Here is a 59,836-nt window from a genome sequence, read left to right on the forward strand (position 1 = left end):
ATGCCAAATCTTTTCAGCCTCCTGAGGGGGAAGAGGTGTTGTCGTGCCCTTTTCATGACTGTGTTGGTGTGTTTGGACCATGATAGATCCTTAGTGTTGTGGACACCGAGGAACTTGTAGCTCTTGACCCGCTCCACTACAGCCCCGTCGATGTGAACGGGGGCGTGCTCGGCCCTCCGTTTCCTGTAGTCCACGATCAGCTGCTTTGTTTTGCTGACATTGAGGGAGAGGTTGTTGTCCTGGTCCTGAGCAAAAAAAATGACATGACTAGACATGGGACTTTTATTTTGAAATTTCTGTGTTGCCATTATTACTGCTCTTCTCGTTTGTATCATTACAGGAATTAGCAACACGGAGGCTAGCTAGCTGTCTACAACTGTTTAAACAGCTGAAATGGTGAGTTCAAAATGAAAGAAGTAGCACGTAACTATTTATACATAAATAGATATGTACTAAAGCCAAGGTATTGTCATCCTTTGGCCCTTTAGTTATTATATGTCTTGGCTAACAGCTAGCCTAGTATAACGTCATATGCACAGGTCGGAGGCCCTGGCTGGAACACCACTGTTCTTCCTAGCTTGGTAGATAGTTTTGATTCGTGGCAATTGGCTAGATTAGCGGTTATCTCGTTTCCCACTGTGATTATTATCCCCGCAAGCTGAACATTTAGTTACACATAAAGCATTAACTAGATGGCTAATGTTAACTAGTTACTGCCTCATCGTCTTGTCTGAACGTCACGAGAAATGTTGACTGCTAAACGTTAGCTGTCAAGCGTGCGATTTGCCTTTAGCCCATGGCACCTCTTAACGGAATTAGTCTTCACTGTAGCATGTTTCATTATGTAATTTAGCTAACTAGCCAAAACACCCATCTGTTAACTAGCTAGGTAATTATCAAAGTCCCATAAATTAACGTAGCCCCATGGGAAATATATCTGATCCGGTACCTACTGGGGCAGTTGTTGCAGAAACTATAAAAAAATAGCTCCGCCATTTCCTGGTTGCAAAAACATTCTAATAGTTCGCCTAATTTCAGTTTGTGACAAAACAAGCCAAGTATAGTGTAGAGAGTCATTGTACCATATAAAACGCTCTGAAATATATTTTCCATATCCAAAAATATTGTATTTTCAGCTGTTTGACGCTGGTGTACAAACCCGAAAGTAAAATACGCAAAAACAAAATTTAACGGGAAGCGTAGAAATAGATCTACAGCTTCTTAAACTTGCTTTCAATGCGAATGACAGATCTATTACAGACGTTTGCTATGTGAATTTGGTTGGGTCGCCCCAAAAGTTACATGGTGCAGTTAACACATCACTTGTGGTATGGTTTTGGAAGCATAAGGACCTTATCTTGCGGTACCAGAGCACCAAGTCTGGGACCAAAAGGCTCCATAAGACTGCTGATCAGTAAATCAAATGGCTACGCAGACTTATTTTTTTTTGCACTGACTCTCTTGCACAGGCTCAATGTACACACTGGACTCTAACCGCACACTCACACATACTACAATGACACACCAACACACACACGCAAAACGCACACATATGCATGCATATTTACGCCATATACATTAACATTCCTTCACTCTTCACATACGCTGATGCTACTCTCAAAGCAAATTTTATTGGTCACATACACGTGTTTAGAAGATGTTATTGCGCATGTAGTGAAATGCTTGTGTTTCTAGCTCCAACAGTGCAGTAATATCTAACAATTTCTCAACAATACACACACTACAACTAATCTAATGTAAGGAATGGAATTAAGAATATAAATATTTGGATGAGAAATGTCAGTGGCATAGACTAAGATACAGTAGAATAGAATACAGTATATACAGTTGAAGTCGGAAGTTTACATACACTTAGGTTGGAGTCATTAAAACTCATTTTTCAACCACTCCACAAATTTCTTGTTAACAAATTATAGTTTTGGCAAGTCTGTTAGGACATCTACTTTGTGCATGACACAAGTAATTTTTCCAACAATTGTCTACAGTGGGTCAGAAGTTTACATACACTAAGTTGACTGTGCTTTTAAACAGCTTGGAAAATTCCAGAAAATTATGTATGTCATGGCTTTAGAAGCTTCTGATAGGCTAATTGACAGAATTTGATTCAATTGGAGGTGTACCTGTTGATGTATTTCAAGGCCTACCTTCAAACTCAGTGCCTCTTTGCTTGACATCATGGGAAAATCAAAAGAAATCAGCCAAGACCTCATAAAAAAATTGTAGACCTCCACAAGTCTGGTTCATCCTTGGGAGCAATTTCCAAATGCCTGAAGGTACCACATTCATTTGTACAAACAATACTACGCAAGTATAAACACCATGGGACCACGCAGCCGTCATACTGCTCAGGAAGGAGACGTGTTCTGTCTCCTAGAGATGAACGTACTTTGTTGCGAAAAGTGCAAATCAATCCCAGAACAACAGCAAAGGACTTTGTGAAGATGCTGGAGGAAACAAGTACAAAATTATCTATATCCACAGTAAAACGAGTCTTATATCGACATAACCTGAAAGACCACTCAGCAAGGAAAAAGCCACTGCTCCAAAACTGCCATAAAAGAAGCCAGACTACGGTTTGCAACTGCACATGGGGACAAATATCATACTTTTTGGAGAAATGTCCTCTGGTCTGATGAAACAAAAATGGAACTGTTTGGCCATAATGACCATCGTTATGTTTGGAGGAAAAAGGGGGAGGCTTGCAAGCCGAAGAACACCATCCCAACCGTGAAGCACAGGGGTGGCAGCATCATGTTGTGGGGGTGCTTTGCTGCAGGAGGGACTGGTGCACTTCACAAAATAGATGGCATCATGAGGGAGGAAAATGATGTGGATATATTGGAGCAACATCTCAAGACATCAGTCAGGAAGTTAAAGCTTGGTCGCAAATGGGTTTTCCAAATGGACAATGACCCCAAGCATACTTCCAAAGTTGTATCAAAATGGCTTAAGGACAACAAAGTCGAGGTATTGGAGTGGCCATCACAAAGCCCTGACCTCAACCCTATAGCAAATTTGTGGGCGGAACTGAAAAAGCGTGTGCAAGCAAGGAGGCCTACAAACCTGACTCAGTTACACCAGCTCTGTCAGGAGGAATGGGCCAAAATTCACCCAACTTATTGTGGGAAGCTTGTGGAAGGCTTCCTGAAACGTTTGACCCAAGTTGAACAATTTAAAGGCTATGCTACCAAATACTAATTGAGTGAATGTAAACTTCCGACATCGACTGTACATATGAGATGAGTAATGCAAAATATTTAATCATTATTAAAGTGACTAGTGTTCCATTATTAAAGTGGCCAGTGATTGCTAGTCTGTGTATATAGGGCAGCAGCTTCTAATATGCTAGTGATGGCTATTTGGCCTTGAGATGGAAGCTGTTTTTCAGTCTCTAGGTCCCAGCTTTGATGCACCTGTACTGAACTCGCCTTCTGGATGATAGCGGGGTGAACAGGCAGTGGCTCGGGTGGTTGTTGTCCTTGATGGTCTTTTTGGCCTTCCTGTGACATCGGGTGCTGTAGGTGTCCAGGAGGGAAGGTAGTTTGCCCCCGGTGATGCGTTTGGCAGACCGCACCACCCACTGGAGAGCCCTGCGTTTTGAGGGCGTTGCAGTTGCCATACCAGTTGGTGATACAGCTCAACAGGATGCTCTCAATTGTGCATCTGTAAAAGTTTGAGGGTTTTGGGTGCCAAGCGGTTTATTATCTATGTATAGCCACTTTACCCCTACCTTCATGTACATATTACCTCAATTACCTTGACAAACCGGTACCCATGCACATGGACTCTACCAGGACTGTGTTTAAACGGGTTTAAACAGTGTACAGTTATTTTGCATTTGTGAAATTATTTTCATGTAGTATGAAAATAGAGGGATTTATATGACTGCAACTCGCTGTTGGCTGGGCTCCCTGCCTGTGCCATTAAACCCCTACAACTCATCCAGAACGCTGCAGCCCGTCTGGTGTTCAACCTTCCCAAGTTCTCTCACGTCACCCCGCTCCTCCGCTCTCTCCACTGGCTTCCAGTTGAAGCTCGCATCCGCTACAAGACCATGGTGCTTGCCTACGGAGCCGTGAGGGGAACGGCACCTCCGTACCTTCAGGCTCTGATCAGTCCCTACACCCAAACGAGGGCACTGCGCTCATCCACCTCTGGCCTGCTGGCCCCCCTACCTCTGAGGAAGCACAGTTCCCGCTCAGCCCAGTGAAAACTGTTCACTGCTCTGGCACCCCTATGGTGGAACAAGCTCCCTCACGACGCCAGGACAGCGGAGTCAATCACCACCTTCCGGAGACACCTGAAACCCCACCTCTTTAAGGAATACCTGGGATAGGATAAAGTAATCCTTCTAACCCCCCCCCCCCTAAAAGATTTAGATGCACTATTGTGAAGTGGTTGTTCCACTGGATATCATAAGGTGTAAGTCGCTCTGGATAAGAGCGTCTGCTAAATGACTTAAATGTAAATGTATATTTCTAGAACCGTACTGCAATTGAGATTTGATTCTCATTTAGTTGGAGTATTTGGCTGTTTTGGCTTCCAGAGTCAATTCAACCTTTAAGCAGAACATGTAAGGTCCTTGGACTAAGGAGTAACGTTAAGTTCCTTTAGTCCATTATTGAGAGTTATTTCTGATTGTATGTGCCTTTAAGTTGATTGTAAAGTCTTCCTGTTTTTCAGAGTTTCCTGGGTGGTTTATTTGGTCCTGTGTGTGAAATTGATGTCCTACTCAATGATGCAGAGACTAGGAAGACAGCAGAACTCAAGACAGAGGATGGGAAAGTGGAGAAGAACTATTTGTTTTATGATGGAGAATCGGTCTCTGGGAAGGTGAGCATTGCACACACACATTAGGGTTTCCGTTAGGACATTTTCAAACATTTGCCAAAATATGGAAATCTAGGAAATATATAGATGGCTACGAATAATATGGATGAGAACTCTCTTGGTAGATAGTGTGGTCAACAGCTTATCATAAGGTACTCTACCTCAGGTAAGCAATACCTCAAGACTTCTTTAATATTAGACATCGCGCACCAGCTATTATTGACAAATAGACACACACCCCCACCCCTCATCTTACTAGACGTAGCTTCTCTGTCCTGCCGATGCATGGAAAATACCGCCAGCTCTATATTAACCGTGTCGTCGTTCAGCCACGACTCGGTGACTAACATAAGATATTACAGTTTTTAATGTCCCTTTGGTAGGATAATCTTGATCGTAGGTCATCCATTTTGTTTTCCAATGATTGCACGTTGGCCAATAGAACGAATGGCAGTGGAGGTTTACTCACTCGCCTACAAATTCTCAAAGGCAGCCTGACCTCCGTCCCCTTTTTCTCCATCTTTTCTTCATGCCAATGACGGGGATTTGGGCTCGTTCCCGAGAAAGTAGTATATCCTTCGCGTTGGATTCGTTAAAGAAAAAAATCTTTGTCCAGTTCGAGGTGAGTAATTGCTGTTCTGATATCCAGAAGTTATTTTCGGTCATAAGAGAAGGTAGCAGCAACATTATGTGCAAAATAAGTAAAAAAAAAAAAAAAGTTACAAACAACACGAAAAAACTAACAAAATAGCAAAGTTGGTTAGGAGCACATAAAGCGGGAGCCATCCCCTCCGGCACCAGTTCGTAGCCGTCTATTTACCACCACAAACCGATGATGGCACTAAGACTGCACTCAACAAGCTGTATAAGGCCATAAGCGAACAAGAAAATGCTTATCCAGAAGCGGCGCTCCTAGTGGCCAGGTACTTTTAATGCCGGCAAACTTAAGGAAGACATCCTCTTCTGCAAGCCACTGGAAACTAGGAGAGGATATTTTTTAAGTACAGGACAGCTTTGTGACATCAAATGGACTTTGGTGGTCAAGATGTGTTGGTATCTGTACTGATGGCGCAAAAGCCGTGACAAAGAGACAGTGGAGTGGTAACGCACGTGCAAGCAGTTGCTCACGACGCCACTTGGGTACACTGCAGCATTAACCGAGAGGCTCTTGCTGCCAAAGGAATGCCTGACAGCTTGAAAGACGTTTTGGACACTACAGTGAAAATGCTTAACTTTGTTAAAGCAAGGCCCTTGAACTCTCATGTATTTTCTGCACTATGCAATTATATGGGCAGCGACCATGTATCACCTTTACAACATACAGAAGTGCGCTGGTTATCAAGGGGAAAAGTATTGACACGTTTTTTTGAATTGAGAGACAAGCTTAAAGTTTTCTTTACTGACCATTATTTTCACTTGTCTGACCGCTTGCATGATGACGAGTTTCTCACACGACTGGCCTATCTGCATGATGTTTTTTCTCACCTGAATGATCTGAATCTAGGATTACAGGGACTCTGTGCAACTATATTCAATGTGCGGAACAAAATTGAGGCTATGATTAAGAAGTTGTAGCTCTTTTCTGTCTGCATTAACAAGGACAACACACAGGTCTTTCCATCATTGTATGATTTTTTTTGTGTGTGCAAATTAACTAAAGCTTAGGGACAATGTCAAATGTGATATAGCGAAGCACCTGAGTGAGTTGGGTGCGCAATTACGCAGGTACTTTCCTGAAACGGACGACACAAACAACTAGATTCGTTATCCCTTTCATGCCCTGCCTCCTGTCCACTTACAGATATCTGAACAAGAGAGCCTCATCGAAATTGCAGCAAGCGGTTCTGTGAAAATTGAATTGAATCAGAAGACACTGACATATTTCTGGATTGGGCTGCACTCCGAGTACCCTGCCTTGGCAAATCGCGCTGTAAAGACACTGATGCCCTTTGCAACCACGTACCTATGTGAGAGTGGATTCTCAGCCCTCACTAGCATTAAAACTAAATACAGGCACAGACTGTGTGTGGAAAATGATTTAAGACTGAGACTCTCTCCAATACAACCTAACATTGCAGAGTTACATGCATTCTTTCAAGCACACCCTTCTCATTAACCTGTGGTGAGTTATTCACCATTTTTGATGAACAAATAAGGTTTTATATGTAAGAGGGCAAAATAAAAGACCAAATTATTGATTATTATTATTTGTGCCCAGGTCCTATAAGAGCTCTTTGTCACTTCCCATGAGCTGGGTTGTGACAAAAACTCTCACTCATTCTTATGTTTAATAAACATATCGTATAGTGTGTTTGTGGCAGGCTTACAATGATGGCAAAAAAACAACATTTGAGAGTGCGCTGACCCTGGTGTTAGAGGGGTACGCAGCTGGAGGTTGAATGTTTGAAGGGGTACGGGACTATAAAAAGTTTGGGAACCACTGCCCTAGACCCACTCCAATTCGCATACCGCCCAAACAGATTCACAGAGGACTCAATCTCACTCCACATTGCCCTTTTCCACCTGGACAAAAGGAACACCTATGTGAGAATGCTGTTCATTGACTACAGCTCAGCATTCAACACCATAGTGCCCACAAATCTCATCACTAAGCTAAAGACCCTGGGACAAACACCTCCCTCTGCAACTGGATCCTGGACTTCCTGACGGGCCTCCCCCAGGTGGTTAGGGTAGGCAACAACACGTCTGACACGCTGATCCTCAACACTGGGGCCCGTCAGGGGTGCGTGCTTAGTCTCCTCCTGTACTCGTCCGTGTGGCCAAACACGACTTCAACACCATCATTAAGTTTGCTGATGACACAATATAGGGAGGAGGTTAGAGAGAACAACAACCTCTCCCTCAATGTGAGCGCGACAACAGAGCTGATTGTGGACTACAGGAGAAGGCGGGCTGAACAGGCCCCCATTAACATCGACGAGGTTGGAGCGGGTTGGGAGTTTCAAGTTCCTTGGTGTCCACATCGCCAACGAACTATCAGGGTCCAAACACACCATTTTTTTAAAATGTTACCTTTATTTAACTAGGCAAGTTGGTTAAGAACAAATTCTTATTTTCAATGATGGCCTAGGAACAGTGGGTTAACTGCCTTGTTCAGGGGAAGAACGACAGATTTTTTGCCTTGTCAGCTCGGGGATTCGATCTTGCAGACTTTCGGTTACTAGTCCAACGCTCTAAACACTAGGCTACCTGCCGCCCCACCAAGACCGTCGTGAAGAGGGCATGACAACACCTTTCCCCCTCAGGAGACTGTTTGGACAATGATAGATTGTTGGTGATGTGGACACCAAGGAACTTGAAACTCTCGACCCGCACCACTACAGCCCCGTTGATGTTAATGGTGGCCTGTTTGGCCTGCCTTTTCCTGTAGGATCGTCGTCTTTGTCTTGCTCATATTGAGGGAGAGGTTGTTGTCCTGGCACCACACTGCCATCTCCCCCTTAATAATCACCAAGCCTCGGTGTGAAAGAGCAAAATATCATCACCTGATGATCCCATATATCCAGTGGAAACATCATAAAATACCTTTCCCTTGCGCAAAAAAAGCTGTCTGCCCCGAGCTCACTGTCGTGGGAAACTCTGAGGGCCCAGAATAGGCTGGTTGATGCAAGTTTGCTAGAGCCCACTTCTGGCCTGACCCAGTTCATTGATTTGATATGTTGCACTTCACTAGCGACAGCTCAAGTGAAAACAGATAGTAATGGAGGTAGACAGGCTGAGTAGAAAGATGAATGTGATTGAAAGAACCAGAATTTATCAGTATATTTTCTGTTTTTATTTGTCGTCTTTTTGTATTTTTACTTAATTGACAATGGAAGTTATAGTCCAAAGGCTGAATTGGCCATCTCTGAGCTCCATGCGCTCATTTAGGCTATTTAGCCGCCAGTGATCACGGTGTAGCCTATCAATGTGTCCATATGGTAGAGGCTGGTGCTCTCGCAGTAGTTAACTTTTAAATGGTATATTTCATTATTTATTTTTTATTTTACCCCCTTTTTTCTCCCCAATTTCGATCGTGTCTCATTGCTACAGCTCCCCAACTGGCTCGAGAGGCGAAGGTTGAGTCATGCGTCTTCCGAAACATGACCCGCCTAACCACGCCAAACCCTCCCCTAACCTGGACGCGTGGCCAATTGTGCGCCGCCCTATGGGACTCCCGATCACAGCCGTTTGTGATACAGCCCGGGATCGAACCCGGGTCTGTAGTGACTCCTCTAGCACTGCAATGCGTTGCCTTAGACTGCTGTGCCACTCTGGAGGCCCATATTTTAATCATTTTAATTACGATTTGACTAACCACGTGACAATGATTTTGAGAAACAAAAATGTTCATATTGAAATGAAACTGTTTCACGAAAATGCATATATGAAAATCATAACTGACAAGCAGATCGGTAGAAATGGTTGGATAAATTGTATGCTTCCTCAATCTTGAAACTCACACGCCGCCTAAGAAGTCTTTAAAAAATAAATGCCTCCAACTTTTTATGGTCGGTTATTCAAGCAAGGTAACACATGCCTCATAATATGAAGTTAAACATTCAGGTTTCAAACAATTAAGTATGTTTTCAAAATGCATACTGCCTCCAGCTCACGTTTGAAAGTGGTGGGTGACGCGCTGTTAGTCTGCCTACCTTTTTTAGTTTTTTCTCCCGGTTAATTTAGCGGCAACAATTTGAATGTATCAGTTTTTCTTTTTTTTTGTCAAAAGTTGGCAATTACCGGCTAACTGAAACCGTGACACACACACATGGTATGACATTATGATGGCGATCAATGCTGTGCATCGGACTGCTTCCTATGTCAATGTGTGCTATGCCAATTAATGATGTGCAGTTCGCAAATAATTCGTTATTTTTCAACAACTCTTTTTACTGACTTGAGTCATGATACGTTTTTCTGAGTGACTTGTTTAATCTGCTGGCCGCAATGAGTCCTACAGCAGAATTGATAAACTCAGCAAAAAAAGAAACGTCCTCACTGTCAACTGCGTTTATTTTCAGCAAACTTAACATGTGTAAATATTTGTATGAACATCTATGGCAGAACACTGACATTCCTGTCTTGCAGGAAATCACGCACAGAACGAGCAGTATGGCTGGTGGCATTGTCATGCTGGAGGGTCATGTCAGGATGAGCCTGCAGGATGAGCCTGCTGTGACACACCGCCCCAGACCATGACGGACCCTCCACCTCCAAATCGATCAAGCTCCAGAGTACAGGCCTCGGTGTAACGCTCATTCCTTCGACGATAAACTCGAATCCAACCATCGCCCCTGGTGAGACAAAACCGCGACTCGTCAGTGAAGAGCACTTTTTGCCAGTCCTGTCTGGTCCAGCGACGGTGGGTTTGGGCCCATAGGCGACGTTATTGCTGGTGATGTCTGGTCAACAGGCCTACAAGCCCTCAGTCCAGCCTCTCTCAGCCTATTTGCGGACAGTCTGAGCACTGATGGAGGGATTGTGTGTTCCTGGTGTAACTCGTGCAGTTGTTGGCATCCTGTACCTGTCCTGCAGGTGTGATGTTCGGATGTACCAATCCTGTGCAGGTGTTGTTACATGTGGTCTGCCACTGCGAGGACAATCAGCTGTCCGTCCTGTCTCCCTGTAGCGCTGTCTTAGGCGTCTCACAGTACGCACATTGCAATTTATTGCCCTGGCCACATCTGCAGTCTTCATGCCTCCTTGCAGCATGCTTAAAGCACGTTCACGCAGATGAGCAGGGACCCTGGGCATCTTTCTTTTGGTGTTTTTCAGAGTCAGTAGAAAGGCCTCTTTATTGTCCTCAGTTTTCATAACTGTGACCTTAATTGCCTACTGTCTGTAAGCTGTTAGTATCTTAACGACCGTTCCACAGGTGTTCATTAATTGTTTATGGTTCATTGAACAAGCATGGGAAACAGTTTTTAAACCCTTTACAATGAAGATCTGTGAAGTTATTTGGATTTTTACGAATTCTCTTTGAAAGACAGGGTCCTGAATAAGGGATGTTTCTTTTTTTGCTGAGTTTACATGCTTTTACATGTTTAGAACCGATAATTTATCGTATGGTGCAAGAATTAATTCAATTTATTTTTTAATACTATGATTAACACAGCTTTATAGAACCAAAACATACACAGCCTCTGCTCAACAAACTCAAACTCCAGAACAAATCGTTTTGGGGGCTGCAGTTTGCAAACGATATTGTGCTTATCACCCTCACACCAGTCAAGCAATGCATTCCGCCAAGAGTCGTTCACAATCTTGCCCGGTTGCGGCCACAACTAGACCTCGTTTCAAATGTGTCAAGAAATAGTCTTATTTGTGTGCCTAGCAATCAACAAATGTATGCTGAATAAATATGTAAACGCAACATGTAAAGTGTTGGTCCCATGTTTCATGAGCTGAAATAAAAATCCCTGAGATTTTCCATATGCACAAAAGCTTATTTCTCTCAAATTTTGTGCACAAATGTGTTTACATCCCTGTTAGTGAGCATTTCTCCTTTGTCAAGATAATCCATCCACCTGACAGGTGTGGCATATCAAGAAGCTGATTAAATGGCATGATCATTACACAGGTGCACCTTGTGCTGGGTAAAATAAAAAGCCACTCTGTTGCAAGAGAATTTGTTAATTTCTCTACCATATGCCACCTCCAATGTTGTTTTAGAGAATTTGCCAGTGTCTCTAATCGGCCTCAAAACCGCAGACCACGTGTAACCACGCCAGCCCAGGACCTCCGCATTGGTCTTCATCACCTGCGGGATCGTTTGAGACCAGCCACCCAGACAGCTGATGAAACTGAGGAATATTTCTGTCTGTAATAAAGCCCTTTTGTGGGTAAAAAGTAATTCTGATTGGCTGGGCCTGGCTCCCAAGTTGGTGGGCCTGTGCCCACCCATGGCTACACTCCTGCCCAGTCATGTGAAATCTATAGATCATTAGGGCCTAATACATTTCATTTAAATTGACTGATTTACTTTTATGAACTGTAAACCAGTAAAATCATTAAATGTTGCATGTTGCGTTTTTATATTTTTGTTCAGTATACATTGTTTAAAGCACGCTTTTACAAGCCTCAGTCACAAATTATATCTCCAATAAACCCTCTATCGTGAACGACGTGAAGGAGAGGCTTGTAGAAGCATGACTCAAGTTTTCAGTTCATTGTTAGCCAGTGTGGGGTCCTGCATGCTCTGACTCAAATGAACATAAATGAGTCGAAAGATTTGTTCTTTTGACTGAACGAGTCGAAAAGATCAGAGACAGTAAAAAGAGCCAAACTTCCCATCACTAATGCCAATATCCGACAACTTGTTTGTTTTCTTTTAAGGTGAATCTCAATGTGAGGCAGACAGGCAAGAGACTAGAACACCAAGGGATTCGAATTGAGTTTGTTGGGCAGATTGGTGAGTTTATGTTAATTTATATTTTGATATTATAACCTTGCAGCAGCGCACCACCTCAAACACCAGCCATGCATTGTTTATTGGTTCACAAACCAAGTGCACTGTCGGTCTCATTTAAGCTAAACGGCTTAGCAAACCATGTGCTTGTCATGTGAAAACTACAGTGGACTACACTCCACACCACACACCCTGGCCTGGTGGCAAAGTGTTTCTGTGAAGACTCCTTGACCATTACTGAGGGTTCAATGTTGTCAAACCGACTGAGGAAGTTTTAGGGAAGCCTTCAAATAACACACTATTTTCTCTGAACGTCTGATCATAGGCCAAAAGTTTAAATCTAAATACAGGACAGTCTAGGTTATTAGATTCAGGCCTACTTCCTTATTTATGCGTTTGTTCAAATTAATGCGTCCCGGATTTGCCTATTGGAAATATTAGGTTCCTGTGTGTGATGAACCTAACATAAGTGTTTAAACTTGTGCTCTATGTCTTTCAGAGCTATTCAGTGATAAAAGCAACACGCATGAATTTGTGAACCTGGTAAAAGAGCTTGCCCTGCCAGGGGAGTTGACTCAGAATCGAAGCTACGACTTTGAGTTCATGCAGGTGGAGAAGCCATATGAGTCTTACGTTGGAGCCAATGTCCGACTGAGGTTAGCTCACAATATTCTCTCATACAAAGCCAGATATTCTCTGCATTTTCCCTGAAGCCAACCATTCTATTCTACACAGCTTGAGATGATCAGTGAAACTGCATTAGATGGCTTCTTGTCATTGTTATTGCCACCTTGTTATGAATATATGCACTGTGTCATTTGAAGTTAATTTGCATTGTAAGCCAGCCATAACTCCTTTTGTTATTTCCTACAGATATTTCCTCAAAGTGACAATAGTGAGGAGACTGTCTGATCTGGTGAAAGAGTATGACCTCATTGTCCATCAGCTGGCCACTTACCCTGATGTGAACAATTCCATCAAGATGGAAGTTGGCATTGAAGACTGTCTACATATAGAGTTCGAATACAACAAGTCCAAGTAAGATGTATACCATAATGAGAAATGAATGCATTCATACACCTTTTAAAAAGCATAGCATAGTAGCACATTCGCATGTCAAAATCTCTTATCAAATTCAGAATTATAAAAATGTAACTTAATTTCGACCTGACCCTAATCTGTCTTCTCAGATACCACTTGAAAGATGTAATTGTGGGTAAAATCTACTTCCTTCTTGTGAGAATCAAAATCCAACACATGGAACTTCAGTTGATCAAGAAGGAGATGACTGGAATAGGTGAGATGAGGCTTACTTGGGGAGAGAGTTCACTTAAACGGCATAAGGTGTTGCTTTTTTTTTAGATACTTTTTTATTTGAAATGATTGAATTCCATATTTTTAAAATTTTGTAAACCTAAAACTGTCCCTGTAATCTTGGCTTTTGTTTTAAGAACAGTGTGAAGTAGATGTATTTAGTCATGTGAAAATCCTTTCCCAGGTCCTAGCACAACTACTGAGACAGAGACTGTTGCCAAGTATGAGATTATGGACGGAGCCCCTGTGAAAGGTAGGCACAATATGGTGTTGGTGTGAATGTCCCAATATTATGATTTTATCTATTTTATTTTATGTTATTCGACCCCACGAAAGCAGCATAATGTTTTCAGGACTTGTAGTGTACATGGAAATCTATCTCTTCTTGCCATTTACCTTGTTTCAAAATCCTCTTTATGCCTGTCCTTTCCCTCTTAGGAGAGTCTATTCCCATCCGTCTGTTTTTGGCTGGCTACGACCTTACAGCCACCATGAGGGACGTCAACAAGAAGTTCTCTGTGCGGTACTTCCTCAACCTGGTGCTGGTGGATGAGGAGGACAGGAGATACTTCAAACAACAGGTACAGAACCTGAAAGCCAACCTCCGTTTACCTACCTGTCTGTCGTACATTCACCTACCTGTCTGAGTGTACAAAACACAGTGTAAGAACACCTTCCGAATATTGAGTTGCACTCCTCCCTTTTCCCCTTAGAGCAGCCTCAATTCGTCAGGGCATGGATTCTACAAGATGTCAAAAGCGTTCCACAGGGATGCTAGCCCATGTTGACTACAATGCTTCCCACAGTTGTGTCAAGTTGGCTGGATGTCTTTTGGGTGGTGGACCATTTTTGATACACATGGGAAACTGTTGAGTGTGAAAAACCCAGCAGAGTTGCAGTTCTTGACAAAAACTGGTGCGCCTGGCACCTAATACCATACCCCACACTTAAATCTTTTGTCTTTCTCATTCACCCTCTAAATGGCACACATACACAATCCATGTCTCAATTGTCTCTAGGTTAAAGAAGGATTTTTAAGCCTGTCTCCTCCCCTTCATCTAGGCTGATTTTAAGTGGATTTAAAAAGTGACATCAATAAGGGATCATAGCTTTCACCTGGTCAGTTTGTCATGGAAAGAGCAGGTGTTCTTAATGTTTTGTACACTCAGTGTATGTCTGGCAGAAACATTACAGTAGTTTGAATTAGGCCAATATTATTATTATTATTATGTTATTATTATTATTATTGAAAGCAATTATCTTCTCTCAATATGAACATTTTATAATAACTTGAGAGGATCAATCTGACTCTTGTTGACTGTCTCTATTACCAGGAGATTGTTCTGTGGAGGAAAGCTCCTGAGAAAATAAGGAAACGGAACTTCCACCAACGCTACGAGTCTCCTGAGCCACAGCCGACCCTTACTGCTGAGCAACCCGAAATGTGAAGACCACTGGAAACAGAAAATGCTGAGAATGATTCTGATTATGCTTATTAAAGCAAACAAGGAGAGGGGGGCGCAACTCGACACATGCAAGGTGAAAATAAAGCGTCAGACAGCCATTTAATACAACTACCTTCTGCAAGGTTACAGTCTCTTGCTGCTACACCTGAATGGGCTGGGTCTACTCTGCTGGCCGCAGCAAGCACTCTTGTTAGCTTACTGTATGGACTCGTCTGTTTGACACACAATGGAAAGCACTGGAATGGGAGCTACCATTTCTTTTATATTGGAAAAAGGTTTGACCTACCCTTCCTGTAAAATATGCACTTGGTTAGGCTCAACACTGGGGACATGACGTACAATCATACACTACTAGATATTGCAAAGGATGTTCCAGTGCATGTAGGCAGGTCAAATTGAATATGATGGGTTAATGTTGTATTCAGCGTTGGCTGTAAGGTCAAGCTGTAAGACAATAGGCGTGCTTTGAGCTCAAAGGGTGCCATATTCATAATTCACTGAAATACAGTGAGCTTCAAAAGTATTGGGACAGTGACATTTTTGTTGTTTTGGCTCTGTACTCCAGCACTTAGGGATTGAAATGATAGTGACTGTGAGGTTAGTGCAGGCTGTCAGTTTTAATTTGAGGGTATTTTCATCCATAGCAGGGGAACCGTTTAGAAATTACAACACTTTTTGTACATACATATGTGTATTAAAGTAGTCAAGTTTAGTATTTGGTCCCTTATTCTTAGCAGATTATTTTGTGCCCAATAGAAATTAATGGTAAATAATGTTTTGTATCATTTTGGAGTCACTTTTATTGTAAATAAGAACATAGTGTTTCTAAACACTTCTACATTAAATGTGGATGCTACCATGATTACGGATAGTCCTGAATGAATCGTGAATAATGATGAATGAGAAAGTTTGAGACACATCTTACCCCCCCACAAAAATGCTAAGAGTTTAGCATGTCTTGGGGCTATGATTTGTGCGTCTAACTTTCTCATTCATAATTTTTCAATTTTTCCATTCATTCAAGACTATCCGTAAACATGGTAGCATCCAAATTCATGTAGAAGTGTTCAGAAACATTCTATCCTTATTTACAATAAGAGTGACTCCAAAATGACACAATACATGATTTACCATTCATTTCTATTGGGTACAAAATCTGAAACTCAACCAAAACAAACAGCAAATGCATCCAGCAAGTTTGTAGAGTCACAAGCTTAATGTAATCATTGCGTGCTAGGAATATGGGACCAAAAACTAAACTTTTGACTACTTTAATATATAAGTGAATTTGGCCCAATACTTTGTCCCCCAATTTTATGGGACCATGTACAAAAAGTGCTGTACTTTCTAAACTGTTCACCCGATATGGATAACAATACCCTCAAATTAAAACACTTTAACCTCATAGTCATTGTATAATTTCAGATCCAAAGTGATGGAGTACAGAGCCAAAACAACAGTGTGTCACTGTCCCAATACTTTTGGAGCTCACTGTATGTAAAATATTTCTATCTCCTAAGTTATTTAGTGTAGAACCTGTAGTTTTGTTGTTTCTTTTTTTTTCACTTAACTTTTTCTTGTATTTTGTGCTTTTCTTTTTCGAAATGCAAATATACTGTATATTAATAAATGCTTTTGCTAGTGGCATTGGATTGAGGCACTACAAAATGCTGTTTTAAATAAAATGATTTTGATCAACGGTTAGGTCCTACATGTATATCTGTATGTCATGTTCGATGATGGTTGAATGGGTACTTACATTTATTTTGGTTTTGTCTATATTTAGAGAAGTGTCACTTTACATAATTTCCATAAGGATACATATTTAAGCTCAGATGGGGCTGTGCTACAATCACGTAACAATGTTGTTATGTCTTAATTTCTGAATACTATACAGGCAATATTGTTTTTTTTTTTTTAGTTAAGTGCCTGTAAGGTCATGAAGAAACCTTTGCCAAATACTGGCCTGACTCACCATTGCATGTTCACCACATTTTATACTGTGTTCAATATGTATCTGACTTGTGTGGACGTTGAACATTTGTATATATCTAGCCTCAGTCTATATCCATCATCAATTAAAAAAATGCAAATGTATACTTATGTATTGGAGTGAGGTCTTAAATACTTTCTCTGATGACTTATTTCAAAGATGATATCATGCTGTTTACCATTGAAATAAATGGTCACAGTTCCAGTCTAGTTAAGGGGTGGCTCTCCCATAGACACCAATGCAATAGCAGCTGGGTCTGGTCTACTTACATTGACTGTATATCACGTGTCAAACTTCATTCCATGGAGGGCTGAGTGTCTGCGGGTTTTCACTCGGACCTTGTAATTGATTGATGAATTAAGGTCTCTAATTAGTAAGGAACTCCCCTCACCTGGTTGTCTAGGTCTTAATTGAAAGGAAAAACAAAAAAACCTGCAGATATTCGGCCCTCCGTGCTATGAGTTTGACTCCCCTGCTTGTATATGAACTCGGGAAAAAAAGAGGAAGTGGGATGTCTTGCTTCATGTTCTGTCTCTGCTTTTATTAGTGTTTCCAATTGGTCCGTGCTATCCAGGATCATTAGGACATCCCTCCTCCATTGACGTTTGAATGTAAAATGGTTGAGATTAGATAAGGGTTATGGTAATCGCGTGTGGCCATACCTCCAGAATCAAGTCAGGTGAACCAGTATATGTGCGTTAGTAGTGATAGGCATTCCGATTCTTTTGGGTGAGACGGCTCATTTGGCTCCGTTCATGTTAAAGAGCCGGCTCATTTGGCTCCGTTCATGTTAAAGAGCCGGCTCATTTGGCTCCGTTCATGTTAAAGAGCCGGCTCATTTGTCCCCGTAACGGCTCTTCATTCAAAATCGATATACAACTATGATAAAATGGCAAATCTCCAATGTAAAGCCCAAAAGAAAGGCTACCATTTTCAGATGGTAAAATGCCAGTTCAAATAAATGTTTACCTGGCCAAGTTATTATATATTTTTTCTTACACACTGAAAAAAAATCAGCATGGATCAGATTGACACACTCCCCACTATTCATTGTTTCTGCAGTGAGGATTCACACTCTTTAGATAATAATTTATGCATACTGCTACTACTATAGCTGTGGGAAGTAGGGGTGCTGGAAAGTATTTTTCTCCCTCATACAGGAGCACTAAAGGCCTAGTTTCATATTTTGTTTACTTATCAGTGGGTGTTGCATCACCCCTACTTTCCGCGGCTATGGTAACAGCAGTATGCAAATCAGGGAGCCAAATTAAAGGCTCTTTCACCGATGTGATTCAGTTCGCGATGTTCACCAAACATATCTGTTCAAAAAGAGACTAGTTCGCGAACGACGCATCACTATGCTAGGTTAATGTATATGGTTAGAGATCTCTAACGCCCAGAAAGCTCCGATTCCAAATCATATTCACCAGCTACGCAAGAGTTATAATACCAAAATACGTTCGTTCCTCACCAAATAGGGGTTCGCTAAGCAGCAATCTTAATTTACTCCCTTTACAATCGGTATGTACTTCCAAAAAAGGTCTAAATAAAAATGTACAAGCAACCTAAAAAATGCCTATTCGGCACCTCCAAGGTATAATGTTGGTAAATGGGAGTTTGCACCGGACCTTTATGGGCGTTAGAGGTTTCTAATGCACGGGTTAAAAGGGTAGGGATCCCAAGGATTCTGGATAGCACTTACATTTTCAATCCTGGTCTTACCTACAAACTGGTTATATGGATTCAAATAAAAAATGTTTCACAATATTGTGTGCCACTGATCGCACTCAAATGCTGAGTCATAGTAGGCATTCTATTTTCGTGATTGAAATGTCAATATGCTGCTTCAGAGAGTTTCTAAACCCAGAGGCAGAACATCACATGACATCGCCTACAAGTGTTATCGGGGATTTCTTTGGGAGAAGCAGTTTCTGCCTATCTTTATACTGTACTGTCTTCGATTTGTTTTCATTTTCCTTTTCTTTTTTCGCACTTTGACGTTTTTGGGGTCCGTTTGGTTTGTGGAATTTATGCACTACAGACTTACCAGAAGTATTATCAGTAGACTTGTGCTGCCATAATACATGTATTATTTGATGTATCATCAAGTCATTTCTATAGAAACAGTTTGTATATTTTCTAACTAAAGCACTGCATTTTGTGAATTAATATAATAAACAAATCTAAGAAATCGCTACAGGCATATTTCTGGACTGCAATCCAAACAAGGGTCCTCCTGCACGTTGTATCACAGAATGAAGCCGATGTCGACCGTCCTCTGCCTCAATACTGTGCAAAGTGTTACCAGGGAAAAGATTGATAAACTGCAAAATGGGACATTGAAAAGTGTTTATTGACACAAACCAGACAAGGCAACATAATCGCGGACTATATCTAGCAACTAAGAATGTCAATAAACCGCTGTATGCTTCTGTTCTCACGAGTACAACACAGAATATGCGCCATATCTGTACGAAACACAAATGCTCTGGTGGACAGTCGTTGTGTACACTTTGGATCTATAACGTTATTGAAAGGGTCCTTGTCTGGTTCTGTGTCCACCCGACAAGGTGTTTCTTCAAACAGTTCGTCACGACCACCAGACACCTCACTATTTGTGCCTCTCAGTATTAAGAGTGATGTCGGCAGTGATGGGGCTGTGGGAGCTGAGCTCACGCAACCTTTGGACAAAAGTACTGTACATCCATATTGTAGTGCTAACTGTTAATGTTGATTGCCGTCTACACAGATTAGCTGTCAATTGAAAACTGTCAGTATATCTGTAGCTGACTGCTACTAAACTGTTGATGATATCCTCCACTTAGCTGTCATCAACAGGCTAACGTTAGCCGTTGGCCCTGAGACGTGGCTGTATTCTAACTGTATACTATGGAGTCTACAGCCATGTCTCAGTCGTAGCTAGATAAAAGCTAGCTATGAATCTGAGACTTTTCAAGATCTTATGAACTGCTGGACAAATGCCCTGTCAAAAGATATTTTGTAAACGTGTTCGCTGTGACTTGCTTTCTATAATGTTTAGCCTATAGCTTTAAGAATAGGTCTACTGTATGGCAATATTACCAGACCCATGTGGTTTCTCCTAACAGATGAACTTCTCAAAATGTTGAACAAGTTCTACAAAAGGAAAGAGATGCAAAAAATTGCAGCGGATCAAGGTCTCGATGGTGAGAACAACATAATCATTTCAACTGGCTGGCATAACGGTCTGGTACTCTCATCAAATATATTTGTTGTGATGATACTTCTCCAACTTGCCTTATGGTCATACTAAAACATTGATCTCTCCGTGTCAGCTCGCCTCTTTCACCAAGCCTTCATCAGTTTTCGGAAGTATGTGCTAGAAATCTCTATGCTCAGTGCAGACCTTCATATCATCTTCAATGACATATGCTGTGGAGCAGGTGAGTTCAACACTGTGCTTATCATTTAAGGAATCAAGTGATTTAAAGCAACTGCAAGTTGGAACTTAATTCCAACCCCTCACACCCTGTCACCTGATGAGTGTTTTTGCTTGTGCTCGTCAGGCCACATAGATGACCTTTATCCTTACTTCATGAGACATGCCAAGCAGATTTTCCCCATGCTGGACTGCATGGAGGATCTACGCAAAATCAGTGATCTGCGTGTACCAGCTAATTGGTAAGTATCACACGTCATCTTTAGGTGACCTCAACTATCTACACATTTTTCATTTTGAAAATGCCCTTCCATTCATTGTATCCATTTGTGTGTGTATATATGTATGTATGTATGTGTGTGTGTGTGTGTGTATATATATATATATATATATACAGTGCCATGTTCACACAATACTCCACACAACTGTCTTTCAGCCATCCACTTGAATGTTTCCCAGGTACCCTGAGGCTAGAGCCATCCAGAGGAAGGTGATATTCCATGCTGGCCCCACCAACAGTGGAAAGACCCATCATGCAATTCAGAGATACCTGGCTGCCAAGTCTGGAGTCTACTGTGGACCGTTGAAGCTGTTAGCACATGAGATCTTTGAAAAGAGCAACAAGGCTGTTAGTATAACCCCTCTTTCACTAGTATACCCTTCCATAGAGAGAATACGTCATTTAGAAGGCTTTTTGCATACTGTGGCAAATGGCCAATTCCATGCTAATGGAATTATGTTGAGACTCAGATTTTTTTTAACTTTAAATGCCAAACAGAAACCATTGATTTCAAGGTTTACCAAACCATACAACTCAATGCACAATGACTACTTTACACTACTTTGGCCAGCAGCATACCACCCTGCATACCACTGCTGGCTTGCTTCTGAAACTAAGCAGGGTTGGTCCTGGTCAGTCCCTGGATGGGAGACCAGATGCTGCTGGAAGTGGTGTTGGAGGGCCAGTAGGAGGCACCCTTTCCTCTGGTCTAAAAAATATCCCAATGCCCCAGGGCAGTGATTGGGGACATTGCCCTGTGGAGGGTGCCGTCTTTCGGATGGGACGTTAAAACGGGTGTCCTGACTCTCTGAGGTCATTAAAGTACCCATGGCACTTATTGTAAGAGTAGGGGTGTTAACCCTGGTGTCCTGGCTAAATTCCCAATCTGGCCCTCAAACTATCACGGTCACCTAATAATCCCCAGTTTACAATTGGCTCATTCATCCCCCTCCTCTCACCTGTAACTATTCCCCAGGTCGTTGCTGTAAATGAGAACGTGTTCTCAGTCAACTTACCTGGTAAAATAACAGATAAATAAAAAAAACTATTTACACAATACATAAAAAAAATTTAAAAATGCAGATGCAAAGTTTTATGGTAAAATGTATTTTATTCTCCTGTTTTGTAACATTTTCAGTGGAAATTGTTGAAATTGGGCCTTGTGAATAGAGTTCCATGGTTTGTTCAACTTTTAAATCAATGTTTGGTATACATTTTAAAGTGAAAAATATGAGTCTCAACATAATTCCATTAGCATGGAAATGCCCATTTACCTTGAAAAAATTGAAGTAAAATTTGTTTATCTAAGCGTTTCTTACCAATAATTTCCAAAATGTTTAAGTTAATTCTCAGAGCACTATGTCAAAGGAAGACGTTAAATGTACTTTTTGTTTCTCCCAGGGTGTGCCATGTGATTTGGTGACAGGAGAGGAGAGAACATTTGTGGATGAGGAGGGGAGACAAGCTGAGCATGTGGCCTGTACTATCGAGATGTGCAGTGTCACAACACCATGTCAGTATCTTACCTTATCGCTCAACTTGTTAAACATATTTAATGTACATTAGGGCTGCATTCAGTCTTCAACGAGGTCCAGAGGGCCGCACTGAAAATCGGTTATATTTCCTCGCTGTCAAAATTTGCCAAAAATAGTCCTCTATCTATTGTTTTGGGGATTTCCGATGCTCCCTGACTATCCAGCTTTCATTCAGGTGATTTTTAGCAAGCTGGACACAGTCAAGAAGCTGTAGGAGTGTAGGTCCAGTATAATTTCAAAACAATTTCAATTTGGTTTTAGTCATTTTAAAGTATACCATCTGTTTGACACCTTTGATTTAAGTATTAGATTCATGTTCTGATAGAGCTCGATTGCATTTGACGTTTCTTACTACCATCTGAGTGTTGACTAACATGTGAAACGTGTCTTGTGTGTTTTTTCCAGATGAAGTTGCGGTCATTGATGAGATCCAGATGATCAGAGATATATCGAGGGGATGGGCCTGGACTAGGGCTCTTCTCGGTCGGTAACTTCACAGTAACTTCACAGTAACTTCACAGTAACTTCACAGTGACAGTTAGGACAAACTACAGGCCATTGTTAGATCACAAAATCTGAATATTTGGTTGCACTTAGTTATGGTACATAAATGACAAGCTATTTATTAAGTCAATAATGATAAGGTAAAATTATGATTTCACAGTAATAACTAATGGATTGTTCTTTTTCCGCTTTCCCTCTTATGCCTTTACTCTGTGTCCCGGGAATAGGTTTGTGTGCTGAGGAGATCCATGTGTGCGGAGAGCCTGCAGCTATTAACTTTGTCACAGAGCTCATGTACACGACAGGGGAGGAGGTGGAAGTGAGTCTGGCCAATCTAGTGAACATTAGTGTGTTTGGCTTCTAATGAGACTGTTCCAGTCATTATGTCATTAACATGATTATACTGAATATCAACGGTCTTATCCTATGAGAATAAAAACTCGGGATTCTAGACCGGCTCCCCAAAAATACTTGTGATGTCAAGTGTCTTACAGTTGACCCAATCCACTGGTAGGTTCGTAACTACAAGAGGCTCACTCCTTTCTCAATCCTGGACCATGCTGTGGAGTCTCTGGATAACCTGCGACCAGGCGACTGCATCGTATGCTTCAGCAAAAACGATATTTACTCCATCAGTAGGCAGATCGAGATCAGAGGCCTGGAGTGTGCGGTCATCTACGGCAGCCTTCCACCTGGTAAGGTTGTTTTTAGATGTCAGTGATTGAGGTGACGGAGAGTTAGAATGGTGTGAAAAATGTAAAATACGGACATTCAACTTGTTCAGGTGCTGGACGGAAAAACAAATAACTGATATACTCCCGCTGTGACATTACTCATCCTTAAATGTATAATAGTGTGTATCATTAAAGCACTGTAAATTATATGGTCAACAGGCACCAAACTATCTCAAGCAAAGAAGTTCAATGACCCAGAGGACCCGTGTAAGATCCTGGTTGCAACAGATGCCATAGGGATGGGACTAAACCTGTGAGTTGACCATTGAAACTGATTTTGTTAGCATATTGTTGAAGCCTTCTTTCATTTTAATTTATCGCTGACAATACATATTATGTTTGAAGTACATTGTTCTACAGATTGTCATAAAAATACTAAACAGAAAAAATATACACATTTCTTCCATAATTAGATGATTTTTGGTTTGCTGTAAAGTTGTAGTTGTTGCCTCTATAAGCGCGCTAGCATGTCCCTCCCATACTAGGAGTATCAAGAGAATCATCTTTAACTCACTGGTGAAACCCAACATCAATGAGAAGGGTGAGAAGGAGCTGGACACCATCTCCACATCTCAGGCTCTCCAGATCGCCGGGCGGGCCGGACGCTTCAGCTCCATCTTCAAAGAGGGCGAGGTCACCACCATGCACCGCGACGACCTGCCAATCCTCAAGGAGATACTAAGCAGGACCGTCGACGCCATAGAGGTGAGGAACAGCACATGGGCCATTTCTGAATTTTGTCCTTCTGTTCGGACTATTCAATATCCTTTATTTTATTTCATGACAATCAAATATGACATGGTGTTAATTTCCTAATCCTAGACAGCTGGGCTGCACCCCACAGCAGAGCAGATTGAAATGTTTGCCTACCACTTACCTGATGCCACCTTGTCCAATCTGATAGTACGTTTCTTTACTTCATTGCAAAAAAATAATATTGAATTATTTGTGTTCATTTAAAAGTAACCCATTTTCTTTCTACCCCCAGGATATATTTGTGAGCCTCTCCCAAGTTGATGGTATGTACTTTGTGTGCAACATTGACGACTTCAAGTTCCTGGCTGACATGATCCAGCACATTCCCCTCAACCTGCGCTCTCGATATGTGTTCTGCACTGCGCCCATCAACAAGAAGCAGCCCTTTGTGTGCACCTCCTTCCTGAAGGTAGGAGCAGAGACATGTTTACAGAAGAATCCCTTTCCCATTAGCAACACTTGTTTAAACATCTGGGCCCGCATTCAGAAAGTATGCGTAGGAGTGCTGATATAGGATCAGCATTGCCTTTAAGATCATAATGAATAAGATTGTATGGACAGGGGGGACCTGATCCCAGATCAGCACTACTACTCTGAGACACTTTGTGAATACAGACTTTGACCTCTGACTGAATTAGACTGGTTAACACCCTAATTTCATGTTATTCCACGATAGGTCCACCATTTGGAATATATAATTTGTCATAGGAAGCACATGTCCTTGCTTGAGTCACGCCATTGATTAATATTCTGGCATGACGTTGCCAGTTTGCCTCTGATATGAACCGTCTCACTGGAACTATAACAGCATTGATAAGGTTTTATTGTTGGTTGTTGGGCTTTAAGGGACGTGACATGAGTGGTGTTCAGGCAACAGTATTGATAAGATCTGTTGTGGATTGGATGAATGACATATTACTGTGACTATGGTCTAAGTGTAATCCTATTGATAAGGTTTATAGCACTATAGTGTTTGGGGCTGGATGATGAGACTGATTGGGAGACCGTCACATCACACACAATCTCCCCGTGTCCAGTTTGCCAGACAGTTCAGCAGAGATGAGCCCCTGACCTTTGACTGGGTGTGTCGGCACGTCAGCTGGCCGCTGGTCCCACCCAAGAACATCAAGGACCTGGTGCACCTGGAGGCTGTCCATGACGTGCTAGACCTCTACCTCTGGCTCAGGTGATTTCATCTCTACCTTACCTATACCAAACCATTCACCAAGCCAAATTACCAATTGCTCTTGTGCTAATAGTCATCACAGAATTGAGTAACACAATGTGTATAATGAGGTCATTGATTGTCATTATTGCAAATAATCTCAATTAGATAGTAATAATCCTCTCCACATGTCGCCAGCTACCGCTTCATGGACATGTTCCCGGACGCCAATCGTATCCGAGAGATTCAGCAGGAGCTGGACAGCATCATCCAGGTGGGTGTGCGCAATATCACACGACTCATCCGAGCCACGGAGACCAACGCCCCCCCGGGGACAAACCCGCTGTCCAACCAGAGGAGGCTGGGGCCCAGCCCAGTATCCCCAAGGAGGGTCCGAGGAGCCCCCAAGGCCCAGGACAGTGGAGTAGAGGGTTCGCAGCTGGACAAGTCCCTAGGCTCCCGCCTGGTACAGGAGGGCTTACTGACTCCTGACCTCCTAAGGCAACTTCAGAAGGAGTGGTCTAAAGTGCACCGCCAAGAGGAAGGAGTCAAACTGGTTGCGGGGAATAATAAAACGAAAGGGAATAAGAAGAAGAAGAAGTGACCGTCCCAGTTTCTGCCTGAGGTCCTAACTAAAACGGAGCAGGTTTTGTCTCATTTTGACTGGACTTCATACCAGGCGGTGTCATGCATTTTCAGTGGCTAAAGATGTGATTAATTGTATGTGTAGGTCCCAGCTCCTTTGTATACCTGCTCAAAAACAGATAGTCATTTTATGGGGAAAAAAGGTGATGTAAAAATCCAAAGTAGTATCTTATCTTATTACACAGTCATTTTGCGGTAATCTTTTCATTACTTGAAAAGTAAAGTGGTTGACTGCATCTTCGTGTAGACGGATAGTCTGTCTCACGCAGCAAGTAATGACAATGTTACACTATGTGCCCATCACATGCTTGGGCTAGCCTAGTGTAACTGCCGGAAACTCAAATGTTACCACCAATGATTTATATGCCCCTATGTATGATTTAAGGAATTGAAATACCATAAATGATAAGGTGATTGATTAAAAAAAGTGTAAAAATATTTTTGTTTTGATGAGGCCTTTTGTATTTATTTGATGTGAGACATAAGGTGGAGAATGTCTCTGTAATAATTTGACACTTTACTCGGTAATGACAATGTTGTAGACCTGTCATACAGCTTCTTAACCTATCAACAATTGTTAAATGGTTATAAGATGTGTCATGACAATGATTTTCTTGCCTTTTGACACGGCTTATAACACCTTAATTGTGTCATGACCATTTCATAGACCATGTGACAAAGGTCATGAGACACTTTCAGCCCATGTGCTGCATTCAAAGCATTCTCTGCAATGGGATCAGTTTTAGCCACTTTCAAAACACAACAGCCATTGGGAGTTAGTCTGGTTGACACGACCCACTTGATTCAGTGCATGGAGAGTTGTGGCTACACTCGTCTGGAAGTGAGGCAGTTTGTTAATGCAATATTCTCTCAGAAATTGTACGACGGGTTTGATTGATTCACTCATGTATTTTGTGCCTTGGGGGTTGAGACCTCTTGTTGTTAGGATTTGAAAATCCAACTGTGTAATGGAAGGGGGTGGCACTTGGGGGCTGTGTGTGGCTTTGGGTGTTTGAGTGAAAAAGACGGAGAGCCAGTCAGCCCCCTTCATTATCAACACATTGTGCAGAGTCCGACAACATCAAAAAGACATTCCAGACTTTGAGGACTTTGAGAGTTAGGTGTTTGCCAGACTAACTGGGAGTGGGAACAGGGACAGAATTTCATTATTTACTAATTTGTTACAAAAGAATCCCAATATTTGTGAACTGATTGAAGCTGTTGTTTAGAAGTTTGGATATGATGATGACGTTTCAACCTTCTGAATTGTTAGAAATGGAACCAGTGAGCACCCTTATACTGGGCCTAAAATAACCCTGGATCTTCCAACCAAGGTACCCATTATAAAAACATGGCCTTGATATATTGATCTATGTTTCCATTTCTATTGTTGAACCCATCCTTGTCTTTTGAATTAGAAACGGTAAAAGACCCCATGGTTCCAAAGGAAAGTGATCTTTGGAACTGAGCCAAGGCATTGCTAGGAGAGATCCAAGAAGTAGACCAGTAAGAGAGAGAGCTAGGGGCTAGGCTATTAATTATTGAGCCAATGGAAGGGCTGGTTATGGCTTAACTCGCAAAGTCAGGGAGAGGTGGAAAACAATCCACTGAGAGAGAAAAAAACACTCATACCACACTCACATTGGAGCTGAGGGGACAGAGAGCAACAAGCTCAAGGACTGAAACTGGACAGCTTCAAGAGAGGAAAACTGTTAATATCTATGAGATTATTCTGATTCAGGTTGTATTGCTTTGAGCAGAGACATTAGTTGCAGGATATAACTTACAGGTAACAGAAGTGAAGATGTTTGCGGTGCACTTGCTCTCTTTCTATTTCTCGAAGCTGCAGGAGGACCAAATCAAGAAGGTGAGACATTTCTGAGATGTCAAGTGTCGTATTTGATCAGAAGTTTGTTTGTTATGGTTATGTATACATACTGTAAGTAGCCTAGTTACTATAGAAATACAGATTTTGGTGATACTGTAATCATGTCAGTTGCATGTAATGCATGGGCAGGATTACTTTTTTTGTATTTTCTCCAACAACTTGTTTGTGAATTACAGCGCAAAGGATGGTTTAGAGTTTCTAGAGAGAGAAACATTTGCCTAAATGTTAGTTTGTAGAAATTAAATGATATTTGCTGGAGTTTCCAAATAGTTCATAGCAGTATTTACTGCAGTCTACAGGATTACTGTAAATGTATTTCATTTATGCCTGAATGTGAAATGTCTGTTTGAGTCAGTTGAAGCCTTTTGATGAGGAGGCCCTTCATTCAGGTAGGAAATCCTGACTGGTGTGGTGGCTTAATGGGGCTACATTTATTTCACAATGTTGCTTAAGGAATGATTAACCTTCTTGTTGCATTACTCATTTCCATGGATAGATAGTAGGGATTGCAAGACAAGAGGGGACCTTGTCCTCTGAAACCATGTTCATTGGAAAGGGATTTGTCATCACAGTTTGACAGCTTTACTGATATGCAGTGCATGCGTAGAGTATTCAGACCCCTTCAGTTTTTCCACATTTTGTTACGTTACAGCCTTATTCTAAAATTGATTAAATGCATTTTTTTTCATCATAATTCCACACACAATACCCCCTAATGACAAAGCGAAAACAGGTTTTTAGAAATGTTTGCAAATGTATAAAAATTTGAAATACCTTATTTACATAAGTATTCAGACCCTTTGCTATGAGACTTGAAATTGAGCTCAGGTGCATCCTGTTTACATTGATCATCCTTGAGATGTTTCTACAACTTGATTGGAGTACACCTGTGGAAAATTCAATTGATTGAACATGATTTGGAAAGGCACACATCTGTCTATGTAAGGTTCCACAGTTGACAGTGCATGTCAGAGCAAAAACAAAGCCATGAGGTCAAAGGAATTGTCCGTAGAACTCTGAGACAGGATTGTGTCAAGGCACAGATCTGGAGGAAACCAGGCACCGCTCATCACCTGGCCAATACCATCCCTACGGTAAACCATGGGGGTGGCAGCATCATGCTGAGGGGATGTTTTTCAGCAACAGGGACTGGGAGACTAGTCAGGATTGAGGGGAAGATGAACGGAGCAAAGTATAGAGAGATCCTTGATGAAAACCTGCTCCAAAGCGCTTAGGACCTCAGACTGGGGTGACGGTTCACCTTCCAACAGGACATCGACCCTAAGCACACAGCCCAGACAACGCAGGAGTGGCTTCGGGACAAGTCTCAATGTCCTTGAGTGGCCCGGACTTGAACCCGATCGAACATCTCAGGAGAGACCTTAAAATAGCTGTGCAGCGATATTCCCCATCCAACCTGACAGAGCTTGAGACGATCTGCAGAAAATAATGGGAGAAACTCTACAAAAACAAGTGTGCCAAGCTTGTAGCGTCATACCCAAGAAGACTCAAGGCAGTAATCACTGCCCAAGGTGCTTCAAGAAAGTACAGAGTAAAGGGTCTGAATACTTATGTAAATGTCATATTTTATACATTTGCAAAAATTTCTAAACCTGTTTTTGCTTTGTCATTATGGGGTATTGTGGGTAGATTGGGGGAAAAAACTATTTAATCCATTTTAGAATAAGGCTGTAACGAAACAAAATGTGTAAAAAATGAAGGGATCTGAATACTTTCTAGCTCTATATTCCATGTTTTACTTTCAAGTAGTCAGCTGTGTGGTTGTCAGCTGTGTGGTTGTCATCAGGGGTTGAATCCGTATTCGGGATGAAAACTATCCCATAATTGATGACTTTGGCATGATCATTTAAAACCAAAATACTGCATTCAATTCCTTTTCCACCGCATTAGTAACAGTTAAATCCCATGTGTCTTAGCCTCTTTAAACTCTTTCTTCTCATGCTCTGTATTCAACAGTTTGTTTGGTTTTGTTTGAAGTGTGGATACAGGAAACTAGAAGACAACTTTTATTTTTTTCCACAGATAGGCCTCTGAGAAAGCATGGGACAGATTTGATTTTGGATTATAGGAGTAGTTTCAGTCATTATTCTGAATCATTCACACTTGCAAGGCTAACTTTACAATATTTATGTTTGGTCCTTTACTTGGATATAGTCAAGTCATTCTATAGCTCTGTAGGTTCTTTGTCAGTTACAGTGGGGGAAAAAACTATTTGATCCCCTGCTGATTTTGTACGTTTGCCCACTTACAAAGAAATGATCAGTCTATAATTTTAACAGTAGGTTCATTTAAACAGTGAGATACAGAATAACAACAAAAAAATCCAGAAAAACGCATGTCATAAAATGATTAGCATTTTAATGGGGGAAATAAGTATTTGACCCCTCTGCAAAACATGACTTAGTACTTGGTGGCAAAACCCTTGTTGGCAATCACAGAGGTCAGACATTTCTTGTAGTTGGCCACCAGGTTTGCACACATCTCAGGAGGGATTTTGTCCCACTCCTCTTTGCAGATCTTCTCCAAGTAATTAAAGTTTCGAGGCTGACGTTTGGCAACTCAAACCTTCAGCTCCCTCCACAGATTTTCTATGGGATTAAGGTCTGGAGACTGGCTAGGCCACTCCAGGACCTTAATGTGCTTCTTCTTGAGCCACTCCTTTGTTGCCTTGGCCGTGTGTTTTGGGTCATTGTCATGCTGGAATACCCATCCACGACCCATTTTCAATGCCCTGGCTGAGGGAAGGATGTTCTCACCCAAGATTAGACGGCACATGGCCCCGTCCATCGTCCCTTTGATGCGGTGAAGTTTTCCTGTCCCCTTAGCAGAAAAACACCCCCAAAGCATAATGTTTCCACCTCCATATTTGACGGTGGAGATGGTGTTCTTGGGGTCATAGGCAGCATTCCTCCTCCTCCAAACACGGCGAGTTGAGTTGATGCCAAAGAGCTCCATTTTGGTCTCATCTGACCACAACACTTTCACCAGTTGTCCTCTGAATCATTCAGATGTTCATTGGCAAACTTCAGACGGGCATGTATATGTATTCTTGAGCAGGGGGACCTTGCGGGCACTGCAGGATTTCAGTCCTTACCAATTGTTTTCTTGGTAACGCTGGTCCCAGCTGCCTTGAGATCATTGACAAGATCCCCCTGTGTAGTTCTGGGCTGATTCCTCACCATTCTCAGGATCATTGCAACCCCACGAGGTGAGATCTTGCATGGAGCCCCAGGCCGAGGGATATTGACAGTTCTTTTGTGTTTCTTCCATTTGCGAATAATCGCACCAAATGTTGTCACCTTCTCACCAAGCTGCTTGGCGATGGTCTTGTAGCCCATTCTAGCCTTGTGTAGGTCTACAATCTTGTCCCTGACATCCTTGGAGAGCTCTTTGGTCTTGGCCATGGTGGAGAGTTTGGAATCTGTTTGATTGATTGCTTCTGTGGACAGGTGTCTTTTTTTTACAGGTAACAAGCTGCGGTTAGGAGCACTCCCTTTAAGAGTGTGCTCCTAATCTCAGCTCGTTACCTGTATAAAAGACACCTGCGAGCCAGAAATCTTTCTGATTGAGAGGGGGTCAAATACTTATATCCCTCATTAAAATGCAAATCAATTTCTAACATTTTTGACATGCGTTTTTCTGGATATTTTTGTTGTTATTCTGTTCAAATAAACCTACTATTAAAATTATAGGCTGATCCTTTCTTTATCAGTGGGCAAACGTACAAAATTGGCAGGGGATCAAATACTTTTTCCCCCCACTGTATTTGGCTGAAGATCAGTTGCACAGTGACTCTCCTACTCTTTGCCCCCCCCCCCCCCCCCCCCACCAGGTGGACAGGTTCCTGTATGCCATGCGTCTCTCCGATGACCAGTTAGTTGACATTTCAGCTCGCTTTCGTGCAGGCATGGAAAAAGGACTGTCCAGTGAAAGCAACGCTACAGCCGCGGTCAAGATGCTGCCCACACATGTCCTCTCAACCCCTGATGGATCAGGTGCTGACATGTCACTGATGACATTAATTAGTGAAACTACTGCTTTTGTCTGTCTGACACCATATACAGTGCATTCGGAAAGTATTCAGACCCCTTTACTTGTTCCACATTTACAGCCTTATTCTAAAATTGAATAAATCATTTTTTTCCCCTCCTCAATCTACCCACAATACCCCATAATGACAAAGCAAAACAGGTTTTTAGAAATATTTACAAATGTATTAACAAATTAAAAACGGAAATCACTTTTGCATAAGTATTCACACCCTTTACTCAGTACTTTTTTGAAGCACCTTTGGCAGCGATTACAGCCTCAAGTTTTCTTGGGTATGATGCTACAAGCTTGGCACACCTGTATTTGGTGTGCCAATTCTTCTCTGCAGATCCTCTCAAGCTCTGTCAGGTTGGATGGGGAGCGTGTCTGGACAGCTATTTTCAGGTCTCTCCAGAGATGTTCGATCGGGTTCAAGTCTGGGCTCTGGCTGGGCCACTCAAGGACATTCAGAGGCTTGTCCCGAAGCCACTCCTGTGTTGTCTTGGCTGTGTGCTGAGGGTTGTTGTCCTGTTGGAAGGTGAACCTTTGTCCCAGTTTGAGGTCCTGAGCATTCTGGACAAGGTTTTCATCAAGGATCTCGCTGTACTCTGCTCCGTTCATCTTTCCCTCGATCCTGACTAGTCTCCCAGTTCCTGCTGCTGACAAACATCCCCAGAGCATGACGCTGCCACCACCATGCTTCACCGTAGGGATGGTGCCAAGTTTCCTCCAGACGTGCCGCTTGGCATTCAGGCTAAAGACTTCATTTTTGGTTTCATCAGACCAGAGAATCTTGTTTCTCATGGTCTGAGAGTCCTTTAGATGCCTGTTAGGAAACTCCTGCCATGTGCCTTTTACTGAGGACTAGCTTCCATCTGTCCACTCTACTATAAAGGCCTGATTTGGTGGAATGCTGCAGAGATGGTTGTCCTTCTGGAAGATTCACCGATCTCCACAGAGGAACTCTTGAGCTCTGTCAAAGTGACCATCGGGTTCTCGGTCACCTCCCTGACCAAGGCCCTTCTCCACCGATTGCTCAGTTTAGCCTCTACACAATCCTGCCTCGGAGCTCTACGGACAATTCCCTAGACAAATGCACTGTCAACCTTGGGACCTAATATAGACAGGTGTGTGCCCTTCCAAATCATGTCCAATCAATGGAATTTACCACAGGTGGACTCCAATCAAGTTGTAGAAACATGATGGAGCATCAAGGATGATCAATGGAAACAGGATGCACCTGAGCACTATTTTGAGTCTCATAGCAGAGAGTCTGTATACATGTAAATAAGGTATTTCAGTTTATGTATAATTTGCACAAAAAAAATGTCAGCATGGGGTATTGTGTGTTGATTGATGAGGATTTTTTAATTTATTTAATCCAATAATGCTGTAACGTAACAAAATGTGGAAAAGTCAAGGGGCCTGAATACTTTCCAAATGCACTGTATACAAAAGTATGTACTCTAGACACCCCTTCAAATGAGTAGATTTGGCTATTTCAGCCGCACCCGTTGTTGACAGGTATAACAAATCAAGCACACACCGCCATGCAATCTCCATAGAGAAACATTGACAGTAGAATGGCCTTACTGAAGAGCTCAGTGACTTTCAATGTGGCACCGTCATAGGATGCCACCTCCAACTCGGTTTGTCAAATTTCTACCCTGCTAAAGCTGCCCCGGTCAACTGTAAGTGTTGTTATTGTGAAGTGGAAAAGTCTAGGAGCAACAACGGCTCAGCCACGATGTGGTAGCTCACAGAACAGGACAGTTTCAAAACCTACTCACTACCATGTTCCAAACTGCCTCTGGAAACAACGTCAGCACAATAACTGTTTGTCGGGAGCTTCATGAAATGGGTTTCTATGGCTGAGCAGCTGCACACAAGGCTAAGATCACCATGCGAAATGCCAAGCGTCGACTGGAGTGGTGTAAAGCTCTCCGCCATTGGAATCTGGTGCAGTGGAAACGCGTTCTCTGGAGTGATGAATGACGCTTCACCATCTGGCAGTCCGACAGATGAATCTGGGTTTGGCGGATGCTCGGAGAACGCTACCTCCACGGATACATAGTACCAACTGTAAAGCTTTGTGGAGGACGAATAATGGTCTGGGCATTGTTTTTCATGGTTCGGGCTAGGCCCCTTCGTTCCAGTGAAGGGACATTTTTAATGCTACAGCATACAATGATGTTCTAGATGATTCTGTGCTTCCAACTTTGTGGAAACAGTTTGGGGAAGGCCCTTTCCTGTTTCAGAATGACAATTCCCCCGTGCACAAATTGAAGTCCATACAGAAATGGTTTGTCGGGATCAGTGTGGATGAACTTGATTGGCCTGCACAGAACCCTGACCTGAACCCCATCAAACACCTTTGGGATGAATTGGAACGCTGACAGCAAGCCAGATCTAATCGCCCAACATTAGTGCCCGACCTCACTAATACTCTTGTGGCTGAATGGAAGCAAGTCCCTACAGAAATGTTCCAACATCTAGTGGAAAGCCTTTCCAGAAGAGTGGAGACTGTTATAGCAGCAAAGGGGGACCAACTCCAAACCCATGATTTTGGAATGAGATGCGGTGTCCACATACTTTTGGTCATGTAGTGTATGTAACAACTTGCTAATCATAAACTTAATAAATTCAGTTATATGTGACAGGAGGTGTAGTGCTGTTTTATGAACAGGTGGTCAGTCAAAGTTAAAATTGTGTTGTCTCCACAGAGAAGGGAGAGTTCCTGGCGTTAGATCTGGGCGGCTCCAAGTTTAAAGTGCTCCAGGTGAAGGTGTCTGAGAATGGGAAGAGAAGGGTGGAGATGGAGAGTGAGACATACCCTATCCCAGAGGAACTCCTGAACGGTAGAGGGACTGAGGTGAGTAGAATGCAGGGTTGGGGAGTAACGGATTACATGTAATCTGTTAGATGTAACGGATTACAGAATTTCAGAAAGGTTTGCGAAAAAATCTTTGACACTTTTCTGTTTTCTCAATGACATTCAAATCAGCATTGAAAAGAGGCGCACGTTTAAGTTTACCAGCAGCATACCACCCTGCATCCCACTGCTGGCTTGCTTCTCTGAAGCTAAACAGGGTTGGTCCTGGATGGGAGACCAGATGCTGCTGGAAGTGATGTTGGAGGGCCGGTAGGAGGCACCCTTTCCTCTGGTCTAAAAAAAATCCCAATGCCCCAGGGCAGTGATTGGGGACATTGCCCTGTATAGGGTGCCGTCTTTCGGATGGGTGTCCTGACTCTGTGGTCACTAAAACTCCCATGGCACTTATCATAAGAGTAGTGGTGTTTATATATAAAATGTATATCTCCATTGATTCTTGAAGAATATAACTTATAAATGCCTCATGAGCTTAGTTCAACTGTCACTCTCCATGAGAACCCAAAATATAAGCTTGGTATAACATTTATTAGAATGACTGGAATTCTGATAGATTTTGGTTTTTAATGTAAATATATCATTTAATTGTATTATTATATGTACAGTCGTGGCCAAAAGTTTTGAGAATGACAGAAATATTAATTTTCACAAAGTCTGATGCCTCAGTTTTTATGATGGCAATTTGCATATACTCCAGAATGTTATGAAGAGTGATCCGATGAATTGCAATTAATTGCAAAGTCCCTCTTTGCCATGCAAATGAACTGAATCCCCAAAAAAACATTTCCACTGCATTTCAGCCCTGCCACAAAAGGACCAGCTGACATCATGTCAGTGATTCTCTCGTTAACACAGGTGTGTGTTGACGAGGACAAGGCTGGAGATCACTCTGTCATGCTGATTGAGTTCGAATAACAGACTGGAAGCTTCAAAAGGAGGGTGGTGCTTGGAATCATTGTTCTTCCTCTGTCAATCATGGTTACCTGCAAGGAAACACGTGCCGTCATCATTGCTTTGCACAAAAAGGGCTTCACAGGCAAGGATATTGCTGCCAGTAAGATTGCACCTAAATCAACCATTTATCGGATCATCAAGAACTTCAAGGAGAGCGGTTCAATTATCAAAGGGCGCCCAAGAAAGTCCAGCAAGCGCCAGGACCATCTCCTAATGTTGATTCAGCTGCGGGATCGGGGCACCACCAGTACAGAGCTTGCTCAGGAATGGCAGCAGGCAGGTGTGAGTGCATCTGCACGCATAGTGAGACGAAGAATTTTGGAGGATGGCCTGGTGTCAAGAAGGGCAGCATAGAAGCCACTTCTCTCCAGGAAAAACATTAGGAACAGACTGATATTCTGTAAAATGTACAGGGATTGGACTGCTGAGGACTGGGGTAAAGTCATTTTCTCTGATGAATCCCCTTTCCGATTGTTTGGGGCATCCGGAAAAAAGCTTGTCCGGAGAAGACAAGGTGAGCGCTACCATCAGTCCTGTGTCATGCCAACAGTAAAGCATCCTGAGACCATTCATGTGTGGCGTTGCTTCTCAGCCATGAATAAAGAATGGTACCAACACATCCTCCGAGAGCAACTTCTCCCAACCATCCAGGAACAGTTTGGTGACGAACAATGCCTTTTCTAGCATGATGGAGCACCTTGCCATAAGGCAAAAGTGAAAACTAAGTGGCTCGGGGAACAAAACATTGATATTTTGGGTCCATGGCCAGGAAACTCCCCAGACCTTAATCCCATTGAGAACTTGTGGTCAATCCTCAAGAGGCGGGTGGACAAACAAAACCCCACAAATTCTGACAAACTCCAAGCATTGATTATGCAAGAATGGGCTGCCATCAGTCAAAAAAAAAGAAACAATTTTCTTTTTTTTTTAAAGGATGTGGCCCAGAAGTTAATTGACAGCATGCCAGGGCGGATTGCAGAGTTCTTGAAAAAGAAGGGTCAACACTGCAAATATTGACTCTTTACATCAACTTCATGTAATTGTCAATAAAAACTTTTGACACTTATGAAATACTTGTAATTATACTTCAGTATTTCATAGTAACATCTGACAAAAATATCTAAAGACACTGAAGCAGCAAACTTTGTGGAAATTAATGTTTGCGTCATTCTCAAAACTTTTGGCCACGACTGTAGTAGAAAGCGATGGGTTAGAGGAAGCCTACATAACCAAACCATAAAGTAAAATGTAACATCCATATATGGCCAGCTATGTAACCTTTAACATTGATTTATCCAGCAATAGATGTCGTTCAATTGGTAACATACATTTTTGTCTTCTTCGAATGCCTTTTTTTATAGGTAAAGTCATCTAAAAGTAACTGAATATAATCAGATTATGTTACTGAGTTTGGGTAATCCAAAAGTTTCATTACTGATTTAAACAGGTAACTGTAATGGATTACATTTAGAAAATAACCTACCCAACCCTGGTAGAATGACAACAGATGTTGTTATGCAGACAGACATAAACTGTTCAAAAATGGGAATCATTCAAACCTGCACTGTCAATTTTTTTTTATAACAAATAAAATAAATGATGGTAATTTACTGGCAGCCAGTTACCTGTAAGTTACTGTAAAAAAAAAGGTACAGTATGTTACCATACATTTCAAATAAACTTTGGTTTAACAATACATTACTGTAAAGAAAGCTTCTTTACAGTAAAGCACTTATTTACAGTAATGTACTGTAAAAAAAAATATCTGGAATGAATGATAATATTCTGTTCCTTTTTTTTAAAGGTAAGTGGTACACTGTTTAGCTAAAATAGTGTAAACCTCTTTAATCAATATGATTACATTTGATGGCGCTGGGGGAGATGGCTGCCGTTTTATGGGCTCCTAACCAATTATGTGTATTTTTTTTGTGTCTGTGTTTTTTGTAACTTATTTTGTACATAATGTTTCTGCCACCGTCTCTTATGACCGAAATAGCTTCTGGATATCAGGACAGCAATTACTCACCTCGTACTGGACAAACAAGTCGGACGCTAAGGATGTACTTCAGACATCTGACAAGGCCCAAATCCCCGCCATTCGCTTGAAGAAGTGACGGAGATATCGGGGACATAGGTTGAGGTGCCTTGTGAGGATCCGACAGCGAGTGAATAATCTGCCTGTACCATCAGTCCTATTTGCCAACATGCAATCATTGGATAACAAAATGGATGAGCTCCGATCAAGACTATTCTACCAACGGGACATTAAAAACTGTAATATCTTATGTTTCACTGAGTCGTGGCTGAAAGACGACATGGATAACATACAGCTAGCTGGGTTTTCGGTCCATTGGCAAGATATAACAGCTTTGTAGGCCTATGTAGCCAAATTTTTATCTATGATTGTATGCTATCATTCATGTTTGTTGTATGTTATTTTTATATCTAAAAATTAACCATCAAGCCATGATTACAGACACCTGTGTGTGTCCTTTGACACTATATAAACTAGTGACCTGCAGTGTTTGTCATTATACCCTGATGAAGACAGATATTCTGTTGAAACGTTAAATATTAGGTTATTAAATTGCATTAGAGGTCCTAGAGTGTGTGGCTGTCCTTTTCTTTTTTAAGATAGAACAGCTGCCTCTAATAAGACAAGGGGTGCAGTCAATGTATATTTGTAAACAACAGCTGGTGCACAAAATCTAAGGAAATCTCAAAGTTTTGCTCACCTGAAGTAGAGTATCTCATGATAAGCTGTAGACCACACTATTTACCAAGAGAGTTTTCATCTATATTCTTCATAGCTGTCCATTTGCCACCACAAACTGATGCTGGCACTAAGACCACACTAAATAAGCTGTATACAGCCATAAGCAAACGGGAAAATACTCATCCAGAGGCGGCGCGCCTAGTGGCCGGGTACTTTAATGCAGGGAACTTAAATCCGTTCTAATTCATTTCTACCAGCATGTTACATGTGCAACCAGAGACGCGTACAAAGCTCTCCCTCACCCTCCATTTGGCAAATCTGACCACAATTCTATTCTCCTGATTCCTGCTTACAAGCAAAAACTAAAGCAGGAAGCACCAGTGACTTGGTCAATAAGAAAGTGGTCAGATGAAGCAGATGCTAAACTAAAGGACTGTTTTGCTAGCACAGACTGGAATATGTTCCGGGATTCTTCTGATGGCATTGAAGAGTACACCACATCAGTCACTGGCTTCATCAGTAAGTGCATCGATAACATCGTCCCCACAGTGACCGTACATACATACCCCATACATACATACACTGGCTCCGATGCTCGTCGGATGTGGCAGGGCTTGCAAACTATTACAGACTACAAAGGGAAGCACAGCCACGAGCTGCCCATTGACACAAGCCTACCAGACGAGCTAAATTATTTCTATGCTCGCTTCGAGAAAAATAACACTGAAACATGCATGAGAGCATCAGCTGTTCTGGACGACTGTGTGTTCACACTCTCCATAGCCGATGTGAACATATCAATATTCACAAGGCCGCAGGGCCAGACGGATTACCAGGACATGTACTGCGAGCATGCGCTGACCAACTGGCAAGTGTCTTCACTGACATTTTCAACCCGTTCCTGACTGAGTCTGTTATATCAACATGCTTCACCATAGTCCTTGTGCCCAAGAACACTAAGGTAACCTGCCTAAATGACTACCGGCCCGTAGCACTCAAATCTGTAGCCATGAAGTGCTTTGAAAGGCTGGTCATGGCGTACATCAACACCATTATCCCAAAAACTCTAGACCCACTCCAATTTGCATACCACCCCAACAGATCCACAAATGATGCAATCTCTATTGCGCTCAACACTGCTCTTTCCCACCTGGACAAAAGGAACATCTATCTGAGAATGCTATTCATTGACTACAGCTCAGCGTTCAACACCATAGTGCCCTCAAAGCTCATCAATAACCTAAGGACCCTGGGACTAAACACCTCCCTCTACAACTGGATCCTGGACTTTCCGACGGGCCACCCCCAGGTGGTAAGGGTAGGTAACAACACATTCACCACGCTGATCCTCAACACAGGGGCCCCTCAGGGGTGTGTACTCAGTCCCCTCCTGTACTCCCTGTTAACTCATGACTGCATGGCCTGGCATGACTCCAACACCACCATCAAGTTTGCTGATGACACAACAGTGGTAGGCCTGATCAACGATGAGACAGAAAATAGGGAGGAGGTCAGAGACCTGGCCGTGTGGATCCAGGTTAACAACCTCAACGTGATCAAACAAAGGAGATGATTGTGGACTACAGGAACATGAGTACAGAGTACCCCTCCATTCTCATCAATGGGGCTGTAGTGGAGCAGGTTGAGAGCTTCAAGTTCCGTGGTGTCCACATCACCAACAAACTATCATGGTCCAAACACACCAAGGCAGTTGTGAAGAGGGGCACGACAAAGCCTATTCCCCCTCAGGAGACTGAAAAGGTTTGGCATGGGTCCTCAGATCCTCAAAGTTCTACAGCTGCACCATCGAGAGCATCCTGACTGGTTGTGTCACTGCCTGGTATGGCAACTGCTCGGTCTGCAACAGCAAGGCACTACAGAGGGTAGTGCTTACGGCCCAGCACATCACTTGGGCCAAGCTTCCTGCCATCCAGGACCTCTATACCAGGCAGTGTCAGAGGAAGGCCCTAAAAATTGTCAAAGACTCCAGCCACCCTAGTCATAGACTGTTCTCTCTGCTACCGCATGGCAAACAGTACCGGAGCGCCAAATCTAGGTCCAATATGCTTCTTAACAGCTTCTACCCTGAAGCCACTCCTGAACACCTAATCAAATGGCTACCCAGACTATTTGCACCCCCCCTACTGTTATTTTATTGTTGCTCCTTAATTATTCGTTATTCTGCTATTTTTTTTAATTTATTTTCTTAACACTTATTTTTCTTAACTGCATTGTTGGTTAAGGGCTTGTAAGTAAGCATTTCACTGTAAGGTCTACACATGTTGTATTCGGCGCATGTGACAAATTTAATTTGATTTGCTGATTTTTCAATATGACCCCACCTGGGATTTGAGCTCACAACCTCTGGATTTGGGGTACGCTGATCTTTCTACTGTACCACAAAGTCTGTAGCATTTTACAGATTCATTACCTATAATAAATCTCTGCACTTTGCACTTTTTGATATCTGCGCTGCGCTTAACTGTTATCTGACTAATCTCTCATAATTTATTTAATTTACTTATTTCAGAAATGTTAACGTTTGCTGTATAGTTGCCTCATGTTGGTGGGGTATATTATTTTGTATTAATTTTACTCCTGAATCACTATGATACATATAATAGCTTTTCTTGAGTGTATTTTAAAAAAAAAGCTGACATTTACTTTGAAGTCCTGTCACGGCTGTCTGTAAGAGGGAACCAAGGTGCAGCAGAGGATGTGCTCATCATTAGAATTTTAATTCAGATAAACAAGAGAACACTACAAAATGAACAAAACGACAGCAAACAGTCCTGTTAGGAAAATACTCAAACAGAAACAATTACCCACAAACATCGTGGGGGAAAAGGAACTTAAATGTGATTCCCAATCAGACATAACAAGCGACAGCTGTCTGATTGGGAAATCACCCCCGAGCCCAACATAGAAATAAAACACAAAGAAAGGCTATAACCAAAACATAGAAAATAAACCATAGAAATGCCACACCCTGACCAAAATAGCAGAGTTCACCTGGTCAGGGCGTGACAGTACCCCCCCTCCAACGGTGCGTACTCCCGGCGCACCAACCTAAAGTCTATTAGGGGGGGGACCCGGGTGGGCGCCTCACCCTCGGTGGAGGCTCTGGCCCCGGGCGTGTTTCTCCCCCTGCCTCCACCCTAGCCCTACCCCTCTGGCCCGGACTGGACCACGGTGGAGCGGCATACTCAGGCTCCGGAGCGGAGCCGCCGACCGGAACAGGACTGGTCACCGGTGGACCAGACACAGGCCGTGCCGGACTGTGGACACGCGCCGTGGGCCTAGTGCGGGGAACAGGAATGGGCCGGACAGGACTGGGGACACGCACCACTAACCTGGTGCGGGGAGCAGGGGCGGGCCGGACTGGACTGGGGACACGCACCACTGGCTTGGTGCTGGGAGCAGGGACGGGCCGGACTGGACTGGGGACACGCACCACTGGCTTGGTGCGGGGAGCAGGGACGGGCCGGACTGGACTGGGGACACGCACCGTGGGCTTGGTGCGAGGAGCAGGGACGGGCCGGACTGGACTGGACACACGCACCACTGGCTTGGCGCGGGGAGCAGGGATGGGCCAGACAGGACTGAGGACACGCACCGTGGGCTTGGTGCGAGGAGCAGGGACGGGTCGGGCCGGACTGTGGACACGCACCACTAACCTGGTGCGGGGAGCAGGAATGGGCCGGACAGGACTGGGGACACGCACCACTAACCTGGTGCGGGGAGCAGGGACGGGCCGGACTGGACTGGGGACACGCACCACTGGCTTGGTGCGGGGAGCAGGGACGGGCCGGACTGGACTGGGGACACGCACCACTGGCTTGGTGCGGGGAGCAGGGATGGGCCGGACTGGACTGTAGACACGCACCACATTCGCCCGGCAAGGGCGAGGTGCCGGCACAGGACGTGCTAGACCGTGACCGCACACCGGCGACACAGTGCGCCCAAGCGGCGCCGGATATCCTGGACCGAGGAGGCGCACTGGAGGTCTGGAGTGCACAGCTGACATCACCCGTTCTGGCTCAACGCCCACCTTAGCCTGGCAAGTGTGGAGCGCTGGCACAGAACGCACTGGGCTGAGCAGCCGTACCGGAGACACAGTGCGCGTCCTCGGCGCAGGATACATCGGACCGAGAAGGGGCACCGGAGGCCAGGAGCGCTGAGCCGGCACAACACGTCCTCGCTGAACACTCCCCCTAGCCCGGCAAATGTGGGGCGCTGGCACAGAGCGCACTGGGCTGTGCAGGCGCACTGGCGATACCGTGCGCACCTCTGCCACCCAAGGCTCTTCCTCCACGCTGTCCCTACGCAGGTCCTCCAGGACCTGCCACATCTCTGCCTCCTCCTTCGCCGTTATCCCCCACGAGAGCAGTGGTCTGGGCTCTTCCTCTGCCCTTCCGGACCACCCCATTAGCCCCCCCCCAAAATTTTCTTGGGGGTGTCTTCCGGGCCTCCTCGACCGCCGCCTGCGACTCCTTCCACCGGCTGGCATCACCTCCTCGACCTGGGAATCCCTCCGCCAGGGTCCTTTCCCCGACATGATCTCCTCCCAGGTCCAGAACTCCTTTCCCTCGCGAGCCCATCTCTCGCGCTCCTTTTCCTCCCGCTGCTTGGTCCTGGTGTGGTGGGTAATTCTGTCACGGCTGTCTGTAAGAGGGAACCAAGGTGCAGCAGAGGATGTGCTCATCATTAGAATTTTAATTCAGATAAACAAGAGAACACTACAAAATGAACAAAACGACAGCAAACAGTCCTGTTAGGAAAATACTCAAACAGAAACAATTACCCACAAACATCGTGGGGGAAAAGGAACTTAAATGTGATTCCCAATCAGACATAACAAGCGACAGCTGTCTGATTGGGAAATCACCCCCGAGCCCAACATAGAAATAAAACACAAAGAAAGGCTATAACCAAAACATAGAAAATAAACCATAGAAATGCCACACCCTGACCAAAATAGCAGAGTTCACCTGGTCAGGGCGTGACAAGTCCGAAGTGTAGCAATACAGGTGAAATCACTTATTGACACAGACATGGTGGTGTAGCAGGAAGATCGTAATACCATGAACCAGGAGGTTCTGAGTTCAAATCCCAGTTGAGGTCCTGAGGACATGCTGAATAGTAATTACTTTATAAATGAACGTACATGATTAAGTGTATGTCAAAGTGTGTCAAATATGTAAGTTGAAAAGACAGCGACTTTGTAGGGCATCACCTGTGAAATCTCATGAAAAATATCCACGTGAGACTTGTGGTGTACTCCTCAATGCCATCACAATTGAAGTGTTCCAAAACCACATGGTTTCACCTGATTAAACACGTGAAAGGTTACAGTGCATTCGGAAGGTATTCAGACCCCTTGACTTTTTCCACGTTTTGTTACGTTACAACCTTATTCTAAAATTGATAAAATACTTTTTCCCCCTCATCAATCTACACACAATACCCTATAACGACAAAGCGAAAACAGGTTTTCAGAACATTTTGCAAATGTATTAATAAAAAAAAACGTATCTTATTTACCTAAGTATTCAGACCCTTTGCTATGAGACTCGAAATTGAGCTCAGGTGCATCCGGTTTCCATTGATCATCCTTGAGATGTTTTTACAACTTGATTGGAGTCCACCTGTGGTAAATTGTATTGATTTGACATGATTAGGAAAGGCACACACCTGTCTATATACGGTCCCACAGTTGAAAGTGCAGGTCAGAGCAAAAACTCAGAAACAGGATTGTGTCAATGCACAGATCTGGTTGAAGGGTACCAAAACATTTCTGCAGCATTGAAGGTCCCCAAGAACAAAGTGGCCTCCATCATTCTTAAACAAAGTTTGGAACCACCAAGACTCTTCCTAGAGCTGGCCACCCGGTCAAAGTGAGCAATTGGTGGAGAAGAGTTTTAGTTAGGGAGATGACCAAGAACCCTGAAAATATTTGTGCAGCGACACTCCCATCCAACCTGACCGAGCTTCAGATGATCTGTAGTAAAGAGTGGGAGAAACCCCCCAAATACAGGTGTGACAAGTTTGTAGCGTCACCCAAGAAGACTCGAGGCTGTAATCATTGTCAAAAGTGCTTCAACATAGTACTGAGTAAAGGGTCTGAATACTTATGTAAATGTCATATTTCAGTTTTTTGTTTTTAATACAATTTCAAACATTTCTAAAAACCTGTTTTTGCTTTGTCATTATGGGGTATTGTGTGTAGATTGAGGGCAAAAATAATTATTGAATCCATTTTCAAATAAGGATGTATCGTAACAAAATGTAAAAAGAGTCAAGGGGTCTGAATACTTTCCCGAATGCACTGTATGTGGTCATGGGAACATTTCACATGTGAAATCATTGTGTTTCCATAAGGGATGGCAGATTTCTTTTTAAATGTCTTTGAAATCTGAGCCATACATGTAACGTGCGTCGTATAGAGGGGACCAAGGCGCGGCGTGTTGAGTGCTCATGATTATACTTTAATGAAAATGAACACTTATACAAAAGAAACAAAACGACAGTCAACAGTTCTGTCAGGTTACGTGAACGAAACAGAAAACAACTACCCACAAAACATAATAGAAAAAAACCCCAACTTAAATATGATCTCCAATTAGAGACAACGCGAACCAGCTGCCTCTAATTGGAGATCATCCCAAAAACCTCCAACATAGAAATAGAATAATAGAACTAAACATAGAAACAAAAACATAGAATGCCCACCCATATCACACCCTGACCTAACTAAACAGAGAAAAACAGCTCTCTTAGGTCAGAGCCTGACAATACAGCTCGGAAGTCACCTTTCACTGAGAATGGATGCTTTTTCCTTCTGTTTTGTTCTAATCTATTTGAAATTTCCAAATTGCTATATTTTCTGTCATTGGTTGGCTTTCCACAGATACTTTTTTACCAGAAAAGTCAGACCCCCCACTTACTGAGAACTGAATCATCACACATTTCATCAGGATCTTTGTGTCAGGACATTTTTGGTTAGTCAACACAGCTCCATTCTGTTCATTTCCCAAGCACTGTGATGACGCACATGACAAATCAGCTGTTTTCTTAGCTGAATCTCTAGTTTCAGTGGAAACAAGTACACTAACATCTACCTGTCTCTCTTTGCACACAGATCTATGCCTATAAATATACAATCAAATAATGATTATGGAGCTTGACAGGGAAGCTGACCTTTTAGCAGTGATGCCATTTCATCAAGAAGATGCAGCAGGCATCTGTGCTAGCATTTTCCCAAGGATGCTGGGCAGTTCTGTAGGCAGGGTTCGAGAGAACTAATAGGTCTACAGCATAAAGGAGGCCGAAGTAATTCAGAAGGAATCAGAGTACTTTACTCATTTTGAGTAATCAGATTACATTACTGTAATTAGTCACAGATTACATGTTGTAAGTAATCTGTCCAACACTGTCTCTTTTACAGATGTTTGACCATGTTGCAGAGTCTCTGAAAGACTTCCTGCAAAAGAAGCACATCAACCAGAAGAGGAAAGCTTTGGGCTTCACCTTCTCTTTCCCTTGTGGACAGTCCAAAATAGATGAGGTATTTAAGCCATATGGCACGAGAGGGTGTGGTATATGGTCAATATACCACGGCTAAGGGCTGTTCTTAAGCACGACACAACGGGGAGTGCCTGGATACAGCCCTTAGCCCTGGTATATTGGCCATATTCCTCAAACCCCAGAGGTGCCTTATTGCTATTATATATATATCTTTAAAATATATATATATATATATATATATATATATATATACATATATATATATATATATATATATATATTTATTTTATATTTAAAAAAAATATATATATATTTTACCTTTATTTAACTAGGCAAGTCAGTTAAGAACAAATTCTTATTTACAATGACGGCCTAGGGACAGTGGGTTAAGTGCCTTGTTCAGGGGCAGAACGACAGGTTTTTATCTTGTCAGCTCGGGGATTCGATCTAGCAACCTTTCAGTTACTGGCCCAACGCTCTAACCACTAGGCTATAAACTGTTTACCAACGTAATTAGAGCAGTAAAAATAAAAGTTCTGTCATATCCGTGGTATAAGGTCTGATATACCACGGCTGTCAGCCAATCAGCATTCAGGCCTCGAACCACCCAGTTTATAATTAACACTACAGCCTAGGTTATTGATTAGATGTCTCTTTACTCTAGATACCATGGAAATCATATCTTAAACCTGTTGAGGACAGACGTTCCGCTAGCGGAACGCCTCGCCAATATCCAATGGAAGAATGTGGTGCGAAATACAAAAACCTCAAAAATGCAATAATTTCAATTTTTCAAACATACGACTCTTTTACACCATTTTAAAGACAAGACTCTCGTTAATCTAACCACATTGTCTGATTTCAAAAAGGCTTTACAGCGAAAGCAAAACATTAGATTATGTTAAGAGAGTACATAGCCAAAAACTATCACACAGCCATTTTCCAAGCAAGCATATGTCACAAAAACCCAAAACACAGCTAAATGAAGCACTAACCTTTGATGATCTTCATCAGATGACACTCCTAGGACATTATGTTATACAATACATGCATGTTTTGTTCAATCAAGTTCATATTTATATCCAAAAACAGCTTTTTACATTGGCATGTGATGTTCAGAATATGCATTCCCACCCGCAAACTTCCGGTGAATTTACTAAATTACTCATCATAAACGTTGACAAAATACATAACAATTATTTTAAGAATTATAGATACAGAACTCCTTTATGCAATCGCTATGTCAGATTTTAAAATAGCTTTTCGGCGAAAGCACATTTTGCAATATTCTGAGTACATAGCTCAGCCATCACAGCTAGCTATTTTGACACCCGCCAAGTTCGGGGCTCACTAAACTCAGAATTACTATTAGAAAAATGGTATTACCTTTGCTGATCTTCGTCAGAATGCACTCCCAGGACTGCTACTTCCACAATAAATGTTGTTTTTGTTCCAAATAATCGATAGTTATGTCCAAATACCTCCGTTTTGTTCGTGCATTCAGGTCACTATCCAAAGGGTAACACGTGAGTGCATTTCGAGACCAAAAAATTCTAAATGTTCCTTTACCGTACTTAGAAGCATGTCAAACGCTGTTTAAAATCAATTTTTATGGTATTTTTCTCGTAAAATAGCGATAATATTCCAACCGGCCAATAGTGTATTCATTCAAAGAGGAAAAGAAAAAATAGCATGGTCGCGTGAACGTGCATATCCAATCTCTTTGTCACCAGGCAGACCACTGACAAACTGAGCTACTATACTCTGCCCAGAGACAGAAGACGCCTCATTCCGCTTTCTGAAGGCTTTAGAGAGCCAATGGAAGCCTTAGAAAGTGTTACGTAACCCCACAGATACTGTAGTTTCGATAGAGAATCAAAAGAAGAACTACAAATTCTCAGATAGGCCACTTCCTGCTTGGAATCTTCTCAGGTTTTTGCCTGCCATATGAGTTCTGTTATACTCACAGACACCATTCAAACAGTTTTAGAAACTTCAGTGTTTTCTATCCAAATCTACTAATAATATGCATATTCTCGTTTCTGGGGAAGAGTAGTAACCAGTTTAAATCGGGTACGTTTTTTTCATCCGGCCGTGAAAATACTGCCCCCTATCCCAAACAGGTTATCACTCCAAAAATATCAGATGGGCTCCAATTGATTATCAGTAAAAATCAGATACCTGCAAAGCCACTTTCATATGATGTAACAGAAGGTGTGAACTGCATTGACAAACTTGTTCATTGTGTGACTATCTATTCAGAGTGTAATCCTTGCTTTCTTTCAACAATCAAAACCTGTTTTAGGGAGTGCTGTTGTCATGGTCAAAGAACTACAAGGCCAGAGGAGTCCTGGGGACCAATGTGGTGCAATCCTTGAGACAGGCCATTGATAGAGTCGGGGTATTAAGGGAGATCTTATTCACTACTTATTATCACTCATTTCATTTTTTTCTTGCATTTCTGTATATACTACAGTATATATATAAAAAGGAATTTGTCAATTAAAACACCAGCCAACACTGTTTATAGGGAACCAATGTGGATGTCCTGGCCCTTGTTAATGACACAGTGGGAACCATGATGACCTGTGGCTATGACGACCAGCGTTGTGAAGTGGGGGTCATTATAGGTCAGCCTGATATTAATTTGCACCCTTCATTCAGAATGGTTGTTTCATTGTCAGTATTATCAGCCTACAAATAGTCTTTCTCACCATCGCTATGTAATCTCAGGCACAGGTACTAATGCTTGTTACATGGAGGAGCTGAGACACATTGACCTGGTGGAAGGAGACGAGGGCAGGATGTGCATCAACACAGAGTGGGGAGCCTTCGGGGACGATGGGGCACTCGATGACTTCATTACACATTTTGACCGAGAGATTGATGCTGCCTCCACCAACCCAGGGAAGCAACTGTAAGCACCAAAATCCATAACCAACCATATTGGAAATACATGAAGTATTAGGTATCATTGTAAAAATTCTGAGTAAACCAACGATATGGTTTCCCTTTATTTACAATTGACGGAATAGGGGCCTTACACTAGTAGGAATGTAAATAATGACTGTTAACACTAGTGTGTTGCTCTGTTAGGTTTGAGAAGATGGTGAGTGGGATGTACATGGGGGAGTTGGTGAGACTCATTCTGTTAAAGATGGCCAAGAAGGGACTACTGTTTGATGGCAGAGTTTCCAATGCTCTACGCACCAAAGGGAAATTTCAAACCAAACACATCACTTTAATTGAACAGTAAGCGCATTTTCCATGAGTCTTAATGCTCACACTATAAATATATTGTATATCATTTATTTGTACTAATTTTCACAGACATTATTCAGGGAAATGTATGTTACACTGTGATAACTATGTCAGAACTATACTTCCAGGTACAAAGACGGGCTGAAGAACACCAGGGAAATCCTTACGGAGCTCGGCCTTTCCCCCTCAGCAGATGATTGCCTTGCCGTCCAACACGTCTCCACCATCGTGTCCTTCAGGTCAGCTAACCTCTGCGCCGCTGCGCTGGCTGCCATCCTCACCCGCATCCGCGAGAACAGGAAGCTGAAGAGCTTGCGGATCACTGTTGGGGTTGACGGAACTGTCTACAGAACACATCCACAGTATGTAGCCATAAGTCACGGAAGGTTTCTGCTCAGGGTGGCAGTTTTCCTCTTTGCCTGTGAACGCTGACAATAAACTCTCTCCCTCTCTGTCTCGCTCTCTCTTTTCTCTCCCTCCCAGGTACCCCAAGAGGCTCCACAAGGTGGTGCGCCGGTTGGTGCCAGAGTGCCATGTGCGCTTTGTGCTGTCTGAGAGTGGTAGCAGTAAGGGGGCTGCTATGGTAACAGCGGTGGCTCAGAGGCTGGCGGCCCAGAGGAGGGAGATCAATGACACTCTTGCTCTACTCAGCCTGAGTCCAGAGAACCTCCAGCAGGTCAGGGACAAGATGAGAGTGGAGCTAGAGAGAGGCCTTAGGAAGGATTCCCACAGAACTGCCTCTGTTAAAATGCTGCCCTCCTTTGTGTACAGGACACCTGATGGGACAGGTGAGAGGACTGGCTACAGATTGCTATGCACTCGATCTAAAGGTTTACCTTGTTGTTCATAATGCGGAACGTTACCATGTTATTACCATGCTATAACCCATTATTACACTTTATTCTGTACCATCACCTTAACAGTTTATGAAATGTTGCTGTCTAAAATCACATCATTAGGTGCAAGTTGTTCCATTTCAAGTCAAGTGATTACAATGTTTATTATTGCAGAGCGAGGAAAGTACTTGGCTTTGGACCTGGGAGGAACTAACTTCCGGGTGTTGGTGGTGAAGATCCGGAGTGGAATACGCAAGTCTGTCCGCATGTACAACAAGATCTACGCCATCCCTCTGGAGATCATGCAGGGCACAGGAGAGGAGGTGAGCCCACACACACCCCACCACCCCCCGCTGACTGCTAACTAGGTCCCTAACCCCTTAGCCTGACAAACTCTTTGTTTCTAGCTGTTCGACCACATTGTCCAGTGCATCTCAGATTTCCTGGACTACATGGGGATGAAGAATACTCGTCTCCCGCTTGGTTTCACCTTTTCTTTCCCCTGCAGACAGACAGGAATCGATAAGGTAAAAGTACAATCGTCATGATGACGAAATCATCCTCAATGCCAAAGAATGGCAGTTATTTCAATGACCGGTGTGCTTAATCAGGGTAAGTCATTCCGTTATTAAGTATGTTACCAGTCTCCATTGTAATACTTCCTTCCTCAGGGAAGTTTGGTTAGCTGGACCAAAGGGTTCAAAGCCACAGACTGTGAAGGAAATGACGTTGTGGAAATGCTCCGAGAGGCTATCAAAAGACGGAATGTGAGTGAAATGGAACAAGACCCGCTGTTCTCTGTAATAGGTAGTCTAGAAAACATATACTATTGCCCATTATGAAAGTGAATATATACACTACCGTTCAAAAGTTTGGGGTCACTTAGAAATGTCCTTGTTTTTGAAAGAAAGGCACGTTTTTTTGTCCATTAAATACCCAAATTGATCAGAAATACAGTGTAGACATCGTTCATGTTGTAAATGACTATTGTAGCTGGAAAGGGCAGATTTTTCTTTTAATGGAATATCTACATAGGTGTACAAGAGGCCCATTATCAGCAACCATCACTCCTGGTGTCCAATGGCACGTTGTGTTAGCTAATCCAAGTTTATCATTTTAAAAGGCTAATTGATCATTAGAAAACCCTTTCGCAATTATGTTAGCACAACTGAAAACTGTTTTGCTGATTAAAGAAGCAATAAAACTGGCCTTCTTTAGACCAGTTGAGTATCTGGAGCATCAGCATTTGTGGGTTCGATTACAGGCTCAAAATGTCCAGAAACAAAGACCTTTCTTCTGAAACTCGTCAGTCTATTCTTGTTCTGAGAAATGATGGCTATTCCATGCAAGAAATTGCCAAGAAACTGAAGATCTTATACAACGCTGTGTACTACTCCCTTCACAGAACAGCTCAAACTGGCTCTAACCAGAATAGAAAGAGGAGTGGGAGGGTCTGGTGCACAACTGAGCAAGAGGACAAGTACATTAGAGTGTCTAGTTTGAGAAACAGACGCCTCACAAGTCCTCAACTGGCAGCGTTGTACAACGCTGTGTACAACTAGTACACAGCGTTGTACGAGATCTTCAGTTTCTTGGCAATTTCTTGCATGGAATAGCCATCATTTCTCAGAACAAGAATAGACTGACGAGTTTCAGAAGAAAGGTCTTTGTTTCTGGACATTTTGAGCCTGTAATCGAACCCACAAATGCTGATGCTCCAGATACTCAACTAGTCTAAAGGTTTTATTGCTTCCTTAATCAGCAAAACAGTTTTTAGCTGTGCTGACATAATTGCGAAAGGGTTTTCTAATGATCAATTAGCCTTTTAAAATGATAAACTTGGATTAGCTAACACAACGTGCCATTGGAACACAGGAGTGATGGTTGCTGATAATGGGCCTCTGTATGCCTATGTAGATATTCCATAAAAATCTGCCGTTTCCAGCTACAATAGTCATTTACAACATGAACAATGTCTACACTGTATTTCTGATCAAATTTGATGTTATTTTAATGGACAAATAAAATGCTTTCCTTTCAAAAACAAGGACATTTCTAAGTGACCCCAAACTTTTGAACGATAGTGTAGGTCAAAAGTAATATTTTGTTTCCTGTAGGAATTTGATCTTGACATTGTTGCCGTGGTGAATGACACAGTGGGCACAATGATGACATGTGCATATGAAGACCCCAAGTGTGAGATAGGACTCATTGCTGGTATGTAGGGCCTATTCTCAGCCCTGGTGGTTTTACATTGTACTATAGAGTGACGTATGTATGATCTTAGTGTGAAATGCTGCCCCCTAGGGACGGGGAGTAATGTGTGCTACATGGAGGAGATGAGGAACATTGAGATGGTGGAGGGGGACGAGGGACAGATGTGTGTGAACACAGAGTGGGGCGGTTTTGGCGAGAATGACTGCATCGAGGACATCCGGACCAGGTTTGACAGAGAAGTAGATGAGGGGTCATTGAACAACGGCAAACAAAGGCAAGTTGTTAACATCCAAACCTGACTGACCACTTCCTGTACCACTACAGGACACATCCAGACCTGACTGACTACTTCCTGTACCTCTAGAGGACACATCCAGACCTGACTGACCACTTCCTGTACCACTACAGGATACATCCAGACCTGACTGACCACTTCCTGTACCACTAGAGGACACCCTGGTGCCAGGGATTGTCATTCAATTATTTTCTTATCCATAATTCAGTCTAAATCTAATGTGAATTAGTTATTCAACCATGCTAAAGGGAGATGCTTAATTAATGTTTGTGGACACTGTCCCATAATCCGGCTTGGTCAAGGTTCTACAAGTATCTACATGATAAATGCTAAATATTAGTTATTCAACTGTGCAAAGAGATATGCATTATACTTGATTATGCTTATGGGAATTTTCCCTAACACATTATCGTTTAAAAAGGCTTGATTAAAATTATGCTTGACCATATTCTGGTTAACAGGAGGTCTAGACTATTGGCACAGTGAAATATTGAATAATTGAAGCTGTTTTGCATGTTGCCTATTTCATGTCATATCCTGTTGCCCCAGGTTTGAGAAGATGACCAGCGGTATGTACTTGGGGGAGATAGTGAGGCAGATTCTCATCGACCTAACCAGGAGAGGTCTTCTGTTCCGAGGCCACATCACAGAGCCTCTGAAGACCAGGGGCATCTTCGAGACCAAGTTCCTGTCCCAAATAGAAAGGTACAGAGTTGTATAAATTATCACGTAGTACAGCAACTCAGGCCTCTAATAGTAGACAGATCGAATGTAAGTCCACATAGGATATAGGATTACTAATATGAATATTTGAACATGTGCTTTTAAAGTCGGTTAGGAATACTTAAGTATTTACAGTTGCATGAATAGGCTTTTATACTATGGTGTCCAGAAACGTAACAAACGTTTTGCAACAGAAACCGTTTACTCCAAACGGAAAACATTTTCAGTTTCTATTGGACAAATTCAGGTGGGTCCCTCCCTGTTTTGTTCTGTTTGAGCTTCTGTTTGCTTATGAATGTCTCTGTTTGGTTCCTTCGGTTCTGAGTCCCTGCCCATCTTCCGAAAACATTTTAAAAAACGTACCTATTCACAAAGTATCTTAATTAATCCCACATGACCCCTCACCCCTACCCTTGTGTTTCTCGCGCTTGTCTTTTCTTAATAGCACTGACTTTGCTGATAGCTACTTTGAGGAAACAATTACTTACTATGACTGTGATTTGTGGTTGTCTGTCCTAGCTAGCTACCTTAAGATGAACGCACTAAATGTAAGTCGCTCTGGACTAAAATGTAAAATGTAGTGAATAGGTGTACAAGAATATCAAGTGTGTGACTCCTCTATCTCCACCCAGTGACCGGTTGGCACTACTGCAGGTGAGGTCCATCCTGCAGCAGCTGGGTCTGGACAGCACATGTGATGACAGTATCATCGTCAAGGAGGTGTGTGGTACAGTGTCTCACCGGGCCGCTCAGCTCTGTGGAGCCGGAATGGCCGCCATTGTCGACAAAATCAGAGAGAACCGTGGGCTGAACCAAATGAACATCACCGTGGGGGTGGACGGAACACTCTACAAGCTGCATCCACAGTGAGTAGCCACCAGGGGCAAGGGATATTTAGATTTAACAGGGTTAGAATTATTCTTGAACAGACTGCAGAGTTTTGTTTATGTCGTTATATTTTTATAGAGAGAGAAGGGGAGATAGTATTTCTGGTCAGATTAGAGTGCAAGGAAGGAAGCAAGGAAATCAACCCTCCACCTCAAGGGGCAACATGTAGCCAGGAATCAAATTAAGCCCTAGTTCAGACTTTGGCACAGTTTTAAAGAGTTTTAAAGCACAACACATCTAACACAGTACCTCTTGAACTGTGCAGCTTTTCCAGAATCCTCAAGGACACGGTCAAGGCTCTGGCGCCACAGTGTGACGTGGAGTTTGTCCTATCAGAAGATGGCAGTGGCAAAGGGGCCGCCCTCATCACAGCTGTGGCGCGTGGAGAGACTTAACACAAGATTAGACCTCGTGTATGCACAGTTTTTTTGTGCCAAACACACAAAGGAATTGGGACCCTTGTGGTTCTTCCTAATCGTCGTCTGCCATTGTAAATGTAATGTAAGGAAGGTGTGATGCTGTGCAATATTCTCTGGCCATTGTACCACTGCAATATAACCAAATAGCTACTGTTAAAATTCTGTCTGTATTTGGATTATCCACCTCTACACTGCTATACCTATCCAGACCCTCTTGCAAAACATTGAATGGGTTAGGACGAAGGGGAAGAGGTAGGGAGCAGATTGAGACTCACTGCTACTATCTAGATGTGTTATTGCATTGTTTTGAAATAGTCCTCATGCTCTCAGCAGACAGGAACAGCAATGGGAGTGGGCCAGAGCAGAGGGAGTTGGAAAATGGAATGGATCAGACTGGAATGTCATAACAACACTATTCAGCATTGTGATGATCTGGTGGGTGAAGTCTGAGGAAGTTAAACGTGCAACTTTGTTCAAGCTCTCCATATGCAACAGAGTATGTGTCAACTTGTATGATGCTTTTTTATTTTAGATATCAACAGGACTAATTCCACTTATATGAATATATTAGTACTGAAGGAAATGCCTATCTCAATGTACAGAATATACCCACTAAAGTTATCTGTATTCAATAAACTACTCCAAATAATACAATTCAAATGCCACGTTTGTGGAATGTATCCCTTCTCTGTAGAGATTCTAGCATGTGTTGAGTAAGCCGTATTGGCACTATCAGTGGCTTAAAGCTGTTTCCAAATCTATATTCAATTGTCACATCGTGTGGAATTCAATTACACAACCCCGTTAATAATTTGTAGTCATATCCTGGGTTACAACATTGGAATGCCCCCTCTTATATTGGCTAAATTAAGCCCCTAGTGGGATTAAATGGAAGCGTTAAACCAGGGCAGCTGCATGCTACGTCAACAGACCATGCGCAGTAGTAGAGGGAACCTCACTCACACTAATCCCTCTCTGTCCTAGCAGTGATCTAGCCTCCTGGGCTAATTATTCAGCTCACTTCACACCTCGCAAAACCAGAATCTAAACAGCACCCCTGTGGATAGGCATGTAAATAATATAAATACTATGCACTGACATACATGCCCCCTGTAAATACTGTATACAGCGTAGGATGATTATTATGATTGTGTCTGGCAGATTAAGTGTAGCCTTTGTTGCTCCTTTGGCTGAAAATATTTGGGTGCATTCATTCAGTATTCTTGTTTGTTATGTTGTAACAGTAAGAGCTTTCAGTCAGAATTATCACAAGGGGAATCAGCATAGATGTGTGGTTCTGAAGGACTACAGACACACTGGGCCCAGCAAAGTAGTGTAGTCACCGTTTGATTATATAATGAATCACCTTCTCTTAAATCCCGGCCAATCCTATCTGGAGGAAGAAGTTCGTAGCACAGATTTACATTGAGATTATCTAATCTTATTGAGGAGAAGACTTTCCCTTTTCTTCCAACCATGGAGAACATGAAGAGGATGAGAGAGGTGGCACGATGCACCCTTTTTGGGTGAGGATCATAGCCCCCCCCTCTCTCACCACAGGTTTATGACGGTCGTAAATACCAAAAGTCCCTTCCCCACTCTGCCAAAATGAAAGCTGTGAATCCCTTTGTTACCACAGAGAAAGACTTTGCAGTATGGTAACGTCAAAAGGTTGAATAATGTAACAATATTTCTGTATTCCAAGCAGTTGGAGTGGTCCGTGGACACTTAAGGAGCAGTCATGTCGAGTTTGTTTCCTTTGGGGACAGGAGACACACATTACTGTTTATTTGTTTATATACACTTCTCAATTATGGGGTTTGCACCTGAATGTTGTATAAAATGAATGATTAAGTTTGACTATGTTTGAAAATATGAAATGTGATGTTAGCCTTCTAAATGAGAGTATGGTTTTTCACTTAAAGTTTTAACTAGTCAGTGACCACGCCCCCGTGAGCACAGACATTATACCCAAACGTCATGGAACAACCCCCCAAGGCGAGTGATTATAAAGGCCTGTACTCTGGAGCGGGATTGATTTGGAGGTGGAGGGTTCGTCATGGTCTGGGGCGGTGTGACACAGCATCATCGGACTGAGCTTGTTGTCATTGCAGGCAATCTCAACGCTATGCGTTACAGGGAAGACATCCTCCTCCCTCATGTGGTACCATTCCTGCAGGCTCATCCTGACATGACCCTCCTGCATGACAATGACACCAGCCATACTGCTCGTTCTGTGCGTGATTTCCTGCAAGACAGGAATGTCAGTGTTCTGCCATGGCCAGAGAAGAGCCCGGATCTCAATCCCATTGAGCACGTCTGGGACCTGTTGGATCAGACGGTGAGGGCTAGGGCCATTCCCCCCAGAAATATCTGGGAACTTGCAGGTGCCTTGGTGAAAGAGTGGGGTAACATCTCACAGCAAGAACTGGCAAATCTGGTGCAGTCCATGAGGAGTAGATGCACTGCAGTACTTAATGCAGCTGGTGGCCACACCAGATACTAACAGATACTTTTGATTTTGACCCCCCTTTGTTCAGGAACACATGATTCCATTTATGTTAGTCACATGTCTGTGGAACTTGTTTAGTTTATGTCTCAGTTATTGAATCTTGTTATGTTCATACAAATATTTACACATGTTAAGTTTGCTGAAAATAAACGTAGTGAGAGGACATTTCTTTTTTTGCTGAGTTTATGATGAAGCAGCATCACAGGCAGCCCAGATCTGATTCAATTTTTTGTGGGTTTAGATGGTATGTTCTGCCTGAAGGGGCAGTGGCCCCTAAATGGTATAAGCTGCTCATCAACAGTAACATTGGGCCCAGGGTTGTAAAACAGGGGACGGTGGTCCACCCACTTGTCCCAGACTGACCTGATTGCAGCCGGCTTGTCTCTCTGCTGCCAAACTGGTCTGGTGTCTCAGTTGTCGAAGCGGGTAATCCTGGAAATAATGTGGAAGTTTTCCAGAGACATTGTTTCGCGGAAAAGTTCTCTAACAGTTTCTGCATCCCACAGGGATTCTGTGGATTCCCCATTGGATCTGAAAACACCAGCAAGGATAAGAACCCCAAAGTATGCATGTAAATGAGTTTGGTCCATCTCATTCCAAAAACACACCTTCCCTACAAATTAGTGCAGTTCAGAATGATTTTCTGCATGGTGTCTGGGATTAACAGTTCAAAAGAAGACAATGTCCTGCACATGAATAACCGCCATCCGCGTTGGTCCTTATCACATTGGCAGCCATGCGGAGTGGCTTATTCCTTGGGCAAGAAGACCATTAAATTTCAATTTTTTTTTACATCCCTATTTCTCCTCAGGCAGGCTGTTGATGAGCTGGTTGTTGACGGTTCCTGGGGCTGGCTGCTCACGGGCTGGTCCTGGGGCTGGCTGAGGGTCAATCTCATTCTCTTCTTCCAACTCACTGTCAGACTCCGAATTAACAGAGACACGATCCTCATATTTGGAAAATTCTTAATCTTCCAAAGTGGAAAACATTAGCTTTTCTGTCTGCAAAAATTATTTCTAAGGCCCTCTGAGCAGAGATTATTTTTGCCATACTGATTGATTGTGGTAAGGAGCTATTTATTTATTGTGTCCCTCCCCCAATTTGCACCTGGTTGGGGTAGAGTGTGGGAAAATACAGAATATTTTTCAATGTATCGAAATAATGTATTGTAATAACATTGTGCATGTTCCCTCAAGACATTGTGTAGTTTTACACACTACAAAGGGTAAAGAGTGCGAGAAAAGACAGGCAGACAGGTTCTTGGTGCTATGTTGAAACAGCAGGCCAAGGGAGGAAGACAGAGTGAAGACATTTTCGCTTGTTTTCACCTACACACACACTTTTCCACAGTTCCCCTAGGTCCAGTGGACCCGAACACCACATATGTAATATAAATGTCTAGGGTGGTGCACAGTGTGCACTCAAAGAAAATGTGTTCTTTTACATGTTCTTCACAGAAGATGAGCCAAGGCCAATGAGGTTCAGGTTGAAAAAATAATTAATTGTATCATTTTTCTTTTAGTAATCATTGAAAATGGGTCCCACAGACACGAACACCACACAAGAGTTAAAGCTAATTTCGTTTAAATTCTACACATTTTGCCATGATTTATGCCATTATGATATCTGAGTGAGAGTAACAAAATACATCTGTGGGGGCCCCCTGGAGGTCAAGGGGGGCCCTAGTATGTCATCTTCATGCCCGGTTGGTAATTCAGCCATGATTACTAGAAGTTTAGATAGCTGGCTAGAATAACTTACCAGTCTAAAAAATGCGAGCTGACATGGGCTAATTGAGTGACTGTCAGTGACTGACATAACAGAAGGAAAATCGCTGATGAACAACCAAATTTAGAAATTGCAACTTGTGTATTCTACTATTCTAAGGCCTAGATTCAATCAAATCAAACATTGACCAGCGATAGCCAACACCCGCATAGCTGATGTTTTGGTGGTGTCGCTGTTGTAACTCCGTTGGAGCTGACAAAATTGGTCAGCAGCTGCTCTTGATCATTGTCACGAAGCCACACCTGTCCCACTCACGTTAGAAGTTCAGAACGAGAAAGTGTAGGCTATATAGAAATAATGACGTTCAAATTGAAAATCATTAAACAAAATAAGGAGGATTTCTATCAGCCTAATCGAGGTGTAGATTATATCTCACATTCCAGTGTTCATACTTGTAACAAGGCTGCATGGGATTTCTATCAATGCTACTCCATGCAGCCGATGGGAATGTCCGCTTTAGGTATAATGCCAGGAGCAGCTTGTGGATTTTACAACTCTAACGCAGTTCCACCTAAGACACTGCCAAAACAACCGCTATGCGTTTTTAGGGGTCATAGGCCACCTGGCGGCCAGGGGTCCTAAGTAACTGCTTATGTCACTTATGCCCAGGGCTGAAGATGTTTTGTTGATGGTTTGTGATATATGGCTAATATACCGCAGCTAAGGGCTGTTCTTTTGCCTGGACCCAGCCCTTAGTCATGGAATATTGGCCATATATCACAAACCCCTGAGGTGCCTTATTGCTATTATAAACTGGTTACGAATGTAATTAGAACCGTAAAATAAATGTTTTGTCATAG

The 59,836-nt window shown here is 42.8% G+C and overlaps 3 protein-coding genes across 5 annotated transcripts; all 3 read left to right on the plus strand.

Annotated features, from left to right (window-relative positions):
* The first annotated feature begins 288 nt into the window (after positions 1 to 288).
* On the plus strand, positions 289 to 15,269 carry vps26a (VPS26, retromer complex component A). Its single transcript, XM_029698918.1, has 9 exons — positions 289 to 396; positions 4,705 to 4,854; positions 12,190 to 12,265; positions 12,762 to 12,918; positions 13,136 to 13,300; positions 13,453 to 13,559; positions 13,761 to 13,829; positions 14,015 to 14,157; positions 14,911 to 15,269. The coding sequence occupies exons 1-9, from the start codon at positions 394 to 396 to the stop codon at positions 15,022 to 15,024; spliced, it is 984 nt and encodes a 327-aa protein (XP_029554778.1). The 5' UTR covers positions 289 to 393; the 3' UTR covers positions 15,025 to 15,269.
* A 3,991-nt stretch (positions 15,270 to 19,260) lies between these two features.
* supv3l1 (SUV3-like helicase) lies at positions 19,261 to 26,510 on the plus strand. The gene is made up of 15 exons (XM_029698920.1): positions 19,261 to 19,728; positions 20,143 to 20,220; positions 20,350 to 20,457; positions 20,581 to 20,695; positions 20,913 to 21,081; positions 22,135 to 22,246; positions 22,674 to 22,751; positions 23,000 to 23,091; positions 23,287 to 23,467; positions 23,666 to 23,759; positions 23,992 to 24,211; positions 24,329 to 24,409; positions 24,495 to 24,671; positions 25,300 to 25,448; positions 25,626 to 26,510. Exons 1-15 carry the CDS (start codon positions 19,443 to 19,445, stop codon positions 26,029 to 26,031), a joined length of 2,346 nt encoding a protein of 781 aa, XP_029554780.1. The 5' UTR covers positions 19,261 to 19,442; the 3' UTR covers positions 26,032 to 26,510.
* Positions 26,511 to 27,672: 1,162 nt separating this feature from the next.
* hkdc1 (hexokinase domain containing 1) lies at positions 27,673 to 55,396 on the plus strand. Of its 3 annotated transcripts, XM_029698922.1 has the most exons (18): positions 27,673 to 27,939; positions 31,814 to 31,976; positions 34,734 to 34,882; positions 46,018 to 46,137; positions 48,403 to 48,498; positions 48,628 to 48,727; positions 48,831 to 49,014; positions 49,194 to 49,349; positions 49,487 to 49,720; positions 49,842 to 50,146; positions 50,369 to 50,517; positions 50,602 to 50,721; positions 50,866 to 50,961; positions 52,312 to 52,411; positions 52,502 to 52,685; positions 53,256 to 53,411; positions 54,062 to 54,295; positions 54,583 to 55,396. In XM_029698922.1, exons 1-18 carry the CDS (start codon positions 27,877 to 27,879, stop codon positions 54,710 to 54,712), a joined length of 2,739 nt encoding a protein of 912 aa, XP_029554782.1. In that variant the 5' UTR covers positions 27,673 to 27,876; the 3' UTR covers positions 54,713 to 55,396. The 3 variants fall into 3 exon arrangements, with proteins under 3 accessions (XP_029554782.1, XP_029554784.1, XP_029554783.1); XM_029698923.1 differs by lacking the exon at positions 31,814 to 31,976 and having other exon boundaries at positions 27,863 to 27,939; XM_029698924.1 differs by lacking the exons at positions 53,256 to 53,411; positions 54,062 to 54,295; positions 54,583 to 55,396 and adding an exon at positions 52,736 to 52,810 and having other exon boundaries at positions 52,502 to 52,637.
* Positions 55,397 to 59,836: the final 4,440 nt, after the last annotated feature.

This window comes from Salmo trutta, chromosome 18 (assembly GCF_901001165.1).
Source record: "Salmo trutta chromosome 18, fSalTru1.1, whole genome shotgun sequence".
In the NCBI taxonomy this organism is placed as follows: Eukaryota; Metazoa; Chordata; class Actinopteri; order Salmoniformes; family Salmonidae; genus Salmo; species Salmo trutta.

Coding starts and splice junctions, on each gene's coding strand:
- supv3l1 (XM_029698920.1), top strand. CDS start 19,443: ATGTCAATAAACCGCTGTATGCTTCTGTTCTCACGAGTACAACACAGA. Junction 19,729..20,142: donor CACGCAACCTTTGGACAAAA/GTACTGTACATC, acceptor TTCTCCTAACAG/ATGAACTTCTCAAAATGTTG. Junction 23,092..23,286: donor CGACAGGGGAGGAGGTGGAA/GTGAGTCTGGCC, acceptor ATCCACTGGTAG/GTTCGTAACTACAAGAGGCT.
- vps26a (XM_029698918.1), top strand. Junction 12,266..12,761: donor TGAGTTTGTTGGGCAGATTG/GTGAGTTTATGT, acceptor TATGTCTTTCAG/AGCTATTCAGTGATAAAAGC. Junction 13,560..13,760: donor GAAGGAGATGACTGGAATAG/GTGAGATGAGGC, acceptor ATCCTTTCCCAG/GTCCTAGCACAACTACTGAG.
- hkdc1 (XM_029698922.1), top strand. CDS start 27,877: ATGTTTGCGGTGCACTTGCTCTCTTTCTATTTCTCGAAGCTGCAGGAG. Junction 50,147..50,368: donor CAGGACACCTGATGGGACAG/GTGAGAGGACTG, acceptor TTATTATTGCAG/AGCGAGGAAAGTACTTGGCT. Junction 52,412..52,501: donor TGAGATAGGACTCATTGCTG/GTATGTAGGGCC, acceptor GCTGCCCCCTAG/GGACGGGGAGTAATGTGTGC.